At 46.4% G+C, this 59,053-nt stretch overlaps 2 protein-coding genes across 2 annotated transcripts; both read left to right on the forward strand.

The window, feature by feature from the left end:
- Window positions 1–30,442: 30,442 nt before the first annotated feature.
- On the forward strand, window positions 30,443–32,655 carry LOC115181572 (forkhead box protein I2-A-like). Its single transcript, XM_029743466.1, has 2 exons — window positions 30,443–31,184; window positions 31,373–32,655. The coding sequence occupies exons 1-2, from the start codon at window positions 30,575–30,577 to the stop codon at window positions 31,975–31,977; spliced, it is 1,215 nt and encodes a 404-aa protein (XP_029599326.1). The 5' UTR covers window positions 30,443–30,574; the 3' UTR covers window positions 31,978–32,655.
- Window positions 32,656–35,363: 2,708 nt separating this feature from the next.
- On the forward strand, window positions 35,364–36,501 carry LOC115181570 (carboxypeptidase Y-like). Its single transcript, XM_029743464.1, has 2 exons — window positions 35,364–35,381; window positions 35,647–36,501. Exons 1-2 carry the CDS (start codon window positions 35,364–35,366, stop codon window positions 36,499–36,501), a joined length of 873 nt encoding a protein of 290 aa, XP_029599324.1.
- Window positions 36,502–59,053: the final 22,552 nt, after the last annotated feature.

Consider the following 59,053-nt stretch of genomic DNA (forward strand, 5'->3'; position numbering starts at 1 on the left):
TATTCCAGAGTTGGTAATGGATAACCTCTTATTCCAGAGTTGGTAATGGATAACCTCTTATTCCAGATTTGGTCATGGATAAACCTCTTATTCCAGAGTTGGTAATGGATAACCTCTTATTCCAGAGTTGCTAATGGATAACCTCTTATTCCAGAGTTGGTAATGGATAACCTCTTATTCCAGAGTTGGTACTGGATAACCTCTTATTCCAGAGTTGGTAATGGATAACCTCTTATTCCAGAGTTGGTACTGGATAACCTCTTATTCCAGAGTTGCTAATGGATAACCTCTTATTCCAGAGTTGGTAATGGATAACCTCTTATTCCAGAGTTGGTACTGGATAACCTCTTATTCCAGAGTTGGTAATGGATAACCTCTTATTCCAGAGTTGGTACTGGATAACCTCTTATTCCAGAGTTGGTAATGGATAACCTCTTATTCCAGAGTTGGTAATGGATAACCTCTTATTCCAGAGTTGGTAATGGATAACCTCTTATTCCAGAGTTGGTAATGGATAACCTCTTATTCCAGAGTTGGTAATGGATAACCTCTTATTCCAGAGTTGGTAATGGATAACCTCTTATTCCAGAGTTGGTAATGGATAGACTAACTGGTGCCTGTGCAGTAGCTTACAACTGGCTTTGACAGGCAAGCTACTAGGGATCCTGAGCTTTATGGCCTCCTGAGTTGTGCAGCGGTCTAAGGCACTACAGACTCTGGTTCGATTTGTGGCTGTATCCCAACCCGGCTGTGATCGGGAGTCCCATGGGCCGGCGCACAATTGGCCCAGCGTCATCCAGGTTAGGGGAGGTAGGCAGTCACTGTAAATAAGAATTTGTTCTTAATTGACTTGCCTAGTTATATAAAGGTTAAATAACGAGGAGAGTAGGTCCACTCTCCTCAAGGCTAGCATCAGAACCAGAAGAGAGTAGGTCCACTCTCCTCAAAGCTAGCATCAGAACCAGTAGAGAATAGAACCACTCTCCTCAAGGCTAGCATCAGAACCAGTAGAGACTAGGTCCACTCTCCTCAAGGCTAGCATCAGAACCAGTAGAGAGTAGGACCACTCTCCTCAAGGCTAGCATCAGAACCAGTAGAGAATAGAACCACTCTCCTCAAGGCTAACATCAGAACCAGTAGAGACTAGGTCCACTCTCCTCAAGGCTAGGATCAGAACCAGTAGAGAGCAGAACCACTCTCCTCAAGGCTAGCATCAGAACCAGTAGAGAGTAGAACCACTCTCCTCAAGGCTAGCATCAGAACCAGTAGAGAATAGAACCACTCTCCTCAAGGCTAACATCAGAACCAGTAGAGACTAGGTCCACTCTCCTCAAGGCTAGGATCAGAACCAGTAGAGAGCAGAACCACTCTCCTCAAGGCTAGCATCAGAACCAGTAGAGAGTAGAACCACTCTCCTCAAGGCTAGCATCAGAACCAGTAGAGAATAGAACCACTCTCTTCAAGGCTAACATCAGAACCAGTAGAGAGTAGGTCCACTCTCCTCAAGGCTAGCATCAGAACCAGTAGAGACTAGGTCCACTCTCCTCAAGGCTAGCATCAGAACCAGTAGAGAATAGAACCACTCTCCTCAAGGCTAACATCAGAACCAGTAGAGACTAGGTCCACTCTCCTCAAGGCTAGGATCAGAACCAGTAGAGAGCAGAACCACTCTCCTCAAGGCTAGCATCAGAACCAGTAGAGAGTAGAACCACTCTCCTCAAGGCTAACATCAGAACCAGTAGAGTAGAACCACTCTCCTCAAGGCTAGCATCAGAACCAGTAGAGAATAGAACCACTCTCCTCAAGGCTAACATCAGAACCAGTAGAGACTAGGTCCACTCTCCTCAAGGCTAGCATCAGAACCAGTAGAGAGCAGAACCACTCTCCTCAAGGCTAGCATCAGAACCAGTAGAGAGTAGGACCACTCTCCTCAAGGCTAGCATCAGAACCAGTAGAGACTAGGTCCACTCTCCTCAAGGCTAGCATCAGAACCAGTAGAGAGTAGAACCACTCTCCTCAAGGCTAGCATCAGAACCAGTAGAGAGTAGAACCACTCTCCTCAAGGCTAGCATCAGAACCAGTAGAGACTAGGTCCACTCTCCTCAAGGCTAGCATCAGAACCAGTAGAGAGCAGAACCACTCTCCTCAAGGCTAGCATCAGAACCAGTAGAGAGTAGGACCACTCTCCTCAAGGCTAGCATCAGAACCAGTAGAGAGTAGAACCACTCTCCTCAAGGCTAGCATCAGAACCAGTAGAGACTAGGTCCACTCTCCTCAAGGCTAGCATCAGAACCAGTAGAGAGTAGGACCACTCTCCTCAAGGCTAGCATCAGAACCAGTAGAGAGTAGGACCACTCTCCTCAAGGCTAGCATCAGAACCAGTAGAGACTAGGTCCACTCTCCTCAAGGCTAGCATCAGAACCAGTAGAGAGTAGGTCCACTCTCCTCAAGGCTAGCATCAGAACCAGTAGAGAGTAGGTCCACTCTCCTCAAGGCTAGCATCAGAACCAGTAGAGAGTAGGACCACTCTCCTCAAGGCTAGCATCAGAACCAGTAGAGACTAGGTCCACTCTCCTCAAGGCTAGCATCAGAACCAGTAGAGAGTAGGACCACTCTCCTCAAGGCTAACATCAGAACCAGTAGAGACTAGGTCCACTCTCCTCAAGGCTAACATCAGAACCAGTAGAGACTAGGTCCACTCTCCTCAAGGCTAGCATCAGAACCAGTAGAGAGCAGAACCACTCTCCTCAAGGCTAGCATCAGAACCAGTAGAGAGTAGGACCACTCTCCTCAAGGCTAGCATCAGAACCAGTAGAGAGTAGAACCACTCTCCTCAAGGCTAGCATCAGAACCAGTAGAGACTAGGTCCACTCTCCTCAAGGCTAGGATCAGAACCAGTAGAGAGGAGGTCCACTCTCCTCAAGGCTAGCATCAGAACCAGTAGAGAGTAGGACCACTCTCCTCAAGGCTAGCATCAGAACCAGTAGAGAGTAGAACCACTCTCCTCAAGGCTAACATCAGAACCAGTAGAGAGTAGGTCCACTCTCCTCAAGGCTAGCATCAGAACCAGTAGAGACTAGGTCCACTCTCCTCAAGGCTAGCATCAGAACCAGTAGAGAGTAGAACCACTCTCCTCAAGGCTAGCATCAGAACCAGTAGAGAGTAGAACCACTCTCCTCAAGGCTAGCATCAGAACCAGTAGAGAGTAGGTCCACTCTCCTCAAGGCTAGCATCAGAACCAGTAGAGAATAGGTCCACTCTCCTCAAGACTAGCATCAGAACCAGTAGAGAGTAGGACCACTCTCCTCAAGGCTAGGATCAGAACCAGTAGAGACTAGGTCCACTCTCCTCAAGGCTAACATCAGAACCAGTAGAGACTAGGTCCACTCTCCTCAAGGCTAGCATCAGAACCAGTAGAGAGTAGGTCCACTCTCCTCAAGGCTAGGATCAGAACCAGTAGAGAGGAGGTCCACTCTCCTCAAGGCTAACATCAGAACCAGAAGAGAGTAGGACCACTCTCCTCAAGGCTAGCATCAGAACCAGTAGAGACTAGGTCCACTCTCCTCAAGGCTAGCATCAGAACCAGTAGAGACTAGGTCCACTCTCCTCAAGGCTAGCATCAGAACCAGTAGAGACTAGGTCCACTCTCCTCAAGGCTAGCATCAGAACCAGTAGAGAGTAGGACCACTCTCCTCAAGGCTAGCATCAGAACCAGTAGAGACTAGGTCCACTCTCCTCAAGGCTAGCATCAGAACCAGTAGAGAGTAGAACCACTCTCCTCAAGGCTAGCATCAGAACCAGTAGAGACTAGGTCCACTCTCCTCAAGGCTAGCATCAGAACCAGTAGAGACTAGGTCCACTCTCCTCAAGGCTAGCATCAGAACCAGTAGAGACTAGGTCCACTCCCCTCAAGGCTAGCATCAGAACCAGTAGAGAGTAGAACCACTCTCCTCAAGGCTAGCATCAGAACCAGTAGAGACTAGGTCCACTCTCCTCAAGGCTAGCATCAGAACCAGTAGAGACTAGGTCCACTCTCCTCAAGGCTAACATCAGAACCAGTAGAGAGTAGAACCACTCTCCTCAAGGCTAGGATCAGAACCAGTAGAGAGTAGGACCACTCTCCTCAAGGCTAGCATCAGAACCAGTAGAGAGTAGAACCACTCTCCTCAAGGCTAGGATCAGAACCAGTAGAGACTAGGTCCACTCTCCTCAAGGCTAACATCAGAACCAGTAGAGAGTAGAACCACTCTCCTCAAGGCTAGGATCAGAACCAGTAGAGACTAGGTCCACTCTCCTCAAGATTAACATCAGAACCAGTAGAGAGTAGAACCACTCTCCTCAAGGCTAGGATCAGAACCAGTAGAGAGTAGGACCACTCTCCTCAAGGCTAGCATCAGAACCAGTAGAGACTAGGTCCACTCTCCTCAAGGCTAGCATCAGAACCAGTAGAGAGTAGAACCACTCTCCTCAAGGCTAGCATCAGAACCAGTAGAGAGTAGGACCACTCTCCTCAAGGCTAGCATCAGAACCAGTAGAGACTAGGTCCACTCTCCTCAAGGCTAGCATCAGAACCAGTAGAGACTAGGTCCACTCTCCTCAAGGCTAGCATCAGAACCAGTAGAGAATAGAACCACTCTCCTCAAGGCTAGCATCAGAACCAGTAGAGAGGAGGTCCACTCTCCTCAAGGCTAGCATCAGAACCAGTAGAGACTAGGTCCACTCTCCTCAAGGCTAGCATCAGAACCAGTAGAGAGTAGGTCCACTCTCCTCAAGGCTAGCATCAGAACCAGTAGAGAGTAGAACCACTCTTCTCAAGGCTAGCATCAGAACCAGTAGAGAGTAGAACCACTCTCCTCAAGGCTAGCATCAGAACCAGTAGAGAGTAGAACCACTCTCCTCAAGGCTAGCATCAGAACCAGTAGAGACAAGGTCCACTCTCCTCAAGGCTAGCATCAGAACCAGTAGAGAGTAGGTCCACTCTCCTCAAGGCTAGCATCAGAACCAGTAGAGACTAGAACCACTCTCCTCAAGGCTAGGATCAGAACCAGTAGAGAGTAGGACCACTCTCCTCAAGGCTAGCATCAGAACCAGTAGAGACTAGGTCCACTCTCCTCAAGGCTAGGATCAGAACCAGTAGAGAGTAGGTCCACTCTCCTCAAGGCTAGCATCAGAACCAGTAGAGACTAGGTCCACTCTCCTCAAGGCTAGCATCAGAACCAGTAGAGAGTAGGACCACTCTCCTCAAGGCTAGCATCAGAACCAGTAGAGACTAGGTCCACTCTCCTCAAGGCTAGCATCAGAACCAGAAGAGAGTAGAACCACTCTCCTCAAGGCTAGCATCAGAACCAGTAGAGACTAGGTCCACTCTCCTCAAGGCTAGCATCAGAACCAGTAGAGAGTAGGTCCACTCTCCTCAAGGCTAGGATCAGAACCAGTAGAGAGTAGAACCACTCTCCTCAAGGCTAGCATCAGAACCAGTAGAGAGTAGGACCACTCTCCTCAAGGCTAGCATCAGAACCCGTAGAATAAATCTACCTTCCCTGGAGAAGAGAGCTGATGAATTAAGCTAATGGAAACTTCTACCTGACTGACCGATCAGGGATCAACAACAACTACAGAAAGACCTGAGTTGAAATCGTCCAGATACTTTGAGCGTTTGGCCTGCCTAGAGAAGCAGATGGCAGGGTTTACCATTATTTTGGGGGCTATTTTATTGTTTCCGTTTAAACCTGGGAAACTCAATTTAGCACAGATAGTATTTTAACCCAGGTCTGCCTACAGATGGTGACTTTAATTCAGAGATTATGCTCTGGTCTGGTCTGCTCTGGGCTTCCTCATTGGCTTCCCCAGCTACAGTCAAAGATGGTGGATGAATGAAGATGTCTTACTCAGGCGGTTTACCGTTTCCATTTTTTTTCACATGTCCAGTCTGCTTAAAGGGTGGCTCTCCCATGTGATAGCAGCTGGGTCTGGTCTGCTTAGTGCATTGACTCTGTATGAAACACACAAAAAAAAGGAGCGTCCGTCTCTGCTACAGTGGATAGACCCGAATGTCAATGCTTCTCTGTAATTGGTCAGTGGGGGTTCAACCAGGAAGGACGTTTTATTACCTAGATTCCAGAATGAGAGTCCCTACCGTAACAGGGGATCTCAACCTTTAACCTTCTGACCCTGTAGCAGGAGTTCTCAACCTTTAACCTTCTGACCCCGTAGCAGGAGTTCTCAACCTTTAACCTTCTGACCCCGTAGCAGTATTAAGAATGGTCCACCACCAAAAGGACATCCAGCCAACTTGACATAACTGTGGAAGGCATTGGAGTCAACATGGGCCAGCATTCTCGACGGATTGAGGCTGTTCTGGGTGCAAAAGGGGGGTGCAACTCAATATGAGGAAGATGCTCCTAATTTTGTACTCAGTGTATAGTGCACTACTTTGGACCAGGGCCCATAGGACTCAGGTCAAAAGTAGTGCGCTATATAGGGAATAGGGTGCCATTTCAGACACACTTGAATCCTGGACTTCCTGGTGGGCTGCTCCCAGGTGGTAAGGATAGGAAACAACACATCTGACACGCTGATCCTCAACACAGGAGCCCCTCAGAGGTGCGTGCTCAGTCCCCTCCTTTACTCCCTGTTCACCCACGACTGCACGGCCTGGCACGTCTCCAACACCATCATTAAGTTTGCTGATGACACAACAGTGGTAGGCCTGATCACTGACAATGAGGAGACAGCCTATAGGGAGGAGGTCAGAGACCTGGCAGTGTGGTACCAGGACAACAACCTCTCACTCAAACGTGAGCAAGACAAAGGAGCTGATCGTGGACTACAGGAAAAGGAGGGCTGAAGATGCCCCCATTCACATCAACAGGGCTGTAGTGGAGCGGGTCGAGAGTTTGGTGTCCACATCACCAACAAACTATCATGGTCCAAACACACCAAGACAGTCGTGAAGAGGGCACAACAAAATCTTTTCTTCTTCAAGACACTAAAAAGATTTGGCATGGGTCCCCAGATCCTCAAAAAGTTCTACAGTTGCACCCTCGAGAGCATCCTGACCGGTTGCACCACCACCTGGTATGGTAACTGCTCGGTCACCGACTGTAAGGCGCTACAGAGGGTAGTACGTATGGCCCAGTTCATCACCAAGGCCAAGCTTCCTGCCATCCAGGACCTCTATACCAGGCGGTGTCAGAGGAAGGCCCTAAAAATTTTCAAAGACTCCGACCACCCTAGTCAGAGACTGTTCATTCTGCTTCCGCACGACAAGCGGTACTGGAGCGCCAAGTCTAGGTCCAAAAGGCTCCTTAACAGCTTCTAACCCCAAGCCATAAGACTGCTGAACAATTAATCAAATGGCCACCGGACTATTTACATTGACCCCCCCCCTTTGTTTTTACACTGCTGCTACTCTCTGTTTATTATCTATGTATAGTCACTTCACCCCCACCTACATGAACATATTACCTCTAACCTGTACCCCCACACATTGACTCTGTACCGGTACCCCCTGTATATAGCCTCGTTACTAACCTGTACCCCCACACATTGACTCTGTACCGGTACCCCCTGTATATAGCCTCCACATTGACTCTGTACCAGTACCCCCTGTATATAACCTCCACATTGACTCTCTACCGGTACCCCCTGTATATAGTCTCGTTACTAACCTGTACCCCCACACATTGACTCTATACCAGTACCCCCTGTATATAGTCTTGTTACTAACCTGTACCCCCATTCTTGACTCTGTACCGGTACCCCCTGTATATAGCCTCCACATTGACTCTGTACCGGTACCCCCTGTATATAGCCTCCACATTGACTCTGTACCTGTACCCCCTGTATATAGCCTCCACATTGACTCTGTACCGGTACCCCCTGTATATAGCCTCCACATTGACTCTGTACCATAACACCCTGTATATAGCCTCCATATTGACTCTGTACCGTAACACCCTGTATATAGCCTCCATATTGACTCTGTACCGGTACCCCCCTGTATATAGCCTCCACATTGACTCTGTACCGGTACCCCCTGTATATAACCTCCACATTGACTCTGTACCGGTACCCCCTGTATATAGCCTCCACATTGACTCTGTACCGGTACCCCCTGTATATAGCCTCCATATTGACTCTGTACCGGTACCCCCTGTATATAGCCTCCACATTGACTCTGTACCGGTACCCCTTGTATATAACCTCCACATTGACTCTGTACCGGTACCCCCTGTATATAGCCTCCACATTGACTCTGTACCGGTACCCCCTGTATATAGCCTCCACATTGACTCTGTACCGGTACCCCCTGTATATAGCCTCCACATTGACTCTGTACCAGTACCCCCTGTATATAGCCTCCTCATTGACTCTGTACCGGTACACCCTGTATATAGCCTCGTTAATAACCTGTACCCCCACACATTGACTCTGTACCGGTACCCCCTGTATATAGCCTCCACATTGACTCTGTACCGGTACCACCTGTATATATCCTCCACATTGACTCTGTACCGGTACCCCCTGTATATAGCCTCCACATTGACTCTGTACTGGTACCCCCTGTATATAGCCTCCACATTGACTCTGTACCGGTACCCCCTGTATATAGCCTCCACATTGACTCTGTACCGGTACCCCTGTATATAGCCTCCACATTGACTCTGTACCAGTACCCCCTGTATATAGCCTCCACATTGACTCTGTACCAGTACCCCCTGTATATAGCCTCCACATTGACTCTGTACCAGTACCCCCTGTATATAGCCTCCACATTGACTCTGTACCGGTACCCCCTATATATAGCCTCCACATTGACTCTGTACCGGTACCCCCTGTATATAGCCTCCACATTGACTCTGTACCGGTACCCCCTGTATATAGCCTCCACATTGACTCTGTACCGGTACCCCCTGTATATAGCCTCCACATTGACTCTGTACCAGTACCCCCTGTATATAGCCTCCTCATTGACTCTGTACCGGTACACCCTGTATATAGCCTCGTTAATAACCTGTACCCCCACACATTGACTCTGTACCGGTACCCCCTGTATATAGCCTCCACATTGACTCTGTACCGGTACCCCCTGTATATAGCCTCCATATTGACTCTGTACCGGTACCCCCTGTATATAGCCTCCACATTGACTCTGTACCGGTACCCCTTGTATATAACCTCCACATTGACTCTGTACCGGTACCCCTGTATATAGCCTCCACATTGACTCTGTACCGGTACCCCCTGTATATAGCCTCCACATTGACTCTGTACCGGTACCCCCTGTATATAGCCTCCACATTGACTCTGTACCAGTACCCCCTGTATATAGCCTCCACATTGACTCTGTACCGGTACACCCTGTATATAGCCTCGTTAATAACCTGTACCCCCACACATTGACTCTGTACCGGTACCCCCTGTATATAGCCTCCACATTGACTCTGTACCGGTACCACCTGTATATATCCTCCACATTGACTCTGTACCGGTACCCCCTGTATATAGCCTCCACATTGACTCTGTACCGGTACCCCCTGTATATAGCCTCCACATTGACTCTGTACCGGTACCCCCTGTATATAGCCTCCACATTGACTCTGTACCGGTACCCCCTGTATATAGCCTCCACATTGACTCTGTACCGGTACCCCCTGTATATAGCCTCCACATTGACTCTGTACCAGTACCCCCTGTATATAGCCTCCTCATTGACTCTGTACCGGTACACCCTGTATATAGCCTCGTTAATAACCTGTACCCCCACACATTGACTCTGTACCGGTACCCCCTGTATATAGCCTCCACATTGACTCTGTACCGGTACCACCTGTATATATCCTCCACATTGACTCTGTACCGGTACCCCCTGTATATAGCCTCCACATTGACTCTGTACTGGTACCCCCTGTATATAGCCTCCACATTGACTCTGTACCGGTACCCCCTGTATATAGCCTCCACATTGACTCTGTACCGGTACCCCTGTATATAGCCTCCACATTGACTCTGTACCAGTACCCCCTGTATATAGCCTCCACATTGACTCTGTACCAGTACCCCCTGTATATAGCCTCCACATTGACTCTGTACCAGTACCCCCTGTATATAGCCTCCACATTGACTCTGTACCGGTACCCCCTGTATATAGCCTCCACATTGACTCTGTACCGGTACCCCCTGTATATAGCCTCCACATTGACTCTGTACCGGTACCCCCTGTATATAGCCTCCACATTGACTCTGTACCGGTACCCCCTGTATATAGCTTCCACATTGACTCTGTACCAGTACCCCCTGTATATAGCCTCCTCATTGACTCTGTACCGGTACACCCTGTATATAGCCTCGTTAATAACCTGTACCCCCACACATTGACTCTGTACCGGTACCCCCTGTATAAAGCCTCCACATTGACTCTGTACCGGTACCCCCCCTGTATATAGCCTCCACATTGACTCTGTACCGGTACCCCCCTGTATATAGCCTCCACATTGACTCTGTACCGGTACCCCCTGTATATAGCCTCCACATTGACTCTGTACCAGTACCCCCTGTATATAGCCTCCTCATTGACTCTGTACCGGTACACCCTGTATATAGCCTCGTTAATAACCTGTACCCCCACACATTGACTCTGTACCGGTACCCCCTGTATATAGCCTCCCACATTGACTCTGTACCGGTACCACCTGTATATATCCTCCACATTGACTCTGTACCGGTACCCCCTGTATATAGCCTCCACATTGACTCTGTACTGGTACCCCCTGTATATAGCCTCCACATTGACTCTGTACCGGTACCCCCTGTATATAGCCTCCACATTGACTCTGTACCGGTACCCCTGTATATAGCCTCCACATTGACTCTGTACCAGTACCCCCTGTATATAGCCGCCACATTGACTCTGTACCAGTACCCCCTGTATATAGCCTCCACATTGACTCTGTACCAGTACCCCCTGTATATAGCCTCCACATTGACTCTGTACCGGTACCCCCTGTATATAGCCTCCACATTGACTCTGTACCGGTACCCCCCTGTATATAGCCTCCACATTGACTCTGTACCGGTACCCCCTGTATATAGCCTCCACATTGACTCTGTACCGGTACCCCCTGTATATAGCCTCCACATTGACTCTGTACCAGTACCCCCTGTATATAACCTCCACATTGACTCTGTACCGGTACCCCCTGTATATAGCCTCCATATTGACTCTGTACCGGTACCCCCCTGTATATAGCCTCCACATTGACTCTGTACCAGTACCCCCTGTATATAACCTCCACATTGACTCTGTACCGGTACCCCCCTGTATATAGCCTCCACATTGACTCTGTACTGGTACCCCTTGTATATAGCCTCCACATTGACTCTGTACCGTAACACCCTGCATATAGCCTCCACATTGACTCTGTACCGGTACCCCCCTGGTATATAGCCTCCACATTGACTCTGTACCGGTATCCCCTGTATATAGCCTCCACATTGACTCTGTAACTGGTACCCCCCTGTATACAGCCTCCACATTGACTCTGTACCGGTATCCCCTGTATATAGCCTCCACATTGACTCTGTACCGGTACCCCCTGTATATAGCCTCCACATTGACTCTGTACCGTAACACCTGTTATATAGCCTCCACATTGACTCTGTACCGTAACACCCTGTATATAGCCTCCACATTGACTCTGTACCGGTACCCCCTGTATATAGCCTCCACATTGACTCTGTACGGTACCCCCTGTATATAGCCTCCACATTGACTCTGTACCGGTATCCCCTTGTATATAGCCTCCACATTGACTCTGTACTGGGTACCCCCCTGTATACAGCCTCCACATTGACTCTGTACCGGTATCCCTTGTATATAGCCTCCACATTGACTCTGTACTGGTACCCCCTGTATATAGCCTCCACATTGACTCTGTACCAGTACCCCCTGTATATAGCCTCCACATTGACTCTGTACCGTAACACCCTGTATATAGCCTCCACATTGACTCTGTACCGTAGCCCCCTGTATATAGCCTCCACATTGACTCTGTACCATAACACCCTGTATATAGCCTCCACATTGACTCTGTACCGTAACACCCTGTATATAGCCTCCACATTGACTCTGTACCGGTACCCCCTGTATATAGCCTCCACATTGACTCTGTACCGGTACCCCTGTATATAGCCTCCACATTGACTCTGTACCAGTACCCCCTGTATATAGCCTCCACATTGACTCTGTACCGGTACCCCCCTGTATACAGCCTCCACATTGACTCTGTACCGTAACACCCTGTATATAGCCTCCACATTGACTCTGTACCGTAGCCCCCTGTATATAGCCTCCACATTGACTCTGTACCATAACACCCTGTATATAGCCTCCACATTGACTCTGTACCGTACACCCTGTATATAGCCTCCACATTGACTCTGTACCGGTACCCCCTGTATATAGCCTCCACATTGACTCTGTACCAGTACCCCCTGTATATAGCCTCCACATTGACTCTGTACCGGTACCCCCTGTATATAGCCTCCACATTGACTCTGTACCGGTACCCCCTGTATATAGCCTCCACATTGACTCTGTACCGGTACCCCCTGTATATAGCCTCCACATTGATTCTGTACCGGTACCCCCTGTATATAGCTTCCACATTGACTCTGTACCAGTACCCCCTGTATATAGCCTCCTCATTGACTCTGTACCGGTACACCCTGTATATAGCCTCGTTAATAACCTGTACCCCCACACATTGACTCTGTACCGGTACCCCCTGTATAAAGCCTCCACATTGACTCTGTACCGGTACCCCCCTGTATATAGCCTCCACATTGACTCTGTACCGGTACCCCCTGTATATAGCCTCCACATTGACTCTGTACCGGTACCCCCTGTATATAGCCTCCACATTGACTCTGTACCAGTACCCCCTGTATATAGCCTCCTCATTGACTCTGTACCGGTACACCCTGTATATAGCCTCGTTAATAACCTGTACCCCCACACATTGACTCTGTACCGGTACCCCCTGTATATAGCCTCCACATTGACTCTGTACCGGTACCACCTGTATATATCCTCCACATTGACTCTGTACCGGTACCCCCTGTATATAGCCTCCACATTGACTCTGTACTGGTACCCCCTGTATATAGCCTCCACATTGACTCTGTACCGGTACCCCCTGTATATAGCCTCCACATTGACTCTGTACCGGTACCCCTGTATATAGCCTCCACATTGACTCTGTACCAGTACCCCCTGTATATAGCCGCCACATTGACTCTGTACCAGTACCCCCTGTATATAGCCTCCACATTGACTCTGTACCAGTACCCCCCTGTATATAGCCTCCACATTGACTCTGTACCGGTACCCCCCTGTATATAGCCTCCACATTGACTCTGTACCGGTACCCCCTGTATATAGCCTCCACATTGACTCTGTACCGGTACCCCCTGTATATAGCCTCCACATTGACTCTGTACCGGTACCCCCTGTATATAGCCTCCACATTGACTCTGTACCAGTACCCCCTGTATATAACCTCCACATTGACTCTGTACCGGTACCCCCCTGTATATAGCCTCCATATTGACTCTGTACCGGTACCCCCTGTATATAGCCTCCACATTGACTCTGTACCAGTACCCCCTGTATATAACCTCCACATTGACTCTGTACCGGTACCCCCTGTATATAGCCTCCACATTGACTCTGTACTGGTACCCCTTGTATATAGCCTCCACATTGACTCTGTACCGTAACACCCTGCATATAGCCTCCACATTGACTCTGTACCGGTACCCCCTGTATATAGCCTCCACATTGACTCTGTACCGGTATCCCCTGTATATAGCCTCCACATTGACTCTGTACTGGTACCCCCTGTATACAGCCTCCACATTGACTCTGTACCGGTATCCCCTGTATATAGCCTCCACATTGACTCTGTACCGGTACCCCCTGTATATAGCCTCCACATTGACTCTGTACCGTAACACCCTGTATATAGCCTCCACATTGACTCTGTACCGTAACACCCTGTATATAGCCTCCACATTGACTCTGTACCGGTACCCCCTGTATATAGTCTCCACATTGACTCTGTACCGGTACCCCCTGTATATAGCCTCCACATTGACTCTGTACCGGTATCCCCTGTATATAGCCTCCACATTGACTCTGTACTGGTACCCCCTGTATACAGCCTCCACATTGACTCTGTACCGGTATCCCCTGTATATAGCCTCCACATTGACTCTGTACTGGTACCCCCTGTATATAGCCTCCACATTGACTCTGTACCAGTACCCCCTGTATATAGCCTCCACATTGACTCTGTACCGTAACACCCTGTATATAGCCTCCACATTGACTCTGTACCGTAGCCCCCTGTATATAGCCTCCACATTGACTCTGTACCATAACACCCTGTATATAGCCTCCACATTGACTCTGTACCGTAACACCCTGTATATAGCCTCCACATTGACTCTGTACCGGTACCCCCTGTATATAGCCTCCACATTGACTCTGTACGGTACCCCTGTATATAGCCTCCACATTGACTCTGTACCAGTACCCCCTGTATATAGCCTCCACATTGACTCTGTACCGGTACCCCCTGTATACAGCCTCCACATTGACTCTGTACCGTAACACCCTGTATATAGCCTCCACATTGACTCTGTACCGTAGCCCCCTGTATATAGCCCTCCACATTGACTCTGTACCATAACACCCCTGTATATAGCCTCCACATTGACTCTGTACCGTAACACCCTGTATATAGCCTCCACATTGACTCTGTACCGGTACCCCCTGTATATAGCCTCCACATTGACTCTGTACCAGTACCCCCCTGTATATAGCCTCCACATTGACTCTGTACCGGTACCCCCTGTATATAGCCTCCACATTGACTCTGTACCGGTACCCCCTGTATATAGCCTCCACATTGACTCTGTACCGGTACCCCCTGTATATAGCCTCCACATTGACTCTGTACCGGTACCCCCCTGTATACAGCCTCGTTATTTTAATTTTATTGTGTTGCTTTAATTTTATTTTTTTTTACTTTCGTTTATTTACTAAATATTTTTTTCAACTCTATTTCTTGAACTGCATTGTTGGTTAAGGGCTTGTAAGTCAGCATTTCACTGTAAGGTCCTACACCTGTTGTATTCGAGCGCATGTGACAAAACTAAAATGTGATTTGATACTGCGCTGCCCCTCCATATAGTCAGGGTTGAACCTGTATACGGTCATAAAGTCCTTCAGGTTGAGACACAGCAGAGAGACCACCAGTGGTCAGTAGAGGGAGACTCTTCCCAACATCTGAAGTATCGGGAACACAGTCATATGTGTTTACACTGTTGTAATGATTGGTTTTACATGCAGTCTTTCACCATTTTTGTCACACAGTTTTCATTCTTTCTAATTGACTGATAATATATATATATATATTTTTAAAGCAGACCATTACAAATAATTCCTAGATGCGCTTCTTTAATCTTTGCAACAAAGTGCTGTTTTGTACAAATACAAAATAAGTCTTATTTTCTCCTGATGTCATTCAGTAGTCAGTGTACATCAGAGGATGTTAGCTTGAATCTTCCCTGTACCACGCTTCCCCAGCAGCCCACTAAACATCCTGGAACTTTCTCCAGGTACCTCCAGTGCTGGTTCATTTCCCCACACTACTAGGAGATTAACTATTAGAGGTCCTTTCCTCTCTGAGCTGTCCTAGATGTGCCTGAAGGACCTTGCCGACCTCCACAGTCACACTTTGTGTGTGTGTGTCACAACAACCCTGCCTCGAAGGTATGACCCCAGTATTACAGGGTGATCCCCCCTATCAAAGCTATCCTGACCTGGGGAACCTCAGGGAACTAGTGGGTTAAGAGAAAACTGACAAAACGTTCAACCACAGCTAATAGGTAGTACCTCTCTATCAGGTAGTACCTCTCTATCAGGTAGTACCTCTCTATCAGGTAGTACCTCTCTATCAGGTAATACCTCTCTATCAGGTAGTACCTCTCTATCAGGTAGTACCTCTCTATCAGGTAGTACCTCTCTATCAGGTAGTACCTCTCTATCAGGTAATACCTCTCTATCAGGTAATACCTCTCTATCAGGTAGTACCTCTCTATCAGGTAGTACCTCTCTATCAGGTAGTACCTCTCTATCAGGTAGTACCTCTCTATCAGGTAGTACCTCTCTATCAGGTAGTACCTCTCTATCAGTATACCTCTCTATCAGGTAATACCTCTCTATCAGGTAGTACCTCTCTATCAGGTAGTACCTCTCTATCAGGTAGTACCTCTCTATCAGGTAGTACCTCTCTATCAGGTAGTACCTCTCTATCAGGTAGTACCTCTCTATCAGGTAGTACCTCTATCAGGTAATACCTCTCTATCAGGTAGTACCTCTCTATCAGGTAGTACCTCTAACAGGTAGTACCTCTCTATCAGGTAGTACCTCTCTATCAGGTAATACCTCTAACAGGTAGTACCTCTCTATCAGGTAGTACCTCTCTATCAGGTAGTACCTCTCTATCAGGTAGCCCCTCTCTATCAGGTAGTACCTCTCTATCAGGTAGTACCTCTCTATCAGGTAGTACCTCTCTATCAGGTAGTACCTCTAACAGGTAGTACCTCTCTATCAGGTAGTACCTCTCTATCAGGTAGTACCTCTCTATCAGGTAGCCCCTCTCTATCAGGTAGTACCTCTCTATCAGGTAGTACCTCTCTATCAGGTAGCCCTCTCTATCAGGTAGTACCTCTCTATCAGGTAGTACCTCTCTATCAGGTAGTACCTCTCTATCAGGTAGTACCTCTCTATCAGGTAGTACCTCTATCAGGTAGTACCTCTCTATCAGGTAGTACCTCTAACAGGTAGTACCTCTCTACCAGGAAGCCCCTCTCTACCAGGAAGCCCCTCTCTACCAGGAAGCCCCTCTCTACCAGGAAGCCCCTCTCTACCAGGAAGCCCCTCTCTACCAGGAAGCCCCTCTCTACCAGGAAGCCCCTCTCTACCAGGAAGCCCCTCTCTAACAATTGTGCTTCGGGTATATAACTTTTATAAACGTGTTAATACAAAAGTTATAGAAGCAAGAGCAGTGTCTGAGTTTCTCTTTTCTATCACATTACTGACACTTGATAAGTCAGATGATAACCCTGTTGGAACTGGTTTCAGGGACAAGTACAGGCATGACCCTCGGAGGTCAAATGCTTTTACAATACAGTTATGTTACAATGTTTCAATGACACAGCGCCTCTGACAGAGCAGAACTCTCAACTTGATCAATATGGAACAATTCCCAGTCAATAAAGTGAATTATGGCCCTTTAGAGTCAACAGTAATTAGCTTGGCTTAGTGTGTCAAACACTTTCCAGGTTGTATTCCTGTGGGGTGTTAAATGTTGTTTCCCCTGGCTAGGTCCTCACCTCTCTGATTCAGAGGGGTTAAACGGCGTTTCCCCTGGCTAGGTCCTCACCTCTCTGATTCAGAGGGGTTAAATGGCGTTTCCCCTGGCTAGGTCCTCACCTCTCTGATTCAGAGGGGTTAAATGGTGTTTCCCCTGGCTAGGTCCTCACATCTCTGATTCAGAGGGGTTAAATGGCGTTTCCCCTGGCTAGGTCCTCACCTCTCTGATTCAGAGGGGTTAAACGGCGTTTCCCCTGGCTAGGTCCTCACCTCTCTGATTCAGAGGGGTTAAATGGCGTTTCCCCTGGCTAGGTCCTCACCTCTCTGATTCAGAGGGGTTAAATGGCGTTTCCCCTGGCTAGGTCCTCACCTCTCTGATTCAGAGGGGTTAAATGTTGTTTCCCCTGGCTAGGTCCTCACCTCTCTGATTCAGAGGGGTAAAACGGCGTTTCCCCTGGCTAGGTCCTCACCTCTCTGATTCAGAGGGGTTAAATGGCGTTTCCCCTGGCTAGGTCCTCACCTCTCTGATTCAGAGGGGTTAAATGGCGTTTCCCCTGGCTAGGTCCTCACCTCTCTGATTCAGAGGGGTTAAATGGCGTTTCCCCTGGCTAGGTCCTCACCTCTCTGATTCAGAGGGGTTAAATGGCGTTTCCCCTGGCTAGGTCCTCACCTCTCTGATTCAGAGGGGTTAAACGGCGTTTCTCCTGGCTAGGTCCTCACCTCTCTGATTCAGAGGGGTTAAATGGCGTTTCCCCTGGCTAGGTCCTCACCTCTCTGATTCAGAGGGGTTAAATGGCGTTTCCCCTGGCTAGGTCCTCACCTCTCTGATTCAGAGGGGTTAAAGTTTTCTTCCCCTGGCTAGGTCCTATACACTGAGGTGAGGGTCCCAAAAGTTTTCTTCCCTTGGCTAGGTCCTATACATTGAGGTTAAGGGTCCCAAAAGTGTTCTTCCCTTGACTAAGGCCCCTACCGATCAGAGCAGCCGGTAGTCTACTACTGCCTGTGGTCTGGTGATGCGGTGGTCAGCATAGCAACACCTCAGAGCCACACGATTACCAGCAGGTCAAGCAGAACAGGAATGTTTGTGTGATTAGTTTAGATTAGTTTAGAGGAGACAAACGCAGGATGTTTCCTCTTCCTGTCCCAGCAACCTGCAGAGTCTGAGTGGAAAACGAAGCAGAACTGCCACCACTCCAGCCCTCTGTAGCTCGACATAACACACGGCTTTCATCTATTTTAGCTTATTTTATAGTTGTATCAACTCATTTGTATTAATATTAACTAACTGGTTACACAGCCTGGTTTTTGTTTAGTTGACTCAACGTTTCAGTCATAGTGTTACCTGGACGCACGTAGTTGTAGCTTGCCCAAACTTCACTCCAACTTGAGAAAACTTAGGCAACAACAAAAAATTCTGTCAATTTAAAATGATGCGTTTCCTCAACTTGTCTCATATGTTCATTCAACTAGAAATGATTATTTGTGCATCTTAACATTAAAAAAGGGCTGTGGAAATAGTTCCACTCGTACGGTGCTTTTGACATACAATGTTTTCAACTGACATATCTGATAAATGTTGACCAACATGGTGGTTAGAGTGTTGGGCCAGTAACCAGCAGGTAGCCTAGTGGTTAGAGGGTTGGGCCAGTAACCAGCAGGTAGCCTAGTGGTTAGAGGGTTGGGCCAGTAACCAGCAGGTAGTCTAGTGGTTAGAGCGTTGGACCAGTAACCAGCAGGTAGTCTAGTGGTTAGAGGGTTGGGCCAGTAACCAGCAGGTAGCCTAGAGGTTAGAGTGTTGGGCCAGTAACCAGCAGGTAGCCTAGTGGTTAGAGCGTTGGGCCAGTAACCAGCAGGTAGCCTAGTGGTTAGAGGGTTGGGCCAGTAACCAGCAGGTAGCCTAGTGGTTAGAGGGTTGGGCCAGTAACCAGCAGGTAGCCTAGTGGTTAGAGGGTTGGGCCAGTAACCAGCAGGTAGCCTAGTGGTTAGAGGGTTGGGCCAGTAACCAGCATGTAGCCTAGTGGTTAGAGGGTTGGGCCAGTAACCAGCAGGTAGCCTAGTGGTTAGAGGGTTGGGACAGTAACCAGCAGGTAGCCTAGTGGTTAGAGGGTTGGGCCAGTAACCAGCAGGTAGCCTAGTGGTTAGAGGGTTGGGCCAGTAACCAGCATGTAGCCTAGTGGTTAGAGGGTTGGGCCAGTAACCAGCAGGTAGCCTAGTGGTTAGAGGGTTGGGCCAGTAACCAGCAGGTAGCCTAGTGGTTAGAGGGTTGGACCAGTAACCAGCAGTTAGCCTAGTGGTTAGAGCGCTGGGCCAGTAACCAGCAGGTAGCCTAGTGGTTAGAGGGTTGGGCCAGTAACCAGCAGGTAGCCTAGTGGTTAGAGCGTTGGACCAGTAACCAGCAGGTAGCCTAGTGGTTAGAGCGTTGGGACAGTAACCAGCAGGTAGCCTAGTGGTTAGAGTGTTGGGCCAGTAACCAGCAGGTAGCCTAGTGGTTAGAGGGTTGGGCCAGTAACCAGCAGGTAGCCTAGTGTTTAGAGCGTTGGGCCAGTAACCAGCAGGTAGTCTAGTGGTTAGAGCGTTGGGCCAGTAACCAGCAGGTAGCCTAGTGGATAGAGGGTTGGACCAGTAACCAGCAGGTAGCCTAGTGGTTAGAGCGTTGGGCCAGTAACCAGCAGGTAGCCTAGTGGTTAGAGTGTTGGGCCAGTAACCAGCAGGTAGCCTAGTGGTTAGAGCGTTGGGCCAGTAACCAGCAGGTAGCCTAGTGGTTAGAGGGTTGGGCCAGTAACCAGCAGGTAGTCTAGTGGTTAGAGCGTTGGGCCAGTAACCAGCAGGTAGCCTAGTGGATAGAGGGTTGGACCAGTAACCAGCAGGTAGCCTAGTGGTTAGAGCGTTGGGACAGTAACCAGCAGGTAGCCTAGTGGTTAGAGTGTTGGGCCAGTAACCAGCAGGTAGCCTAGTGGTTAGAGGGTTGGGCCAGTAACCAGCAGGTAGCCTAGTGGTTAGAGGGTTGGGCCAGTAACCAGCAGGTAGTCTAGTGGTTAGAGCGTTGGACCAGTAACCAGCAGGTAGTCTAGTGGTTAGAGGGTTGGGCCAGTAACCAGCAGGTAGCCTAGAGGTTAGAGTGTTGGGCCAGTAACCAGCAGGTAGCCTAGTGGTTAGAGCGTTGGGCCAGTAACCAGCAGGTAGCCTAGTGGTTAGAGGGTTGGGCCAGTAACCAGCAGGTAGCCTAGTGGTTAGAGGGTTGGGCCAGTAACCAGCAGGTAGCCTAGTGGTTAGAGGGTTGGGCCAGTAACCAGCAGGTAGCCTAGTGGTTAGAGGGTTGGGCCAGTAACCAGCATGTAGCCTAGTGGTTAGAGGGTTGGGCCAGTAACCAGCAGGTAGCCTAGTGGTTAGAGGGTTGGGACAGTAACCAGCAGGTAGCCTAGTGGTTAGAGGGTTGGGCCAGTAACCAGCAGGTAGCCTAGTGGTTAGAGGGTTGGGCCAGTAACCAGCATGTAGCCTAGTGGTTAGAGGGTTGGGCCAGTAACCAGCAGGTAGCCTAGTGGTTAGAGGGTTGGGCCAGTAACCAGCAGGTAGCCTAGTGGTTAGAGGGTTGGACCAGTAACCAGCAGTTAGCCTAGTGGTTAGAGCGCTGGGCCAGTAACCAGCAGGTAGCCTAGTGGTTAGAGGGTTGGGCCAGTAACCAGCAGGTAGCCTAGTGGTTAGAGCGTTGGACCAGTAACCAGCAGGTAGCCTAGTGGTTAGAGCGTTGGGACAGTAACCAGCAGGTAGCCTAGTGGTTAGAGTGTTGGGCCAGTAACCAGCAGGTAGCCTAGTGGTTAGAGGGTTGGGCCAGTAACCAGCAGGTAGCCTAGTGTTTAGAGCGTTGGGCCAGTAACCAGCAGGTAGCCTAGTGGTTAGAGCGTTGGGCCAGTAACCAGCAGGTAGCCTAGTGGTTAGAGGGTTGGGCCAGTAACCAGCAGGTAGTCTAGTGGTTAGAGCGTTGGGCCAGTAACCAGCAGGTAGCCTAGTGGATAGAGGGTTGGACCAGTAACCAGCAGGTAGCCTAGTGGTTAGAGCGTTGGGCCAGTAACCAGCAGGTAGCCTAGTGGTTAGAGTGTTGGGCCAGTAACCAGCAGGTAGCCTAGTGGTTAGAGCGTTGGGCCAGTAACCAGCAGGTAGCCTAGTGGTTAGAGGGTTGGGCCAGTAACCAGCAGGTAGTCTAGTGGTTAGAGCGTTGGGCCAGTAACCAGCAGGTAGCCTAGTGGATAGAGGGTTGGACCAGTAACCAGCAGGTAGCCTAGTGGTTAGAGCGTTGGGACAGTAACCAGCAGGTAGCCTAGTGGTTAGAGTGTTGGGCCAGTAACCAGCAGGTAGCCTAGTGGTTAGAGGGTTGGGCCAGTAACCAGCAGGTAGCCTAGTGGTTAGAGCGTTGGGCCAGTAACCAGCAGGTAGCCTAGTGGTTAGAGCGTTGGGCCAATAACCAGCTCGTAGCCTAGTGGTTAGAGGGTTGGGCCAGTAACCAGCAGGTAGTCTAGTGGTTAGAGCGTTGGGCCAGTAACCAGCAGGTAGCCTAGTGGATAGAGGGTTGGACCAGTAACCAGCAGGTAGCCTAGTAGTTAGAGTGTTGGGCCAGTAACCAGCAGGTAGCCTAGTGGATAGAAGGTTGGACCAGTAACCAGCAGGTAGCCTAGTGGTTAGAGTGTTGGACCAGTAACCAGCAGGTAGTCTAGTGGTTAGAGTGTTGGACCAGTAACCAGCAGGTAGTCTAGTGGTTAGAGTGTTGGCCCAGTAACCAGCAGGTAGTCTAGTGGTTAGAGTGTTGGACCAGTAACCAGCAGGTAGCCTAGTGGTTAGAGCGTTGGGCCAGTAACCAGCAGGTAGCCTAGTGGATAGAGGGTTGGACCAGTAACCAGCAGGTAGCCTAGTGGTTAGAGTGTTGGGCCAGTAACCAGCAGGTAGCCTAGTGGTTAGAGTGTTGGACCAGTAACCAGCAGGTAGTCTAGTGGTTAGAGTGTTGGCCCAGTAACCAGCAGGTAGCCTAGTGGTTAGAGCGTTGGGCCAGTAACCAGCAGGTAGTCTAGTGGTTAGAGGGTTGGGCCAGTAACCAGCAGGTAGCCTAGTGGTTAGAGGGTTGGGACAGTAACCAGCAGGTAGCCTAGTGGATAGAGGGTTGGGCAAGTAACCAGCAGGTAGCCTAGTGGTTAGAGGGTTGGGCCAGTAACCAGCAGGTAGCCTAGTGGTTAGAGCGTTGGGCCAGTAACCAGCAGGTAGCCTAGTGGTTAGAGGGTTGGGACAGTAACCAGCAGGTAGCTTAGTGGTTAGAGAGTTGGGACAGTAACCAGCAGGTAGCCTAGTGGTTAGAGCGTTGGGCCAGTAACCAGCAGGTAGCCTAGTGGTTAGAGCGTTGGGCCAGTAACCAGCAGGTAGCCTAGTGGTTAGAGGGTTGGGCCAGTAACCAGCAGGTAGCCTAGTGGTTAGAGGGTTGGGCCAGTAACCAGCAGGTAGCCTAGTGGTTAGAGCGTTGGGCCAGTAACCAGCAGGTAGCCTAGTGGTTAGAGCGTTGGACCAGTAACCAGCAGGTAGCCTAGTGGTTAGAGGGTTGGGCCAGTAACCAGCAGGTAGCCTAGTGGTTAGAGGGTTGGACCAGTAACCAGCAGGTAGCCTAGTGGTTAGAGGGTTGGACCAGTAACCAGCAGGTAGCCTAGTGGTTAGAGTGTTGGGCAAGTAACCAGCAGGTAGCCTAGTGGTTAGAGCGTTGGGCCAGTAACCAGCAGGTAGCCTAGTGGTTAGAGGGTTGGGCCAGTAACCAGCATGTAGCCTAGTGGTTAGAGGGTTGGACCAGTAACCAGCAGGTAGCCTAGTGGTTAGAGGGTTGGGCCAATAACCAGCAGGTAGCCTAGTGGTTAGAGCGTTGGGCCAGTAACCAGCAGGTAGCCTAGTGGTTAGAGTGTTGGGCAAGTAACCAGCAGGTAGTCTAGTGGTTAGAGGGTTGGGCCAGTAACCAGCAGGTAGCCTAGTGGTTAGAGGGTTGGGACAGTAACCAGCAGGTAGCCTAGTGGTTAGAGCGTTGGGCCAGTAACCAGCAGGTAGCCTAGTGGTTAGAGTGTTGGGCCAGTAACCAGCAGGTAGCCTAGTGGTTAGAGGGTTGGACCAGTAACCAGCAGGTAGCCTAGTGGTTAGAGTGTTGGGCCAGTAACCAGCAGGTAGCCTAGTGGTTAGAGTGTTGGGTCAGTAACCAGCAGGTAGCCTAGTGGTTAGAGCGTTGGACCAGTAACCAGCAGGTAGCCTAGTGGTTAGAGTGTTGGGCAAGTAACCAGCAGGTAGCCTAGTGGTTAGAGCGTTGGGCCAGTAACCAGCAGGTAGCCTAGTGGTTAGAGGGTTGGGCCAGTAACCAGCATGTAGCCTAGTGGTTAGAGGGTTGGACCAGTAACCAGCAGGTAGCCTAGTGGTTAGAGGGTTGGGCCAATAACCAGCAGGTAGCCTAGTGGTTAGAGCGTTGGGCCAGTAACCAGCAGGTAGCCTAGTGGTTAGAGTGTTGGGCAAGTAACCAGCAGGTAGTCTAGTGGTTAGAGGGTTGGGCCAGTAACCAGCAGGTAGCCTAGTGGTTAGAGGGTTGGGACAGTAACCAGCAGGTAGCCTAGTGGTTAGAGCGTTGGGCCAGTAACCAGCAGGTAGCCTAGTGGTTAGAGTGTTGGGCCAGTAACCAGCAGGTAGAGGGTTGGACCAGTAACCAGCAGGTAGCCTAGTGGTTAGAGTGTTGGGCCAGTAACCAGCAGGTAGCCTAGTGGTTAGAGTGTTGGGTCAGTAACCAGCAGGTAGCCTAGTGGTTAGAGCGTTGGACCAGTAACCAGCAGGTAGCCTAGTGGTTAGAGCGTTGGACCAGTAACCAGCAGGTAGCCTAGTGGTTAGAGGGTTGGGCCAGTAACCAGCAGGTAGCCTAGTGGTTAGAGCGCTGGGCCAGTAACCAGCAGGTAGTCTAGTGGTTAGAGGGTTGGGCCAGTAACCAGGAGGTAGCCTGGTGGTTAGAGGGTTGGGCCAGTAACCAGCAGGTAGCCTGGTGGTTAGAGGGTTGGGCCAGTAACCAGCAGGTAGCCTGGTGGTTAGAGGGTTGGGCCAGTAACCAGCAGGTAGTCTAGTGGTTAGAGGGTTGGGCCAGTAACCAGCAGGTAGCCTAGTGGTTAGAGGGTTGGCCCAGTAACCAGCAGGTAGCCTAGTGGTTAGAGCGTTGGACCAGTAACCAGCAGGTAGCCTAGTGGTTAGAGCGTTGGGCCAGTAACCAGCAGGTAGCCTAGTGGTTAGAGGGTTGGGCCAGTAACCAGCAGGTAGCCTAGTGGTTAGAGGGTTGGGCCAGTAACCAGCAGGTAGCCTAGTGGTTAGAGGGTTGGGCCAGTAACTAGCAGGTAGCCGAGTGGTTAGAGTGTTGGGCCAGTAACCAGCAGGTAGCCTAGTGGTTAGAGGGTTGGCCCAGTAACCAGCAGGTAGCCTAGTGGTTAGAGCGTTGGGCCAGTAACCAGCAGGTAGCCTAGTGGTTAGAGCGTTGGGCCAGTAACCAGCAGGTAGCCTAGTGGTTAGAGGGTTGGCCCAGTAACCAGCAGGTAGCCTAGTGGTTAGAGGGTTGGCCCAGTAACCAGCAGGTAGCCTAGTGGTTAGAGGGTTGGACCAGTAACCAGCAGGTAGCCTAGTGGTTAGAGGGTTGGGCCAGTAACCAGCTGGTAGCCTAGTGGTTAGAGGGTTGGCCCAGTAACCAGCAGGTAGCCTAGTGGTTAGAGGGTTGGGCCAGTAACCAGCAGGTAGCCTAGTGGTTAGAGCGTTGGGCCAGTAACCAGCAGGTAGCCTAGTGGTTAGAGTGTTGGGCCAGTAACCAGCAGGTAGCCTAGTGGTTAGAGCGTTGGGCCAGTAACCAGCAGGTAGCCTAGTGGTTAGAGCGTTGGACCAGTAACCAGCAGGTAGCCTAGTGGTTAGAGAGTTGGACCAGTAACCAGCAGGTAGCCTAGTGGTTAGAGGGTTGGGCCAGTAACCAGCAGGTAGCCTAGTGGTTAGAGGGTTGGGCCAGTAACCAGCAGGTAGCCTAGTGGTTAGAGAGTTGGGCCAGTAACCAGCAGGTAGCCTAGTGGTTAGAGCGTTGGGCCAGTAACCAGCAGGTAGCCTAGTGGTTAGAGGGTTGGGACAGTAACCAGCAGGTAGCCTAGTGGTTAGAGCGTTGGGCCAGTAACCAGCAGGTAGCCTAGTGGTTAGAGGGTTGGGACAGTAACCAGCAGGTAGCCTAGTGGTTAGAGCGTTGGGCCAGTAACCAGCAGGTAGCCTAGTGGTTAGAGCGTTGGGCCAGTAACCAGCAGGTAGCCTAGTGGTTAGAGGGTTGGCCCAGTAACCAGCAGGTAGCCTAGTGGTTAGAGGGTTGGCCCAGTAACCAGCAGGTAGCCTAGTGGTTAGAGGGTTGGGCCAGTAACCAGCAGGTAGCCTAGTGGTTAGAGCGTTGGGCCAGTAACCAGCAGGTAGCCTAGTGGTTAGAGTGTTGGGCCAGTAACCAGCAGGTAGCCTAGTGGTTAGAGCGTTGGGCCAGTAACCAGCAGGTAGCCTAGTGGTTAGAGCGTTGGACCAGTAACCAGCAGGTAGCCTAGTGGTTAGAGCGTTGGACCAGTAACCAGCAGGTAGTGTAATGGTTAGAGGGTTGGGCCAGTAACCAGCAGGTAGCCTAGTGGTTAGAGAGTTGGGACAGTAACCAGCAGGTAGCCTAGTGGTTAGAGCGTTGGACCAGTAACCAGCAGGTAGCCTAGTGGTTAGAGCGTTGGGCCAGTAACCAGCAGGTAGCCTAGTGGTTAGAGGGTTGGGACAGTAACCAGCAGGTAGCCTAGTGGTTAGAGAGTTGGGCCAGTAACCAGCAGGTAGCCTAGTGGTTAGAGGGTTGGACCAGTAACCAGCAGGTAGTCTAGTGGTTAGAGGGTTGGGACAGTAACCAGCAGGTAGCCTAGTGGTTAGAGAGTTGGGCCAGTAACCAGCAGATAGCCTAGTGGTTAGAGGGTTGGGCCAGTAACCAGCAGGTAGCCTAGTGGTTAGAGGGTTGGGACAGTAACCAGCAGGTAGCCTAGTGGTTAGAGAGTTGGGCCAGTAACCAGCAGGTAGCCTAGTGGTTAGAGTGTTGGGACAGTAACCAGCAGGTAGCCTAGTGGTTAGAGGGTTGGGCCAGTAATAATAATCTGTCGTTCTGCCCCTGAACAAGGCAGTTAACCCACTGTTCCCCGGACGTTGATTAAGGCAGACCCCACCCCTCACCTCCCTGATTCAGAGGGGTTGGGTTAAATACAGAAGACACATTTCAGTTGAATGCATTCAGTTGTATAACTGACGAGGTATCCTCCTTTCCCCAATGATTACATTGTTCATTTATACAGTATTTTTTATTCAACATGTCCTCACCTGGGATTTGAACTCACAATCTTTTGGTTCAGGCATTCTGATCTTCCTCCTATGCCACCACAATAATTAGTTGAAACAACTAGAAATCGTTTTATATATATTTATATATACAACATTGTGTAATTTAGAGGATACAAATACATGATAATGGTGTGATGTTTCTGACTACCTAGAGTCCAGAAACCTGCAGAGTATTACAGCTCTTACAGGAAATAGTCTAAGGAGAAATCTGACGGAACTGATGCAAATCAAATCAAATTGTATTTCTCACATGCGTCGAATACAACAGGTGTAGACCTTACAGTGAAATGCTGACTTACAAGCCCTTAACCAACAATACAGTTTTAAGAAAAATACCCCCCCCCCAAAAAAAATATATATAAATAAAAAAATAACAAATAAATAAAAAGTTCAAGAGCAGCAGTAAAATAACAATAGTGAGGCTCTATAGAAGGGGGGTGCCGGTACAGAGTCAATGTGGAGGCTATATAGAAGGGGGGTGCCGGTACAGAGTCAATGTGGAGGCTATATACAGGGTGTTACGGTACAGAGTCAATGTGGAGGCTATATACAGGGTGTTACGGTACAGAGTCAATGTGGAGGATATATACAGGGTGTTACGGTACAGAGTCAATGTGGAGGCTATATACAGGGTGTTACGGTACAGAGTCAATGTGGAGGCTATATAGAAGGGGGGTGCCGGTACAGAGTCAATGTGGAGGCTATATACAGGGTGTTACGGTACAGAGTCAATGTGGAGGCTATATACAGGGTGTTACGGTACAGAGTCAATGTGGAGGATATATACAGGGTGTTACGGTACAGAGTCAATGTGGAGGCTATATACAGGGTGTTACGGTACAGAGTCAATGTGGAGGCTATATACAGGGGGTACCGGTACAGAGTCAATGTGGAGGCTATATACAGGGTGTTACGGTACAGAGTCAATGTGGAGGCTATATAGAAGGGGGGTGCCGGTACAGAGTCAATGTGGAGGCTATATACAGGGTGTTACGGTACAGAGTCAATGTGGAGGCTATATACAGGGTGTTACGGTACAGAGTCAATGTGGAGGCTATATACAGGGGGTACCGGTTCAGAGTCAATGTGGAGGCTATATACAGGGGGTACCGGTACAGAGTCAATGTGGAGGCTATATACAGGGGGTACCGGTACAGAGTCAATGTGGAGGCTATATACAGGGGGTACCGGGACAGAGTCAATGTGGAGGCTATATACAGGGGGTACTGGTACAGAGTCAATGTGGAGGCTATATACAGGGGGTACCGGGACAGAGTCAATGTGGAGGCTATATAGAAGGAGGTACCGGTACAGAGTCAATGTGCTGGGGTACAGGTTAGTGGAGGTAATTGAGGTAATATGTACATGTAGGTAGAGTTAAAGTGACTATACATAGATAATAACCAGAGAGTAACATGGACCTACTTATCACTCAATATTTATATGGCACATTTGAAGCCATGTTGGATTCTCTCATATAGTATGCTACCGTTTATTACGTTGTATCAAAACGAATCGGAGGGTCAAATACAGACCGTTTATGTAGGTTAATTCACCTAGTCCTTGTCTAAGAGGCAATCCAATTGAAAATCCTATAGATTAGGATCCTAATCTGGATCCTATTCAGATGTAAAATACTATTGAAGTGAGGTGGTCAGGGAGTGTACACATTGTTAAACTGAGACTGTTCTCGTGGCGGTTGGAAAGGATCCGTATATATCTAGTCGGTTTCTGTCTCTGTCTAAAGAGACCGGAGGATGGCAGCATTTGAAAACAACACGAAACGAACTCATGGACAACTTTTTAGAAACCTTTTTTAATTTTTTTAAATTGCAGCCAAAATCCTACTTTGCACAAATAAACTGTTACAATGTAAATTTTTGGAATGATAAAAAAAAACACCGTTTATTCGTATGTAACATTTTGGACGTTAGAGTTATTAAATAGTCTGCACTATAGCGCTCACAATAACTCACCAAATAACTAAATAACCTATTGCGATATTTACACCAAACATGTCACTTTTAGTACTGTCCCGTATTTTATTTTACTACATAATTCATTATAATTGAACATTAAACTAATAAACAGTGGAATATTTTCTTCATGTTAATAAACAGATCATGTCGGTCTTGGTGTTCCTGAATGAGTTTTATTACGTTGTAGGCTGGTCATTTTACTCGTGTGCTTTTGTCAATCAAAATGGTTCCTGCTTATTTAAATGATCATTACAGCTCGTCCTCTGATGGTGATCATGTATTTATTTAGGAGAAATATTGATCATCCATTGATGTCTGAACGTTTCTGCCAGTGTGTCTGTGATTTTGATGAAATGCGTTCAAACAAAGTCTGTTAGTCTGATATAGAACTACCGGTAGAGTTTTCTAACCTAAAAATAAAACATTGTGTTGGATAATTATTTAATATAAAACATTTCCCAAATAGAATGCTTTTTTTAAATGTTCAATTTAAATGCAACGTATTAAACTCCTAAATCATTCTGTCTATTGCGGGATATATAGGCCTAGTCTACATTTCATAGCTTACCAAAACATTTAAAAAAAAAAGTGAATAAGCGTGTTTGGACAAAGTAATTTTAATAACATAATTAAACATCTTAATAACCCACCCAAGTAATAAATGACTAAAATGAAATGACAGGAGCAGTGGTCCAGCGACGCGGGAAACCGTCCTATTACCGGCTGCTGTGTTGCCATGTCACACTTGTAACACATAAACCATGTTTATTGTCAACTAATTCGTTCCAGAGATCGTGTGGTCTAAACACAAAGCCTATAGTATATTGTATATGTATGTTTTAAGAGCCTAACTTGCTTTATGTTTAACTTTGTCATGCATGGAGTCCAGGAGTGCTTGTTAAACCATAGAATAATCACATTGTTTTTACCCAACACTCGTACAGACAAAGGCTTATATTACTTTCTTCCTATATAACACCCCTAAAGGTTCTAGAGAGAATAACCCCTTTCGTAGGGTTCTTTGATCAGAACCGTAATATAGTTAATGTTCTTCTTCACTGAACCAAAATGTTGGTTCTATGCCGAACCTTCTGTTCTAAGTGTGTGTCCCACTGTTCACCGAAACGCAAAGGCTGCTTCAATTCACAACTTATATTTGACAGAAACAATTTAAAAAAATATATATACATAAAATATTTGTTTCAATTACATTTTGTATATGGAAATGATGAAGGTATATTCATAAAACTATTATTTAAGATATATATTTGTAAAAGTGTCCGTGCGTAAAAGTGGAAATATGGTTGGCCAACTGTAAAACTGTTTTAATTGGATAACTTGTTGCCTAACCGCCTATTTTTATTATTGCATATGTTTATTAGGCTATACTTGCGCGGTAAATTACTCAGCCTATCTTACTCCAGGTTCACTCCTAAAACTGCATTAATGAGTGTGCTAATCTCTCACCAGTATCTCTCCCATTGATGCACAGATTCGGTTAAGACAATTCGACTGAAGCGTGACAGAAAAGGGGGGAGTCTCCCTCGAGACAGTTCCTTTCACAGGGGGTTTACCTGTCGACGCTCCAGGCGGAGCACTTAAATACGTCTCCTCCCCTTGGGTCAAGCCTTCAGTCCTCCTGGAGAGACTGACGGAAACACACGGTTGGGAAAGGAACCGCGTGTTATTGTTGAGAGAAGAAGATACCAGGATTCGTACTCAATTAGAAGGGATTATGAACGCTTTTGGACAGCAGCCATCCAACGCGCAGACCAGCCCCATTCAGCACCACAGCGCGCAGGAGCTCCTGGATATGGCCGTGTACTGCGATAACATCGGCAGCATGTACCAGCACCAGCAAAACCTCCATCATGGTCACCACCCGCAGAGGCCGCCGGCGCATCCTCAAAACTACGGCCTCGGTGAGTACACCTCGCCGACCAGCAACCCGTACCTGTGGCTAAATGGCCCGAGCATCGACTCGTCTCCATACCTGACGGGATTGAACGGAGCATCGTACATACAGTCTGGATACGGAGCGAACCAGCGGCAGTTCTTACCTCCTCCTACCGGGTTTGGTGGAGCTGACCTCGGATGGCTGTCAATCTCTAGCCAGCAGGAACTGTTCAAAATGGTCAGGCCTCCGTACTCTTACTCAGCGCTCATAGCCATGGCTATCCAGGGCGCCGGGGACAAGAGGCTGACGCTGAGTCACATCTATCAGTATGTGGCAGAGAATTTCCCCTTTTATAAGAAGAGCAAAGCTGGCTGGCAGAACTCAATCAGACACAACCTGTCACTGAATGACTGTTTTAAGAAAGTTGCCCGGGATGACGATGATCCAGGTAAGTTACAGCACCTGTTGTGCTTGTAAATAACTCATTATTTGCACCTATTAAATGTGTCATTTTGAATATCATACCTTTTTTGCCATTAGATTTTTTTTAAGCCGTGTCTGACAGTAGACTAGAGCAGTATTGACTCTTTTGATATCTCGTTTACGACATACATTGTCTGTTTCCTGTCTTCATAGGAAAGGGAAATTACTGGACGTTGGACCCAAACTGTGAGAAAATGTTCGATAACGGCAACTTCCGAAGGAAGAGAAAGAGAAGAGCGGACTTGAACGGAGGAGACACCAACAACACTGTTCTTCCGGTGAAGTCAGAAGACAGTGCCGCCCTGAAGGTCTCCGACACGGCCAGTATCATGAGTTCATCCCCTCCCAGCCTCCAGAACTCCCCAGGTTCCTCCGAGCCCGAATCATCCCTGTCCCCGTCTGTGGAACACAGTCCCTGTTACAACAACTTTGTCTCCACTATGAACTCGATGCTGGCGGGGAGTAACAACGTCTCTACCCGGGAGGGGGCCAGGGGGGACTTTGGTTCAGGAGGACATGCTATGGGGGATTTGTCGTCTCATCAGACCCGAGAAAACATGTCCGGACTTGGTTCATACTCGCCCTCTCATATCACGCCATTGAACTCGGATACCACTCACCTCTCCACATCTAACAGAATGAACTGCTACACATCCGCACAGAACCATCCCAGCGGAGGCCTGGGTCTCACCAACTCTCTCCCGAACCACTTCACTGTTAATCATCTGATATACAGCCGCGAAGGGACCGAGGTCTAAGCTTAGTCCTAATTATGTCACATAGATGGAGATAATATAATGCAACTCGTTGGTGTAACCGATGTGAAATGGCTAGTTAGTTAGCGGTGGTGACGATGCTTCGTGGGGTGTCAGTTGTTGATGTGTGCAGAGGGTCCCTGGTTCGAGCCCAGGTTGGGGTGAGGAGAGGGACGTAACATACACGGTTACATTGGCATACTTGTATAAAGTACTCAGTGAGTACATCAAGTACCATGATTATTATTCATGTTATGCATTCCATAATTAAAAACGTGTAATAGAAATGTCTTAAAAATATGCTTTCTCATGATTGAATCGGAATTTCAAAAGTGTAGTCGAAACTACGTTAGACTTAAGCATTTTTAAGAGCATATAATTAAGACCAAACTTTGTTGTTATGCCCATCTGGAGCCTTGGAATAAACATTTACCGGAACTCTTTCCGTTTCCTTTATATTGGCCTTATGTAAACTGCCTGGATGACGTCACTGTGCCTTTCAGAAGATCTTGTATTTTTTTAATAGAACACTTCTGCAGGTATATGTTTTGTTATATGTAGCCTAAATAGTAACTCTCTTTGCAGACCAATTTTTGTACTTTTTTTGTAGAAGGAATTGTGTGTGTGTATATTTTATTTAAAGCCTATTGTCAAACGTTTGAATAAATGTAATATCTGAAATTCTTGATTCTGTCATATTTTCTAGCGGACTTGTCAAAGTGAAGATGTCTCACATTTATCCGCCATAATAATCAACTTTACAATAAACCAGCGCTCTATTTCATTTTTTAAATTTATTTTTACGCTCGATTCTATTTGACTTATAAAACACTAAAATATTGAAATGATTAACGTTTAGATGTTAACGCATAGCTATCAATTCTAATCAACATTTTAGGTTACTTTAAACATACCATTTTAAGTTCAGGTTTAAAACACTAACGCACCTGTGGGGTTTGATTAGGCTACAGCTGTTAATGGTGTAGGAGAACATGTTCACTGATTCCTTACAATACCAAACAGTATTTATAATGGCACTGACAATTATTTACCAGAACTATTTCAGGTTCAATCGAGGTTGGAATTAATCCTACACCCCGCCGTGTTCTCTTCTCCCTCTCCCTCTCTCTCTCCCTCTCTCTCTCCCTCTCTCTCTCTCTCTCCCTCCCTCTCTCCCTCTCTCTCTCCCTCTCTCTCTCTCTCTCTCTCCATCTCCCTCTCTCTCTCTCTCTCTCTCTCTGTCTGTCTGTCTGTCTCTCCCTCCCTCTCCCTCTCCATCTCCCCCCCTCTCTCCCCCCTCCCTCTCTCTCCCTCTCTCTCTCCCTCTCTCTCTCTCTCTCCCCCTCTCCCCCTCCCTCCCTCCCCCCTCTCTCTCTCTCTCTCTCTCTCTCTCCCCCTCCCTCCCCCCTCTCTCTCCCTCTCTCTCTCCCTCCCTCTCCCTCTCTCTCTCCCTCCCTCTCCCTCTCCCTCTCCCTCTCTCTCTCATATTCCATTCCATTCATGAAACTTTCCGGACAGTCTGCCAGATATTCCATCTCAGACTCGGGAATACAGTTCCAGTAGGATTCCATAAATTGATCAATGATATTTTATATTGAATGGAAGAAGAAATAAACGTCCGTTCACGTAACAGGCTACAACAATGAAGGCATCACCTGCTTCTGAAGTTTCTCCTCTGTGATCATTAGCTCATGCCTCCTCAACTGTATGAAAACAGTAGGTGAGACTGAGACATTTTCCAGCTTGTCACTTTGAATAAACCCGATTTCTGCTGAGATTCAAGACACATCACCTCTTTATTTCTACCCAGCTCAGAAGTTCAGCTATTGGTCTTATTTAATGGTGTGTATGGATGGATAGATGGAAACTTGTTGAATTGAATAGTTCACACCTGTTTTCAGTTTATTCAGCGGGGGGAAAGTTTTATCACTCACAGCATAACACTCGGAGTGATATTTTATTAAACATCGTGTGAGAAATAAGAATGATAGATAGTTCCATGTTGTTTTTCTTATAAGCTGTGAATCAATCTGGACGCGTATCCACTGAGCGATTCATGTCAGTGCAAAATAGCATGTAACACCCATTGTTTGGGCATGTCCAGTTGTCCTACTATTATGGGACAAAAACAAGATAAATAGTGTCCCTGCTTTGCTGTAGTGGGCAATAATAACCAGAGAGAGAGAGAGGTTTCCCATGAAAAATGTTCAAGCCATTAAACGGCTATCTTACTCATGTCGTATTTTGAAACAATTTACGGTTACGCACGAAATCAAAGGAAGTAAATTAAAGAGAACACCTCTTAATTGGTGGATAATTCAGTGCGCTCTGGCGCTCTGTTGTCTCGACTAAAGCAAAATTGACAAGAGGTTCGTGCCCGTAGCTGTGACACAATGGGCCCTGGCAATACCAAGGGATCCCCTCCTGCGCTCGGATGAAAACATTCGGTGACCCCAGATCTGGGAACGTATTATATCACTCAGACCACATCTCCCTCCTGTTGTCCGTGAAGCATGGGCTTCCTATCTAACAAAGAGTATTTTTGTGAAACTCAAACGGGTTCTCACAGCGACAAGTTTTCAATTGAAATCCTGTCTTTCACCAACGTTGTAATGTAGGCCTACCAGTGAATAGAACATAGATGTCATGTAATTACAACGTTATACATAAGCTCTAAAATAGGTATAAACTATAAACATACAACAATTAATTGAATAGTGATAAACTCCTGTTAGGCCTATTTATATATGTGTCTATTGGTAGGTCTATGCTCTGCCATTCATGCCAATGTAGCCCAACAAACTCCCTGACCACCCACTGGCAGTCTGTTCTATTTACACTTCAAGTCCAGGTTTGACTTGACACATTCAGGAGTAAATACACAAACAAATGAACATGACAATAAGTCAATTATTCCTCTAAACCAGACTGAGATCTGTCCTTCTCTGTGACCAGTGGACTTTCACTTGATCTTCTTTCATATTATGAGGACCAACAGTTCTGATAAAATAAATATTCTAGGCTACTCTATAAAATATCACATTTATTTTCAAAGTCTCATAATTTAAAAACAATTTTATTACAAAGATGTCCCAATCGTGCAAATACAGAAGGCATTTCACACTCCCATTCATAATGTGCCCCTGCTAAACTTCCATTAAGTGGTAGTCGGTAGTTTCCATCTAGTCAATTATCAGAGATCTTCCGTCTCCATCTCACGTCTCCGTCCTGATACGCTCCGCTACCCTCTGCCTGAGGGGAATTTCACCTGGCCGGGCCCTTCTGAATATCAGTCACCTGGTAACCTGGTGGGCCTCCCATACCTGATGGCTTCTTCAGGGCCCCCGACCTGGCCTCCATACCCCCAGGGCTAGGGATTGACCCAGGCCATGGTGGGAGCGTCTCAGGTAGGGTGGCCCCAATCTCGATAGCCCCAACCTTGGTGAACCCTGGTCCTCATAGAAGCCCCAAGCCCAGTGTCCTCAAACACAACCGTGGTCCCAATAGAAGCCCCAAGCCCAGTGTCCTCAAACACAACCCTGGTCCCCATAGAAGCCCCAAGCCCAGTGTCCTCAAACACAAGCCTGGTCCCCTTAGAGGCCCCAAACCCAACGCTGGTCCCCATAGAGGCCCCAAGCCCAGTGTCCTCAAACACAACGCTGGTCCCCATAGAAGCCCCAAGCCCAGTGTCCTCAAACAAACCCTGGTCCCCATAGAAGCCCCAAACCCAGTGTCCTCAAACACAACCCTGGTCCCCATAGAAGCCCCAAGCCCAGTGTCCTCAAACACAACCGTGGTCCCCATAGAAGCCCCAAACCCAGTGTCCTCAAACACAAGCCTGGTCCCCATAGAGGCCCCAAGCCCAGTGTCCTCAAACACAACCGTGGTCCCCATAGAAGCCCCAAGCCCAGTGTCCTCAAACACAAGCCTGGTCCCCATAGAGGCCCCAAGCCCAGTGTCCTCAAACACAACCCTGGTCCCCATAGAAGCCCCAAGCCCAGTGTCCTCAAACACAACCCTGGTCCCCATAGAAGCCCCAAACCCAGTGTCCTCAAACACAACCGTGGTCCCCATAGAGGCCTCAAACCCAACCCTGGTCCCCATAGAAGCCCCAAGCCCAGTGTCCTCAAACACAACCCTGGTCCCCATAGAAGCCCCAAGCCCAGTGTCCTCAAACACAACCGGGGTCCCCATAGAAGCCCCAAGCCCAGTGTCCTCAAACACAACCCTGGTCCCCATAGAAGCCCCAAACCCAGTGTCCTCAAACACAACGGGGGTCCCCATAGAGGCCCCAAGCCCAGTGTCCTCAAACACAACCCTGGTCCCCATAGAGGCCCCAAGCCCAGTGTCCTCAAACCCAACCGTGGTCCCCATATAGGCCCCAAACCCAACCCTGGTCCCCATAGAGGCCCCAAACCCAACCCTGGTCCCCATAGAGGCCCCAAACCCAACCCTGGTCCCCATAGAGGCCCCAAACCCAACCCTGGTCCCCATAGAAGCCCCAAGCCCAGTGGGCTAAAACCATAATGAGGGGTTTCAGGATCAACTGCATCACCTTCAAAAGGCAGGGAGCCTCATAATTGGATGGTGGTGTTTGACCCAGGTTTGGGACGGGATTATTTTAAATCTTTAATCCCGTCAACTTCTCCTTCAGATGGACGGGACAGGAAGTATCAGTTTTAAGCTGGTCATGTGATATGGCAGAAGGTCCAGAAACCAGGCGGTGTGTATGGCTGGGGAATGTTTGTCAGCAGGGTTAGGGAAGCGTTACTTCCTCAAACACTAGGTCTTTAGAGAGAACCACAGATCAGCTGTCCGTTCCTCTCCCCAGATATCAGGTTAACAGGTTTACCTGCTACCAGGTAAACTACTGATAAAACATCATAGACCTGCTACCAGGTAAACTACTGATAAAACATCATAGACCTGCTACCAGGTAAACTACTGATAAAACATCATAGACCTGCTACCAGGTAAACTACTGATAAAACATCATAGACCTGCTTCCAGGTAAACTACTGATAAAACAAGTTAAAATGATTTCTCAGTGTGATATACATATGTTGAATCTTAATTTAATCATCAAAATAATTGATATTTTCTTACTGTAAACGAGTTTTGATATGCTAGTAGGGTATACTGTAGATTAGGTGTGAGATCTAGTGAAAGAAAGAGAACAGCAGGTTTTCAGTGAATTTATGTAAATCACGAGTCTCAATAGAATTTTACTGCACGACAAGAAAATTCTCTGCACCAACAGAGTGATCAAATGAAAATACTACACCTGTAGTGAGCAGGTAGAGATCAGTCAGCCTGCGGCTAGTAGAGCCTCCTTTCTGAAGAGAATCAGTCAGCCTGCGGTTAGGAGAGCCTCCTTCCTGAAGAGAATCAGTCAGCCTGCGGCTAGTAGAGCCTCCTTTCTGAAGAGAATCAGTCAGCCTGCGGCTAGTAGAGCCTCCTTTCTGAAGAGAATCAGTCAGCCTGCGGTTAGGAGAGCCTCCTTTCTGAAGAGAATCAGTCAGCCTGCGGTTAGGAGAGCCTCCTTTCTGAAGAGAATCAGTCAGCCTGCGGTTAGGAGAGCCTCCTTTCTGAAGAGAATCAGTCAGCCTGCGGTTAGGAGAGCCTCCTTCCTGAAGAGAATCAGTCAGCCTGCGGTTAGGAGAGCCTCCTTTCTGAAGAGAATCAGTCAGACTGCGGCTAGTAGAGCCTCCTTTCTGAAGAGAATCAGTCAGCCTGCGGTTAGGAGAGCCTCCTTTCTGAAGAGAATCAGTCAGCCTGCGGTTAGGAGAGCCTCCTTTCTGAAGAGAATCAGTCAGCCTCCGGTTAGGAGAGCCTCCTTTCTGAAGAGAATCAGTCAGCCTGCGGCTAGTAGAGCCTCCTTCCTGAAGATCATTTTGCATTCTGATTAGGGGACAGAGAGACACACAGGGCCATGGGGCCTGGAGCTGCCTGGAACTGGGTAGTGGAGCTGCCTGGAGCAGCCTGGAACTGGGTAGTGTAGCTGCCTGGAACTGGGTAGTGGAGCTGACTGGAGCAGCCTGGAACTGGGTAGTGGAGCTGCCTGGAACTGGGTAGTGGAGCTGCCTGGAACTGGGTAGTGGAGCTGACTGGAGCAGCCTGGAGCTGGGTAGTGGTGCTGCCTGGAGCAGCCTGGAGCTGCTTGAAACTGGGGCCTGGAGCTACCTGGTGCTGCCTGGAACTGGGTAGTGGAGCTGCCTGGAACTGGGTAGTGGAGCTGCCTGGAGCTGCCTGGGGCTGGGTAGTGGAGCTGCCTGGAGCTGCCTGGAGCTGGGTAGTGGAGCTGCCTGGAACTGGGTAGTGGAGCTGCCTGGAGCTGCCTGGGGCTGGGTAGTGGAGCTGCCTGGAACTGGGTAGTGGAGCTGCCTGGAGCTGGGTAGTGGAGCTGCCTGGGGCTGGGTAGTGGAGCTGCCTGGAGATGCCTGGGGCTGGGTAGTGGAGCTGCCTGGAGCTGCCTGGGGCTGGGTAGTGGAGCTGCCTGGGGCTGGGTAGTGGAGCTGCCTGGAACTGGGTAGTGGAGCTGCCTGGAGCTGGGTAGTGGAGCTGCCTGGGGCTGGGTAGTGGAGCTGCCTGGAACTGGGTAGTGGAGCTGCCTGGAGCTGCCTGGGGCTGGGTAGTGGAGCTGCCTGGAGCTGGGTAGCTGTCTTGAGCTGGGTAGGGGAGCTGCCTGGAACTGGGTAGTGGAGCTGCCTGGAGCTGCCTGGGGCTGGGTAGTGGAGCTGCCTGGAGCTGCCTGGAGCTGGGTAGTGGAGCTGCCTGGGGCTGGGTCTTGAAGCTGCCTGGAGCTGCCTGGGGATGGGTAGTGGAGCTGCCTGGAACTGGGTAGTGGAGCTGCCTGGAGCTGCCTGGGGCTGGGTAGTGGAGCTGCCTGGAGCTGGGTAGTGGAGCTGCCTGGAGCTGGGTAGTGGAGCTGCCTGGAGCTGGGTACTGTCTGGGGCAGGGTCTTGAAGCTGCCTGGAACTGTGGGGGAGTGTAGGAGGGGGTCACTCAGTGAGTGACATGGGTTGGAGGGATGGATGAATCAGGTTGGATAAAGTTTCACTCTTCTCAGCAAGGTGTGAACCCTTCTTTCCTTCCACTAGCTATTACAAGATCCCTCAACTGATAGTGTCAGGAAAGCAAGGCGAGTCTGCCTTTCACTATCTATTCACAGATCAGATGCTGTGGTTTGGGGATGCAAAGTTAAAGCTGGGATGATTTGCAGCTTTAGATTTTTGGTTTAAAATATAAACATTTTGGGTGATAAATTTATTAAGAATATAAATGTATGGGAAGGGCTCATTAATTACTTGGTACAGGTTTCCCAATTGGTTTTACTGTATTTTACAGGTTTCCCAATTGGTTTTACTGTATGTTACAGGTTTCCCAATTGGTTTTACTGTATTTTACAGGTTTCCCAATTGGTTTTACTGTATTTTACAGGTTTCCCAATTGGTTTTACTGTATTTTACAGGTTTCCCAATTGGTTTTACTGTATGTTACAGGTTTCTCAACAGGTTTTACTGTATTTTAGATGTTTCTCAATTGGTTTAACTGTATTTTACATGTTTCTCAATTGGTTTAACTGTATTTTACAGGTTTCTCAATAGGTTTTACTGTATTTTACAGGTTTCTCAATAGGTTTACTGTATTTTACATGTTTCTCAATTGGTTTAACTGTATTTTACATGTTTCTCAATTGGTTTAACTGTATTTTACAGGTTTCTCAATAGGTTTTACTGTATTTTACAGGTTTCTCAATAGGTTTTACTGTATTTTACAGGTTTCTCAATAGGTTTTACTGTTACATCCGTCGTAAGAAGGAGACCAAGGTGCTGCGTGGTAAGCGTACATCTTTCTTTTATTTGATGAACACCGGCAAACCAAATAAAATACAAAACAAACGTCAAGTTCTGTCAGGCACAGACACTAAACAGAAAATAAGATCCCCCCCAAAAAACAAAAGGAAAATGACAACTATTATATGATTCCCAATCAGAGACAACGATAGACAACTGCCTCTGATTGGGAACCACACTCGGCCCAAAACCAAAGAAATAGAAAACATAGACTTTCCCACCTGAGTCACACCCTGACCTAACCAAACAGAGAATAATAAGGATCTCTAACGTCAGGGTGTGACATTTACTGTATTTTACAGGTTTCCCAATAGGTTTTACTGTATTTTACAGGTTTCCCAATAAGTTTTACTGTATTTTACAGGTTTCTCAATTGGTTTAACTGTACGTTACAGGTTTCCAAGGGCTTATGAATTACTTGGTATGGTGTTGTAAATTCAAAAATCTAATACCGTGTCAAGTTAAATCTCACCACTAACCATTTTACCCCATATAACACTTAATTTCCAGACAAAACTGAAGGGTAATATGAAAAGTGATTTAAGTTCAGGGAATCTCCTTGCCTGTCTGACCCCTATGAGAAGAGTATGATATCAGGGACCAGAGAGAGGCTGATTCCTGTCTCTTTAATATCTTATCCTGAAATGTACCATCTGCTTGTAGCAGTCAGTAGGAATTACAGGGCCAGTATCTTACACTACGGACCAATCCTTTTTGGAGGCAGTTAAACATTTAACCGTTCAACACGATGACAGCTCCCAGGGTAGCTAGGGGGAGCAGCAAGCTGTCCTAAGGCTTGTATCCCAAATAGAACCCTATTCCCTACTTAATGCATTTATTTTGTCCAAGGGATATATTCCTATACAGGGAAGAGGTTGCCATTTGGGACTCAGCCCAAGACCGTGGGGGGGTAGAAGCTGGAGAGGCTTGTCTTCACAGTGACTCTAGAAAGACGAAGCGTACATCTGATAGCTGAGGAGAATGCCTATCAATCGGCATGACCTGGTTGGGTTTCATCGTCCTCCATACTGGGTCCATAAAACGGTAATGTATTGGTCTGATAACTGCATGGGATCTCCGGTCTGAGGTAGGAGGAGGCATCACTACATATGGATGGATTTATACAGAACAAGCCCCATCTCAACACCACACTCCTGGGTTATTATATGGCTGTCCCTGCCGGCAGACTGCATGACTGTGAAGGGGCTACTGTATTTTACAGGTTTCTCAATAGGTTTTACTGTATTTTACAGGTTTCTCAATAGTTTTTGCTGTATGTTACAGGTTTCTCAATAGGTTTACTGTATTTTACAGGTTTCTCAATAGGTTTTACTGTATTTCACAGGTTCTCAATAGGTTTACTGTATTTTACAGGTTTCTCAATAGGTTTACTGTATTTTACAGGTTTCTCAATAGGTTTTACTGTATGTTACAGGTTTCCCAAAAGGTTTACTGTATTTTACAGGTTTCTCAATAGGTTTTACTGTATTTTACAGGTTTCTCAATAGGTTTTACTGTATTTTACACGTTTCTCAATAGGTTTTACTGTATTTCACAGCTTTCCCAATAGGTTTACTGTATTTTACAGGTTTCTCAATAGGTTTTACTGTATTTTACAGGTTTCTCAATAGGTTTTACTGTATTTTACAGGTTTCCCAATAGGTTTACTGTATTTTACAGGTTTCTCAATAGGTTTTACTGTATCTTACAGGTTTCTCAATAGGTTTTACTGTATTTTACAGGTTTCTCAATAGGTTTTACTGTATTTGACAGGTTTCTCAATAGGTTTAACTGTATTTGACAGGTTTCTCAATAGGTTTTACTGTATTTTACAGGTTTCTCAATATGTTTTATGTCACGTTCTGTCCTGTAAAGGTGTTATTTGTTAGTGTTTAGTGTGGTCAGGACGTGGCAGGGGGTATTTGTTAGTGTTTAGTTTGGTCAGGACGTGGCAGGGGGTATTTGTTAGTGTTTAGTTTGGTCAGGACGTGGCAGGGGGTATTTGTTAGTGTTTAGTTTGGTCAGGACGTGGCAGGGGGTATTTGTTAGTGTGTAGTGTGGTCAGGACGTGGCAGGGGGTATGTGTTAGTGTTTAGTTTGGTCAGGACGTGGCAGGGGGTATTTGTTAGTGTGTAGTGTGGTCAGGACGTGGCAGGGGTATGTGTTAGTGTTTAGTTTGGTCAGGACGTGGCAGGGGGTATTTGTTTTATATGGTTCAGGGTGGTTGTGTGTATGTGTCCATGTAGAGAGGGGTATTCGATTTATTTGTCCAGGGTTTTGGTTATTGTTCTATGTTAGTTTATTTCTATGTTCTGTCTAGTCATTTGTATTTCTATGTTTAGTTAATTGGTGTTAGGGCCTTCAGTTGGAGGCAGCTGTCTATCGTTGCCTCTGATTGAAGGTCCTATAATTAGGGGTGTGTTTGTATTGTGGATTGTGGGTAGTTGCATTCTGTTTTGTGCTTGTCACATGACAGAACTTTTAGTGTCGTTTCTGTTAATTGTATACGTGTTTATTTTGTTTCTCCTTCTTATATATTAAAATGAGAAGATGAGTATACACTTCCCTGTTGCGTCTTGGTCCTCCACACATGACACCCGTGACATTTTACTGTATCTGACAGGTTTCCCAAAAAGGTTTTACTGTATTTTACAGGTTTCTCAATAGGTTTTACTGTATTTGACAGGTTTTTCAATAGGTTTTACTGTATTTTACAGGTTTCTCAATAGGTTTTACTGTATTTTACAGGTTTCCCAATAGGTTTTACTATATTTTACAGGTTTCTCAATAGATTTTACTGTATTTTACAGGTTTCTCAATAGATTTTACTGTATTTTACAGGTTTCCCAATATCTTAGCCATTTCTTATGTAGCTCTCTTTGTGGTGGGAAGAATTAAACCAATTATTTACAGAAATTGTTATTGAAATAATCATTGTTGAACAGGTTTAACTACATCAGAGAAAATTCACGTGTACAGTAAAATGTAGTTCTGGGAATGTATGGTATAGATCCAGTATTTACCTGATCCAGTTCTAACAATGTATAGTATAGATCCAGTATTTACCTGATCCAGTTCTAACAATGTATAGTATAGATCCAGTATTTACCTGATCCAGTTCTAACAATGTATAGTATAGATCCAGTATTTACCTGATCCAGTTCTAACAATGTATAGTATAGATCCAGTATTTACCTGATCCAGTATTTACCTGATCCAGTTCTAACAATGTATAGTATAGATCCAGTATTTACCTGATCCAGTTCTAACAATGTATAGTATAGATCCAGTATTTACCTGATGTAGTTCTGTTAGTATTTTTCTACTTTATAAATACTACATTTAATAATAGTTAGAAAGTGTATGTGCAGGAGTGTCCAAGAGGCCAATCAAATGAACACCTCCATCTGTAACTATCAATCCGAACAACGTACAGACCTAAACTGAAGAGTAAATATTTTGTCCTGGTTGAAGGAAGCAGCCAGGAAGGAGTCTCACTTGATAACATTCTCTGCTTGCCACGTTGAGAAACTCACCGTCTGAAAGACTGAAAGACGTACTGGGATTAACTGACTAGAACGATCATCAGTAAATCCACTGTTAGGCCTTGTCTCTTCTCTGTCTGGGAAACCTATCCCCCACAACAATGTCATGAATCCCTACTCTCATCTTCAGATGGAATATATTTTGACAAGTGGTATAGAAGAAGAAGAAAAAAAGATGTCTTCTATCTTTGTTCCCACATGATGGAACTGATAGTAGATCATCCTTTATTCATGGCTTTTGTCACAACACACTGGGAGTTTAACACAGGAGAACAGAGCAGAGCTTCGTGTGGAGAAATCATGCATGTTAGGGAGTGGTAAAGTTGGGTTAAATTGAGCCATTTTTAAATTCGGCATCACTACGTCAAGGGAAATACAGGATTCTTTCTGACAAAGATATCTACACATATTTCAAGATGTTACATTTACATTTTAGTCATTTAGCAGACGCTCTTATCCAGAGCGACTTACAGTAGTGAATGCATACATTTCATTTTCATTTATACATTTTTTTACTTTTTTTCGTACTGGCCCCCCCGTGGGAATCAAACCCACAACCCTGGCGTTGCAAACACCATGCTCTATCAACTGAGCCAGAGGGAGGGCTAAGCTATGTTGTGTATCTCTGGAAATAATCAGAATTCATGTAAACATAACAGTGTTGGTGTTGGGCTCCCGAGTAGCGCAGCGGTCTAAGGCACTGCATCTCAGTGCTAGTAGGTGTTACTACAGTCCCCGGTTCGAATCCAGGCTCTATCATATCTGGCTGTGATTGGGAGTCCGATAGGGTGGCACACAATTGGCCCAGTGTCATCCGGGTTTGGCCGGGGTAGGCCGACATTGAAGATATCAATTTGTTCTTAAGTGGCTTGCCTAGTTAAATGAAGGTATAAAAAAAACAAAGGCTTGAAAACACACTGTAGGTTGTCAAAGGTATGAGGTAAATTGAGCAAAGGGACAGCGTAAATTGAGCGGCCTTGGGATAAGTGGGTATTGGTGTTGGTAGGTCAAAGTTTAATTCATGGAATGGGGGTGTGGTATATTGTATATCTTAAATGTATGCATACATTCAGTGGCCAGTTTATTAGGTACACCCATCTTGTACTGGGTCGGGCCTCCCTTTGTATGAATTCTTTGGGGAATGGAAATGTTGCTGAATTGGTATCAAGGAACCTAACGTGTGCCCTGAAAACGTTCCCCACACCATCACACCCCCGTCACCAGCCTGTATTGTTGACACCAGGTAAGATGGGCCCATGGACTTCATTTCTCTGTGCAGTGCAGCAAGAACACATACTTAAAGGAACAATACACTCAAAAACTATATTTAGGTATTTTCTTTCATTAGTCCACTGTTGATACAGTTGTGTGTGTAGGCCAGTGGCACAAAATAATAATATATATATTTTTGCTGTTGATTTTATTTAAATTTGTTTCAAACAATACCAAACAAAACACACTGACGCACAGAAACATCAACAATATCAATCCTACCCAGACCCGCCTGTTGTCACTCCTACCCAGACCCGCCTGTTGTCACTCCTGACCAGACCCGCCTGTTGTCACTCCTGACCAGACCCGCCTGTTGTCACTCCTACCCAGACCCGCCTGTTGTCACTCCTGACCAGACCCGCCTGTTGTCACTCCTACCCAGACCCGCCTGTTGTCACTCCTACCCAGACCCGCCTGTTGTCACTCCTGACCAGACCCGCCTGTTGTCACTCCTACCCAGACCCGCCTGTTGTCACTCCTACCCAGACCCGCCTGTTGTCACTCCTGACCAGACCCGCCTGTTGTCACTCCTGACCAGACCCGCCTGTTGTCACTCCTACCCAGACCCGCCTGTTGTCACTCCTACCCAGACCTGCCTGTTGTCACTCCTGACCAGACCCGCCTGTTGTCACTCCTGACCAGACCCGCCTGTTGTCACTCCTACCCAGACCCGCCTGTTGTCACTCCTGACCAGACCCGCCTGTTGTCACTCCTACCCAGACCCGCCTGTTGTCACTCCTGACCAGACCCGCCTGTTGTCACTCCTGACCAGACCCGCCTGTTGTCACTCCTGACCAGACCCGCCTGTTGTCACTCCTACCCAGACCCGCCTGTTGTGGTAGTAGTGAATGCATACATTTCATACATTTTATTTTTCTTCGTACTGGTCCCCCATGGGAAGCGAACCCACAACCCTGGCGTTGCTAACACCATGCGCTACCAACTGAGCCACACGGGACCACATATTAAATGCAGGCAGTAGTACAACATATATTAAATGCAGGCAGTAGTACAACATATATTAAATGCAGGCAGTAGTACAACATATATTAAATGCAGGCAGTAGTACAACAGAACGTTCTTAATGTCTAGGAGTGGGACCACTTTGTGAAGACATTGTATATGGCTGATGTGCTCTCACTTCTCCAGAATACCAACGCCCACACTGAGCCTGTGAGGTGAGATGGAAGCATTTCCCATTCAATAACGTAGATACAGTTTTGATCCCTTGTTGATGATGTCACTTGTTATATCCACTTCAAATCACTGTAGATGAAGGGGAGGAGACAGGTTAAAGAAGGATTTTTAAACCTTGAGACAATTGAGACATGGATTGTGTATGTGTGCCATTCAGAGGGTGAATGGGCAAGACGAAATACTTAAGTGCCTATGAACGGGTTATGGTAGTAGGTGCCAGGCACACCGGTTTGCAACACTGCTGGGTTTTTCACGCTCAACAGATTCCCCTGTGTAACAAGAATGGTCCACCACCCAAAGGACATTCAGCCAACTTCACACAACTGTGGAAAACCTAGGAGTCAACATGGACCAGCGTCCCTGTGGAACGTTTCGACACCTTGTGTCGCTTTCGACAGGAGTCAACATGGACCAGCGTCCCTGTGGAACGCATCGACACCTTGTGTCGCTTTCGACAGGAGTCAACATGGACCAGCGTCCCTGTGGAACGCTTCGACACCTTGTGTCGCTTTCGACAGGAGTCAACATGGACCAGCGTCCCTGTGGAACGCTTCGACACCTTGTGTCGCTTTCGACAGGAGTCAACATGGACCAGCGTCCCTGTGGAACGCTTCGACACCTTGTGTCGCTTTCGACAGGAGTCAACATGGACCAGCGTCCCTGTGGAACGCTTCGACATCTTGTGTCACTTTCGACAGGAGTCAACATGGACCAGTCTCCCTATGGAACGCTTCGACATCTTGCAACTCAATATCAGGAAGGTGTTTATAATGTTTTGTCCACTCAGTGTATATTCAGTGCTCGATTCAATCAGATTCCCACTAGCCGACCTCTGCTTCGCTAGCTGGTGTTTAACGGTGTCGCAGGTTCAACGTGTCAAAGCTGTCAAAATCCAGAAGCGTCTCCTGGCATGATAGCGGACGTTGCCATTGGCTGTGCGTACGAATGGTCTACAGGCGGGAGTATAAGCACAGTGTCACGTCAAGTTCAGTTTTTAGAAATGACAACTTTTGCTTAAAAACTGACGCACAAATGTTTTTGGACATAATTTGTACGTAACACAACGTTTCTAAATGAGGCCTTAGAAACCCAGCCTGGTGATACAGTATTCCTCATGTTTCTGGTGTATCACCCCCCCCCCCCGGACTCTAATGACTGCCCAATAGGAGAAGGAGGGCCTCCCCTCCTCTGCCGACACCCCCCCCTCCCCGGATTCTAATGACTGCCCAATAAACCGCTCCGCTCCTCTCCTCTCCTCTCCTCTCCTCCTCTCCCCTACTCCTCTCCTATTGTGAAATGCTGCATACCAATAGATAGGCATTCAGAAAAGGGGAGGCAGACAGACCTAGCCCTGGCTGGATGTCTCTGGAGGAATAGACCCCCCACCCCACTCTCACCATCAAACACACCCCCTCACAGAGATCTACAGGATAATGGCTCCATCCCGATCCAGATTTCCCCCAGCCAGCCACGTTTAGCCCCAGCCCCAGCTCAGACGATGTAAGCCAGAGATGATCTATGGCTGAAGGCTCTAAATGATCCCCTTTCAAAAAGGGGACAGGCATGCCCCCCCCTCCTCCTCCTCCAAACACTCCTTTTGTGTCCTCAGTAATCCTGCCCTGCACTTCAAGGCCCCAGATCCACTTCTGAGGCAGCTGCTACCAATTTAAAGGAGGAGGGGAGAGAAGATAGGCCTCACTCTTCTCTTCTTAAAACCACTAGACCTTTTTTTTTTTTACCTGCTGGGGGATTGTAATGCTTTGATAAGGCTAGGTGATCATCCCCTTCATGTCAGTAACTACACAGTCATTAATAAACCAAGGAGGACCTCTCTCTCTCTCTCTCTCTCTCTCTCTCTCTATCTCTCTCTCTCTCTCTCTCTCTCTCTCCGAATTAGATTTGAATCAAAAAGTCACTGAGAAACAATAAGATGATAGAATCAATGCCCAGTATTCACATATCATTCCTGAGTTTTTACCTGTTTTGTTAAAAATATATTAACTTTAAAAAAGAAATTACTTCTTGCTCTGGTGCTTGTTGTTAGGTAGGGACTTTGTCCCAAATTACACTATTTTCCCTATATAGTGCACTACTTTTGACCAGAAGTACAGTGCACTATTTATCGAATAGGATGACATTTGGAACACACATAGGGTTGCTGTCTGTGGTAAAAACAAGGGCATCATTTCATCTCACTCACAATCTGTGTGTCATGTGACTGCATTCCTGTCCTATGACATCAGCGAGGCTGTCTGTCGTGTAACCACTCTGCACAAACCAACGATGATGACAGCAGCACAGAGAGAACCTACATCATATTCAGAGGCGCGCTGACATGCCTCCACTTGACAGAGACTCCTTTTTTATTTCTTATTGAAGGGAGAATATGTCCTTATAAGCCCCCAGATCAGATGATGTGTGATTCACAAAAGGACAATTAAAACAACGAGCGGGCAAGCACTGTATTTAGACTCTGGAAACAGAGACGGCCTAGTGGCCATTATGGATTGAGTCATGGCTGTGAGGATGGTAGTGTTGATTAACACGGAGACAGAAGAGACAGAGACCAACATGGAGACAGAAGAGAGGAGACAGAGACCAACATGTAGACAGAAGAGAGGAGACAGAGACCAACATGTAGACAGAAGAGAGGAGACAGAGACCAACAGGTAGACAGAAGAGAGGAGACAGAGACCAACATGTAGACAGAAGAGAGGAGACAGAGACCAACATGTAGACAGAAGAGAGGAGACAGAGACCAACATGTAGACAGTAGAGAGGAGACAGAGACCAACATGTAGACAGAAGAGAGGAGACAGAGACCAACATGTAGACAGAAGAGAGGAGACAGAGACCAACATGTAGACAGAAGAGAGGAGACAGAGACCAACATGTAGACAGAAGAGAGGAGACAGAGACCAACATGTAGACAGTAGAGAGGAGACAGAGACCAACAGGTAGACAGAAGAGAGGAGACAGAGACCAACATGTAGAGAGGAGAGAGGAGACAGAGACCAACATGTAGACAGAAGAGAGGAGAGACAGAGACCAACATGTAGACAGAAGAGAGGAGACAGAGACCAACATGTAGACAGAAGAGAGGAGACAGAGACCAACATGTAGACAGTAGAGAGGAGACAGAGACCAACATGTAGACAGAAGAGAGGAGACAGAGACCAACATGTAGACAGAAGAGAGGAGACAGAGACCAACATGTAGACAGAAGAGAGGAGACAGAGACCAACATGTAGACAGAAGAGAGGAGACAGAGACCAACAGGTAGACAGAAGAGAGGAGACAGAGACCAACAGGTAGACAGAAGAGAGGACAGACAGAGACCAACAGGAAGACAGAAGAGAGGACAGACAGAGACAGGACACGTTCTCAGCTGTTCCTAAAGTGGAGGGTCATATCCAGCAATGTTACCTAAACCTGAGACCCCAAAAAACGCATTTGAGAACATCTCAAACTACAACAGTGATGATATGTAGGATTTTATGGTAAACCATCAACACCTTCATTATTATAATTTTAAATCTGTTATGTAGTCAAAGCTTTAGCATGGGGGATTTATTTCATAAATACCTATGATATTGTGTGAAGAGAGGATTTTAAGTGAGAAAACCCAGTTTGATAAATGGACCAGTAGAACTGTAGATGTGGTCCGTAGGATATATTGTAGCAGGGTGTTGATATCATAGGCAGTCCCTCTCAGACAGCTTCCCTGTTTGTTTGTTGTCACTGCTCTGCTGTCCTGGCTGGTGGTAGTAACGTGGGAGGGACGGAGGGAGAGAGGGATGTGAAAGAGGGAGTGATGTCGTTTATCCAACCCCTGCCGTTCTCTCAGCATCGACAGGCTTTAGGACACTTGTCCCTGGGCTCAGGAACCACAGGACACGAGGACATGATTCTAGAACGACGAGGAGTAAACGAAAACACGAGGACATGATTCTAGAACGACGAGGAGTAAACGAAAACACGAGGACATGATTCTAGAACGACGTGGAGGAAACGAAAACACGAGGACATGATTCTAGAACGACGTGGAATAAACAAAAACACGAGGACATGATTCTAGAACGACGTGGAATAAACGAAAACACGAGGACATGATTCTAGAACGACGAGGAATAAACGAAAACACGAGGACATGATTCTAGAACGACGAGGAGTAAACAAAAACACGAGGACATGATTCTAGAACAACGTGGAGTAAACGAAAACACGAGGACATGATTCTAGAACGACGTGGAATAAACGAAAACACGAGGACATGATTCTAGAACGACGAGGAGTAAACGAAAACACGAGGACATGATTCTAGAACGACGAGGAGTAAACGAAAACACGAGGACATGATTCTAGAACGACGAGGAGTAAACGAAAACACGAGGACATGATTCTAGAACGACGTGGAATAAACGAAAACACGAGGACATGATTCTAGAACGACGTGGAATAAACGAAAACACGAGGACATGATTCTAGAACGACGTGGAGTAAACGAAAACACGAGGACATGATTCTAGAACGACGAGGAGTAAACGAAAACACGAGGACATGATTCTAGAACGACGTGGAGTAAACGAAAACACGAGGACATGATTCTAGAACGACGTGGAATAAACGAAAACACGAGGACATGATTCTAGAACGACGAGGAGTAAACGAAAACACGAGGACATGATTCTAGAACGACGAGGAGTAAACGAAAACACGAGGACATGATTCTAGAACGACGTGGAATAAACGAAAACACGAGGACATGATTCTAGAACGACGAGGAGTAAACGAAAACACGAGGACATGATTCTAGAACGACGAGGAGTAAACGAAAACTGAAAACCTACTGAATACATCTGAATAAGTCTTGTTTATCTTCAGCATTTATATTCATGCCACAATTCAGAAAATATCTGTCTCATTTTTAATAGTGTATTTTATCGTAATATGTACACCGAACAAAGCAGGGTTTATTTTTGCTGCGTTCTGTCCCTCCCACTGGTAGACATCTATTATATAGTAACAGAATCTGTCCCTCCCACTGGTAGACATCTATTATATAGTAACAGAATCTGTCCCTCCCACTGACAGACATCTATTATATAGTAACAGAATCTGTCCCCTCCCACTGACAGACATCTATTATATAGTAACAGAATCTGTCCCTCCCACTGGTAGACATCTATTATATAGTAACAGAATCTGTCCCTCCCACTGACAGACATCTATTATATAGTAACAGAATCTGTCCCTCCCACTGGTAGACATCTATTATATAGTAACAGAATCTGTCCCTCCCACTGGTAGACATCTATTATATAGTAACAGAATCTGTCCCTCCCACTGGTAGACATCTATTATATAGTAACAGAATCTGTCCCTCCCACTGGTAGACATCTATTATACAGTAACAGAATCTGTCCCTCCCACTGACAGACATCTATTATATAGTAACTTAGTCTGTCCCCTCCCACTGGTAGACATCTATTATATAGTAACAGAATCTGTCCCTCCCACTGGTAGACATCTATTATATAGTAACAGAATCTGTCCCTCCCACTGAGAGACATCTATTATATAGTAACAGAATCTGTCCCTCCCACTGGTAGACATCTATTATATAGTAACAGAATCTGTCCCTCCCACTGACAGACATCTATTATATAGTAACAGAATCTGTCCCTCCCACTGGTAGACATCTATTATATAGTAACAGAATCTGTCCCTCCCACTGACAGACATCTATTATATAGTAACAGAATCTGTCCCTCCCACTGGTAGACATCTATTATATAGTAACAGAATCTGTCCCTCCCACTGGTAGACATCTATTATATAGTAACAGAATCTGTCCCTCCCACTGACAGACATCTATTATATAGTAACAGAATCTGTCCCTCCCACTGGTAGACATCTATTATATAGTAACAGAATCTGTCCCTCCCACTGGTAGACATCTATTATATAGTAACAGAATCTGTCCCTCCCACTGACAGACATCTATTATATAGTAACAGAATCTGTCCCTCCCACTGGTAGACATCTATTATATAGTAACAGAATCTGTCCCTCCCACTGGTAGACATCTATTATATAGTAACAGAATCTGTCCCTCCCACTGGTAGACATCTATTATATAGTAACAGAATCTGTCCCTCCCACTGGTAGACATCTATTATATAGTAACAGAATCTGTCCCTCTCACTGGTAGACATCTATTATATAGTAACAGAATCTGTCCCTCCCACTGACAGACATCTATTATATAGTAACAGAATCTGTCCCTCCCACTGGTAGACATCTATTATATAGTAACAGAATCTGTCCCTCCCACTGGTAGACATCTATTATATAGTAACAGAATCTGTCCCTCCCACTGACAGACATCTATTATATAGTAACAGAATCTGTCCCCTCCCACTGACAGACATCTATTATATAGTAACAGAATCTGTCCCTCCCACTGGTAGACATCTATTATATAGTAACAGAATCTGTCCCTCCCACTGACAGACATCTATTATATAGTAACAGAATCTGTCCCTCCCACTGGTAGACATCTATTATATAGTAACAGAATCTGTCCCTCCCACTGGTAGACATCTATTATATAGTAACAGAATCTGTCCCTCCCACTGGTAGACATCTATTATATAGTAACAGAATCTGTCCCTCCCACTGGTAGACATCTATTATATAGTAACAGAATCTGTCCCTCCCACTGGTAGACATCTATTATATAGTAACAGAATCTGTCCCTCCCACTGGTAGACATCTATTATATAGTAACAGAATATGTCCCTCCCACTGGTAGACACCTATTATATAGTAACAGAATCTGTCCCTCCCACTGACAGACATCTATTATATAGTAACAGAATCTGTCCCTCCCACTGGTAGACATCTATTATATAGTAACAGAATCTGTCCCTCCCACTGACAGACATCTATTATATAGTAACAGAATCTGTCCCTCCCACTGGTAGACATCTATTATATAGCAACAGAATCTGTCCCTCCAACTGGTAGACATCTGTTATATAGTAACAGAATCTGTCCCTCCCACTGGTAGACATCTATTATATAGTAACAGAATCTGTCCCTCCCACTGACAGACATCTATTATATAGTAACAGAATCTGTCCCTCCCACTGGTAGACATCTATTATATAGTAACAGAATCTGTCCCTCCCACTGGTAGACATCTATTATATAGTAACAGAATCTGTCCCTCCCACTGGTAGACATCTATTATATAGTAACAGAATCTGTCCCTCCCACTGACAGACATCTATTATATAGTAACAGAATCTGTCCCTCCCACTGGTAGACATCTATTATATAGTAACAGAATCTGTCCCTCCCACTGACAGACATCTATTATATAGTAACAGAATCTGTCCCTCCCACTGGTAGACATCTATTATATAGTAACAGAATCTGTCCCTCCCACTGGTAGACATCTGTTATATAGTAACAGAATCTGTCCCTCCCACTGGTAGACATCTATTATATAGTAACAGAATCTGTCCCCTCCCACTGACAGACATCTATTATATAGTAACAGAATCTGTCCCTCCCACTGGTAGACATCTATTATATAGTAACAGAATCTGTCCCTCCCACTGACAGACATCTATTATATAGTAACAGAATCTGTCCCTCCCACTGGTAGACATCTATTATATAGTAACAGAATCTGTCCCTCCCACTGACAGACATCTATTATATAGTAACAGAATCTGTCCCTCCCACTGACAGACATTATTATATAGTAACAGAATCTGTCCCTCCCACTGGTAGACATCTATTATATAGTAACATAATCTGTCCCTCCCACTGGTAGACATCTATTATATAGTAACAGAATCTGTCCCTCCCACTGGTAGACATCTATTATATAGTAACAGAATCTGTCCCTCCCACTGACAGACATCTATTATATAGTAACAGAATCTGTCCCCTCCCACTGACAGACATCTATTATATAGTAACAGAATCTGTCCTCCCACTGGTAGACATCTATTATATAGTAACAGAATCTGTCCCTCCCACTGACAGACATCTATTATATAGTAACAGAATCTGTCCCTCCCACTGGTAGACATCTATTATATAGTAACAGAATCTGTCCCTCCCACTGACAGACATCTATTATATAGTAACTTAGTCTGTCCCCTCCACTGGTAGACATCTATTATATAGTAACAGAATCTGTCCCTCCCACTGACAGACATCATGTATATAGTAACAGAATCTGTCCCTCCCACTGACAGACATCTATTATATAGTACAGAATCTGTCCCTCCCACTGGTAGACATCTATTATATAGTAACAAGAATCTGTCCCTCCCACTGACAGACATCTATTATATAGTAACAGAATCTGTCCCTCCCACTGGTAGACATCTATTATATAGTAACAGAATCTGTCCCTCCCACTGGTAGACATCTGTTATATAGTAACAGAATCTGTCCCTCCCACTGGTAGACATCTATTATATAGTAACAGAATCTGTCCCTCCCACTGACAGACATCTATTATATAGTAACAGAATCTGTCCCTCCCACTGGTAGACATCTATTATATAGTAACAGAATCTGTCCCTCCCACTGGTAGACATCTATTATATAGTAACAGAATCTGTCCCTCCCACTGGTAGACATCTATTATATAGTAACAGAATCTGTCCCTCCCACTGACAGACATCTATTATATAGTAACAGAATCTGTCCCTCCCACTGGTAGACATCTATTATATAGTAACAGAATCTGTCCCCTCCCACTGACAGACATCTATTATATAGTAACAGAATCTGTCCCTCCCACTGGTAGACATCTATTATATAGTAACAGAATCTGTCCCCTCCCACTGGTAGACATCCTGTTTATATAGTAACAGAATCTGTCCCTCCCACTGGTAGACATCTATTATATAGTAACAGAATCTGTCCCCTCCCACTGACAGACATCTATTATATAGTAACAGAATCTGTCCCTCCCACTGGTAGACATCTATTATATAGTAACAGAATCTGTCCCTCCCACTGACAGACATCTATTATATAGTAACCAGAAATCTGTCCCTCCCACTGGTAGACATCTATTATATAGTAAGAGAAATCTGTCCCTCCCACTGACAGACATCTATTATATAGTAACAGAATCTGTCCCTCCCACTGACAGACATTTTATATAGTAACAGAATCTGTCCCTACCCACTGGTAGACATCTATTATATAGTAACAGAATCTGTCCCTCCCACTGGTAGACATCTATTATATAGTAACAGAATCTGTCCCTCCCACTGGTAGACATCTATTATATAGTAACAGAATCTGTCCCCTCCCACTGACAGACATCTATTATATAGTAACAGAATCTGTTCCCCTCCCACTGACAGACATCTATTATATAGTAACAGAATCTGTCCCTCCCACTGGTAGACATCTATTATATAGTAACAGAATCTGTCCCTCCCACTGACAGACATCTATTATATAGTAACAGAATCTGTCCCTCCCACTGGTAGACATCTATTATATAGTACAGAATCTGTCCCTCCCACTGACAACAATCTATTATAAGTAACAGAATCTGTCCCTCCCACTGACAGACATTATTATATAGTAACAGAATCTGTCCCTCCCACTGGTAGACATCTATTATATAGTAACAGAATCTGTCCCTCCCACTGACAGACATCTATTATATAGTAACAGAATCTGTCCCTCCCACTGACATCTATTATATAGTAACAGAATCTGTCCCTCCCACTGGTAGACATCTATTATATAGTAACAGAATCTGTCCCTCCCACTGACAGACATCTATTATATAGTAACAGAATCTGTCCCTCCCACTGGTAGACATCTATTATATAGTAACAGAATCTGTCCCTCCCACTGGTAGACATCTATTATATAGTAACAGAATCTGTCCCTCCCACTGACAGACATCTATTATATAGTAACAGAATCTGTCCCTCCCCACTGGTAGACATCTATTATATAGTAACAGAATCTGTCCGCTCCCACTGACAGACATCTATTATATAGTAACAGAATCTGTCCCTCCCACTGGTAGACATCTATTATATAGTAACAGAATCTGTCCCTCCCACTGACAGACATCTATTATATAGTAACAGAATCTGTCCCTCCCACTGGTAGACATCTATTATATAGTAACAGAATCTGTCCCCTCCCACTGGCAGACATCTATTATATAGTAACAGAATCTGTCCCTCCCACTGGTAGACATCTATTATATAGTAACAGAATCTGTCCCCTCCCACTGGTAGACATCTATTCTATAGTAACAGAATCTGTCCCTCCCACCTCCCTGGGTCATGTCAGCCCTCCTTCAGATATCTCTGCCTCTCCCTCTATAATGACCTAATTATCCCTTTCATTCCCCCGGTCCTTTACCATTCCTCTGGCTCCATTATAGAACTATAAAGGGAGGTGTTGCTATCTCACTATCTACTATCTTATACCATGATGCTAATATCACTAGTAGCCAGCACTTAAGACACAATACTGGGGGAAGAACAGAAGCCATCAGGAGAACAGGAGCCAACAGGAGAACAGGAGCCATCAGGAGCACAGACGCCATCAGGAGAACAGGAGCCATCAGGAGAACAGAAGCCATCAGGAGCACAGACGCCATCAGGAGAACAGGAGCCATCAGGAGAACAGAAGCCAACAGGAGAACAGATCCCATCAGAAGAACAGGAGCAATCGTCCCGTGTGGCTCTCTTGGTAGAGCATGGCACTTGCAATGCTAGGGTTGTGGGTTCGATTCCCATGGGGGACCAGTATGAAAAATGTATGCACTCACTGCTGTAAGTCGCTCTGGATAAGAGCGTCTGCTAAATGACTAAAATGTAAAATGTAAATGCCATCAGAAGAACAGTAGCCATCAGGACAACAGAACCCATCAGGGCAGTCTGCCTGCCTGCTGGAGGATTGGAGGGGGGATCCCATAGAGGAGCGTCTGTCTCTTCCAGGTAATAGGAGAGGGAGAACATGTCCAGAGGCCACAAGCCCCAGGGCCTGTATTCATTAAGCGTCTCAGAATAGGAATGCTGATTTAGGATCAGCTCCCCTATCATTTTATTGATTATAATTTAAATTGCAACACTGATCCTATATCACAACTCTTACTCTGATTTGATCTAATTTGATCAATACAGGCCCTGATTACCTAGGAGGGGTCACCTAGGAGGGGTCACCTAGGAGGTCTCACCTAGTATGGTCTCACCTAGTATGGTTTGGACAGTAGCAGCAGCAGAGGCAGCATGTCCTGGGACATGTCTGAGGGGAGAGGGGCAGGGGCGGACCAGCCATCTGGTTTTTCGGTCGAATGCCAGATGGGCTGGTCCATTTTTAGCTCTGTGGGCCTGTTTTTTTGGGAGCAAATGATAATTATCTGGGGCCTCAAAGAATGAAATGGGCCAGTATGAGGGCCTCGTGAAAAGAAATGGGCCATTCTGAGGGCTTCGAGAAACATAATGGGCCAGTCTGTTAGAAATGCCAGAGACGATTTCTGGTCCCAGTCCGCCCCCCAGGTCATCTGCATATGGATGGGCTGCCCAGACTCCTCCTCAAACACCAAATGGCTCTATTTGAATATGATTAGACAGTAATGACTTCAGGCCATGGAGATAATGTGGCAGAAGAGACCAGACACAGCTCAGTGTAGATCCACATCAGGCTGGACTTTATTCACACAGTGTGGGAACCAGACAGGGAGGTGAATCAGGAGGATTTCTCGTCATCCATCTGCCACCTGTAGCTGGTCTCATAGCTGTATCTGGTCTATAGTATTGATAAGACTGTATCTGGTCTATAGTATTGGTAAAGACTGTCTCATAGCTGTATCTGGTCTATAGTATTGGTAAAGACTGTCTCATAGCTGTATCTGGTCTATAGTATTGGTAAGACTGTTGCATAGCTGTATCTGGTCTATAGTATTGGTAAGACTGTATCTGGTCTATAGTATTGATAAAGACTGTCTCATAGCTGTATCTGGTCTATAGTATTGATAAAGACTGTCTCATAGCTGTATCTGGTCTATAGTATTGATAAAGGCTGTATCTGGTCTATAGTATTGATAAAGACTGTCTCATAGCTGTATCTGGTCTATAGTATTGATAAAGGCTGTATCTGGTTTATAGTATTGATAAAGACTGTCCCATAGCTGTATCTGGTCTATAGTATTGATAAAGACTGTATCTGGTCTATAGTATTGATAAAGACTGTATCTGGTCTATAGTATTGGTAAAGACTGTCGCATAGCTGTATCTGGTCTATAGTATTGGTAAAGACTGTATCTGATCTATAGTATTGATAAAGACTGTCGCATAGCTGTATCTGGTCTATAGTATTGGTAAGACTGTCGCATAGCTGTATCTGGTCTATAGTATTGGTAAAGACTGTCTCATAGCTGTATCTGGTCTATAGTATTGGTAAAGACTGTATCTGGTCTATAGTATTGGTAAGACTGTCTCATAGCTGTATCTGGTCTATAGTATTGATAAAGACTGTATCTGGTCTATAGTATTGGTAAAGACTGTATCTGGTCTATAGTATTGATAAAGACTGTCTCATAGCTGTATCAGGTCTATAGTATTGATAAAGACTGTCTCATAGCTGTATCTGGTCTATAGTTTTGATAAAGACTGTCTCATAGCTGTATCTGGTCTATAGTATTGGTAAAGACTGTTTCATAGCTGTATCTGGTCTATAGTATTGATAAAAGGCTGTATCTGGTCTATAGTATCGGTAAAGACTGTCTCGTAGCTGTATCTGGTCTATAGTATTGGTAAAGACTGTATCTGGTCTATAGTATTGATAAAGACTGTATCTGGTCTATAGTATTGATAAAGACTGTCTCATAGCTGTATCTGGTCTATAGTATCGGTAAAGACTGTCCCATAGCTGTATCTGATCTATAGTATTGATAAAGGCTGTATCTGGTCTATAGTATTGATAAAGACTGTCCCATAACTGTATCTGGTCTATAGTATTAATGAAGACTGTATCTGGTCTATAGTATTGATAAAGACTGTATCTGGTTTATAGTATTGATAAAGACTGTCTCATAGCTGTATCTGGTCTATAGTATTGATGAAGACTGTCCCATAGCTGTATCTGATCTCTAGTATTGATAAAGACTGTCTCATAGCTGTATCTGGTCTA

Source organism: Salmo trutta, unplaced genomic scaffold (genome assembly GCF_901001165.1).
Source record: "Salmo trutta unplaced genomic scaffold, fSalTru1.1, whole genome shotgun sequence".
NCBI classification, from domain to species: Eukaryota; Metazoa; Chordata; class Actinopteri; order Salmoniformes; family Salmonidae; genus Salmo; species Salmo trutta.

Excerpts from the sequence above, each read along its gene's own strand:
- LOC115181572 (XM_029743466.1), top strand. The coding sequence starts at position 30,575 with ATGAACGCTTTTGGACAGCAGCCATCCAACGCGCAGACCAGCCCCATT. Across the intron at positions 31,185-31,372 it reads CCGGGATGACGATGATCCAG|GAAAGGGAAATTACTGGACG; the intron begins GTAAGTTACAGC and ends CTGTCTTCATAG.